Raw genomic sequence first — 72,089 nt, forward strand, 5'->3', positions numbered from 1 at the left:
GGTCAGTGAAATGATTCCCAGTCTCTACTTTCACATGACTTTGCAGCTTTTAGTCCAGCTCAGAGGAGAAGCAGAGGTGCTGAAATACAGAAAAATAGGATATCCTCTGTGTGTCACTTTTCCTACTGGAAAGAGGAAATAAAGGAAATCTTGTAAGAAGTCCCATTCTCATGAGCCTTTCAGCTTCTTTATTCAGACCAAATGATCCTGGCTGGTTCAGATAAGGTTACTTTGGCTATTTACCCATTGTGAAGTAAATTATCAAAAGTCTTCAGGCTTGTCCATCATTAGCAAAGGTTGGAAAATCCACTCTTTCCCATGCCAGGGTTAAGAAAACAATGTTAAAATCTATTTCAGGATCTAAGAGATGCACAGTTCAGCACCACAAGCTTTCTTGTAAAAAGATAATAAGTTCCTCTGCAGCTTTTCTACTTAGCCATGCTTTTGGTGTGGAAGTTGTAGAAGTTCCAAGGAAAATTATTTCAGTCAGATATTCTGAAATGTTTAACAATTGAACATCTTTTTCTGGGGTGATTTTTTTCTCCTTGCTCTATATAAGCTGAACCTGGTGGCTTGCTTAGGGCAGTGCTTTGTCTCGGAGGCACAGATTGTGCTCTTCCTTATGAAGCCATGAATTCCCAGCCTTGCTGGTGAGAAATCCTGGCTCTAAAGAAGGGAATCACTGCTTGAGGGAAGATAATTCCTCTCATATCCTCCCAGACAGCCTGACCTGTCCCTTCAGCTGCACATAACACCAGCTGAGCCCCTACACCAACCCTCTTCCTATGCCTTGTCTTAAGGTGTGTCCAAAGAGGGATCACAGGAGGGAGCTGAGCTCCCCCAGAGGCCCGTGGAAATACCAGCACAAGATTTGTAGCATCACCTGGTGATTTTTCACTGCTCAACCGTACCTCTGCACTCAGGCACTCTTTGTTTATTGTGTGCCCTTCTAATCCTGGCACTGTCAAAGCCCTCCCCATTACCTCTGCCTTATTGGGATTTATGAGCTGTGTGTGGCTAACACAGTGTTATGACAGTTGGGATGAGATTAGGTTGCAGGTCAACCTGCTCCACAGCCTGGAACATTTTCAGGTCTTTTTGGTGCTAAGCATGAGGTTCAGACTAGAGGAAATCCCAGAGGAGAAAGAGAGGGAGGAATGTGGTCCTTCTCCATCCTACACTCATGGCACCTCTGATAAATGGCAGCAGAAACCTCCTTCTTAGAAAGCAGAGGTGGAAAAAGAAAAGGTACTTGATGAAGGTGGAGGCACACTGCTCCTTCTCTCCAAACAAGGAGCTCCCAGACCGAGGGAAAACACCCTCACACTTTCCAGTTCACGCCTAATTTCAGACATAATTTATGAGTTCAAAACACCTTGGTGATCAAAAGTGGGCACTTCTTGCGTGTTTCTCATTTTTTTCCACTTCACTGAAAACAGTTGGGGAGACGTTCAGCCAGACTCTTTTCACACGCCAGAAATCCCAGCTACACGCAGCAGAAATTTCTCTGAATTAGAGCAAGAACCCTCTCTGCTTTGCCAACTCCCGAGCAAATTCTTTTATTTTGCCGAGCAATTATCTCTTTGTTTGTCCAGGGGAATATCTCATAACTCCCTGCTCACGGAAAGGCACTGACCTCTGAACGAACCAAAAATAGCCCAGCAATAATTCCAACAAGCTGCTCAGTATCTGCTTTGAAGGCCCTTCTGGATCCAAGGCATTGCAAGCCATCCCACCGTGACCAAGAGGAGCAGGACAAGGTGTGGAGCATTCCCCAGCAGGAAAATCAAGAGTTTGCTGGGCAGGAGGAAGGAGGGCTGAGGGTGCTCCCCCATCAGTCATCCAGATCTGCTGTCGTTCAGTGCTCACATCCAGTAAATTGCTCCAATCCAGTTGTGGTTGGGAGAAATATGCTCTGGATGATTTGCTGCAGCCTCCTGCCTGTGGACTCTGCTGTGTGGAGCAGGGCCTTAATTGCTTTTTTTTTTCTCTTTCTCTTCTTGCTCAAGTGAATTGATTTAGAAACACGATATTAGTTAATGATAAAATCCTTCTCTAAACCACTGATGGCTACGTGCTGCTTGGCTGGGATAGACAAATAGCCCGTTTAGCCTGGAATCCTTTATGCTTCTGCAAGGCCTCTAATGTGTTCAAATTGTGCAATATAGCACAGAGATAAGTGATTCCATGGCAAAAGCCAATGTGTTAAAGCCTTCCAAAGTGCAGCAGAGTGTGGCAGGCGAGATGATGAAAATGACTGGGTTCTCTTCCAAGCTCTAAAGCTGAATTTCTGCACAACCAGCCCTGGGCATTTGGCCCCAGTCAGTCCCAGTTCCTTCCTCCACTTCTTTCTGTCAGCTCCATGCTCCTGCTCTGCTTCCTGCCACTGAAGAATAACCTACAGCTTTATTCTTAGCCTATATTTTTATTGTCACCCAAATAACACGGCTTTTTTATCCGTAATGATCTCAGATGGTCTTGTAATAATGAATTAAAAATAGCTTGAGTGATATTTTGATTGCCATCCGACCTAAATCCTTTTGCCTAATCTTCCCAATCTACCTGCCTTGGGTATATCCCAAGGCACCGAGTGCCAAAGATTAACCATAAACTGCGTGATATTTTTTTCCACAGATTTAAAAGTGTTTCCCTTAAAGGCAACGCTCTTTTTTTTTTTCTCCCTTTAATGGGTAAGCAGCCTCATTAGTACCAGGTGATTAATTTAAAACACAATTACACAGGGAATTCAGCTAATTGATTGGATAACCCTCGATTCCTTTGTAAAAACACAATCCTCCAACCTGAAGTGCTTGGACTTAGTGGTAGTCATGTACCGAGAAGTTTACTTTGAAAGCAAACGTTTAGGTTAATGGGATCCATATGATATAAATTCCTAATAACTTTTCCATGGGTGGGCTTATCGAAGTGCTTATCATAACACCGGTCGGGCCATTTCAAAGGAGCTTTCTTCTGAAACTTTCTGAAGACTTTTCTTTCACCCCAGATCTGCAGAAAACTCCGCTGACTCTCCATTGAGAAAATATTTGAGCTCCCTCCCAGGCCATATTCAAAGGGATTCTTTTCCAAAGGGGTGTTTATTAACCCTTTGCTGGCAGGACAAAGTGTTTAACAGAGGTGTGTGATTCTGGGAAGGGGAAGAGCTCTGACCAGCAGGGGTTTGTGGTGCTGCTGTTCTGGGGTCCTGGGGCTTGGACTGAACCTGGTTCACTTCTCTGGACACTAAAAGAAGAACTCAACATTAATTCAGGCTCACTCAAACCCAAGGAAGTAAAAGCTGATGTCTGTGGGTTTAATCAAATCCATTTCTAGAGGAATAAATGAGAGGAAACATCCCCTAAAGAGGCTTTGGGATATTTAGAAATCAGAGAACCAGGGCCACCTGCACTGTTGGAAGATAAAATTTTCTATACAGAGCTAAAATCATCTTAGAAGCAAGCAGAGAAGCTGTTGCTATAACTATAGTTTACCAATTTTTTATATTTAAAAAAACAAATCCATTTACATCTGCCAAAAGCATGTTATGGGAACTTAACTCTTCTCTCTTTTTCCTGAATTTTACTAATGTTGATTTTACATTTCCCCCAATATAGCTTCTTTATAGAAAAGCATAAAAATAAGTTAAAATAGCTAAACATGGCAGTAGAATTTTATATAAATACGTGTGTATTGGCAGATAAAGAGATCCAATATCCTGATAATCTCTGGGAAAGAACTGCCAGAATCATGGCAGGTATGAAAATAGCCATGGCCTTCACTGAAGATGGCACAGTAATTCTATCATTAAATACATGCAGTATTTAATTAAAACAAAACCATGATCGCTCAGCAGAGGAGGGGGACAGCATCCTAAAGTGTGATGACAGGGATAAGATTCCTGCTGGGAAAACTGCATGGACTGAAAAAAGAGAAAAGATGAGAACCACTCACTGTGGTCATGTTTGGCATTGACCAATGGGGACGTTAAAATGATCTACAGATATGTGGGAATGGGTGATCAAGAGTGGTTATTTAAAACGACCAAAATAAAGAGGAAGAAAGGGAATTGTAATGGTCCGGTCTGAAGGGAAAAACACAGATCATGTTTCAAGGAGAAATTCAGAGACAGACCCACTTGCTTGCAAGAGTTTCCAGTGGTGCACAGAGCTCAGACCATTCATGATAAATAAATCATTGTAAACAGGAATCCCACTGGAGGTTTTGGCACAATTTAACCCAAAGACCCACGATTCTTTGATGATTAAAAAAAAAAGAAGGAAAAAAGAAATGGAATGATACTTTGAGCCTTGAGTGCAAAATGTGAAATTGAATTTTTAAACATCATTTCATGCTAAAAGGCTCTAGTGTTCACTATTAGCCTAGTCTGCAATGTTTAGTCCTGCCCTCAAAGCTTGCACAGTGGGGTTTTTAAGCCCTTATTCAGTTGCCCCACACAACCAATGCCTAAAATAGTTCAATTTCACTGCTGCAAACGCTCCCCATCCGCAATATTATTGCAAAGAGGTGCATTTGTGAGCACTGCATGCCCTCACAGCAGGAGGGATAATGGTCTGGCACTTCAGGAGCCCTCCAAGGTGATGAGAGAGCAGTGCAGGAGTCCAGCGCGTTGCTGTACGGAGTTTCCAAACATTAATTAATGCCAAAGGGAGGTCAACACTGGAAAATCTTGTTCTAGGCCGTGGTGGGACAGCTGAACCCTTCATAACTCTGTTAATTAATGTGCTACAGACACTGGGCTCCTCAGAGGGGAAGGCCAGCTTGGAGGTGGGCATGTCACAGGAAGAGATTTGGGTCTGTTGGCAGGGAAGTGCCTGTGGGAGATGCCCACAGGGTTCTTGTCAGCACCTAAATTAAATCATGGGATGCAAAGCCACCTGTGGACATACATGGATGGGGAAACAAAATACCAGGGGCTCTACAGCCCTGTCCTTCAGGCCAACACTCTCCAGAAAGAGAGAAGAAACCCTCTGTTCAATGAGAAGAACCCACTGAACCTCACCATCCTGAAGGCTAAAGCCTTTCCCAAAAAAAAAAAAAAAAAAATAGAAATTAAAAATCGGATTGCAAAAGTCTCAGAGACCGAATTATCCTGGAATCTGGCCTCTAGGAGGCCCCAGGAGTAGCCAGATCTGGGTACAAGCTGTGATCTCTCATCGCTGGGCTGTGAGATTATTGTGTCAGAGGCTTAACGGGCCTCGAAAAGCGGGGCTGGAGCGGCCGTGAAAGAGCGAACGGCGTTTATTGAGCAATAAAAAAAAAAACATTACATTTCATGGCTCAGCCAAAGCGCCCTACAGAAGCAAATCCCCTTACAAAAACGGGGTGTAATAAATGCTGAGTCTCTGAAGGGGGCCGTTGGAAGGCAGCAGCAGGGCCTATCAGGGTGTAATCAAGCCCCCCTGTTAAATTAGCATCGCCCTGCTCTCGCTGCTTTATTGTGTGACGGGAGCGAGCCCGGGGGCTCGGGAGGGTTTGGTTCACCTCCTGCACGGCTGCACTCTGCTTACCCTCTCCCAGGGACAGCTCTCCGAGGCCAAGGGTTAGGTTTCCTCCCAAGGATTAAGCGGGAGGCTCATGTCAACAAGGTGGTCGTGGAGATAGAGACAGAGCAGGAAGGACTCGTGAGGCCAGCGGAGAAAGATCCAACAATTTCAAGGCAGCAGATTAATCCTGATAATGCAGAGTTGGGCCATTCCTTTCCCCCTGGTTGGGTCAAGTTCCCTTAGCAACCACAAAGCCTGTCATTAATAAAATTTTAAAAACCCATCATAATTTCCAACCCCTGTGCCCTTTTCCGAGGCGAAAAGACAAATTGGATATAAAATGAAAGCCTCGCTTTTTGGCCTTTTTTAAACCTTTTCTCCCTTTCCCACTTTCCTGCCCACAATTCTGCATTGCTGACCTTGCTCCAGTCGCAGCCGTCTTGGGAGCACACGGAACATATGGACCTGATTGTCCCGTGGAGTGAGGAGGGCACAGGGACACCATTCCCACTGACCTTTCCCTGCCAGGGCTGGGGGACATCGGTGACAGCGTCTGCACAGCCCTACCTGGGCTGGGCTGCAGCAGCTTCTTCTTGAACCTCTTCTTCTTGAACCTCTTCTTCTTAAACCTCTTCTTCTTGAGCCTCTTCTTCTTGAGCCTCTTCTTCTTGAACCTCTTCTTCTTGAGCCTCTTCTTCTTGAGCCTCTTCTTCTTGAACCTCTTCTTCTTGAACCTCTTCTTGAACCTCGAACCTGTCTGATATTCCAATCATTGTCGCCGGCGGAGCTGGCTTCCAAGGTTTCTTTGGAACAAAAAAAAAAAAAAAAAAAAAAAAAAGAGGCCTTTTTATTCCTAACTGAATTTTTTGGCTAAAATTTGTATTTCTGCTAAGATGATTTAGTCGCTGCGTTCTGTGAAAAAGGAGTGGTTGGAAGCCAAAGGGGACAAAAATATGGATATATCTGAAGATGCTTCAACTTTCAGAAACCAGGAGTAGCTGAAGAGGAGTTGTTAAAAGTTGGAAAAGTGCTCAGTTTGGGGAGGTTGTCAGTAAACAAGAACGTTTCTGTGGGAATTCAGGGGTTTTCAGCTGCTTGCAAAAATCACTGGAGAACTCCCACACTCCAACCACCTCTTTTTCATTTTCTTCTGGTCATATAACACCAGGTTTCCATTTGCTGGAAATAAATGAGGAAGCCATGGGGTATCCCTGCTCTTTTTATTCACGCAAATGATGCCATTAAAGTCCACAGGAGTTCTCGTATCCAGTGGGCAGGTGCTGACCCCAATTGTTTTAACAGTTCTTTTTGTTCACACCTCATATTCCAGCTAAAAAGCCTTATGGAGCTTGACAGAAGGCTTAAAATCACGAGCCTGCCCAATGATGGGATGGGTATTATGTGTTTGTGCTGCTTGGTTGACTTAAAAGTGGGGTAAAAAATAGAAGAAAACAAGTGTTATGGGTAAACAAATGGCTGAAGTTTGGTCGGTCAGGTTTATACTGTCTCATACTTCTTTCTGTGAGAAACCATAATCAACCCGTTTTTTTTCTCTCTGTGCCTCAGTTTCCCCACTGAGGGATTTATCAAACTTCACTTTCTCAACACGCAGTCAGTGGTAAACTTCGGGTGATCAAAAGGAGGAGACAGAACTCAATTTTTCTTCAAATAAGTTGAAAGTCAGTACTTTTTTGGTAAAAGGTCTCTTTTTTTATCCTATTACCCAACTGCTGTTCAGATTAACAATGTGATGAATGATGTTGCATCCACAAATGCTGAAAATAAAACAGATGAGTGATGCAAAGTGGGTGAGCTCTGTGTACTCACACAGTCCTATCCACCTCTTCAGAGTGATGCTTAAAACAGAACCATGTTTCTTCTGAAACACTTCTGAAACATTTTAAATTTAGTGAAATTTCTTCAGCACTTCTAAAAATCTTTTCTTCATTATAACATACCCCACTGCCAGGAAATGTTTTGCTCTTCCAGGATGAGCTGAAAAGGAAAACTAGATAAAACCTTTTCCAAAATGCTATTTATTTCCTTCGTAGTATGGTTTGGATTGGAACTTGTGATTTATTTATATTTATATGATATTTATGTGATGCCAGCAGCATATACAGGGCAAGGTAGTACAGTGTGATGATCTTCCTCATGTCTTAAATCTTACAGTAGCCAAGTTAATTGTACTGCAGCTTACAAAGAAACAAAAGTCTCCTCTAAGTTCAGACTAAACATGAGAAATTGTAACCAGAAAGGAAATTTTTATTTTTTTTTAAGTTATGTGGGAAGATATAAACCCAGCAGGCTGGACTGGAGTGACTCTTTGAGCTTGAGTTTATTGTGTTTACAGCATTACTCAAGTTCTGTGAAAACTAATAACCATCACAAATCTCCCCAGTGCCCCATAGCTTAGGGCTTGAGTTTTCTTACATTTTCTGCTGGTTTAAAACCCAACAACAAAGAAGGTTCTTGATAGGACGAGCTCTAAAATTAAAACTACTCTGACATAACGAGATCTACAACCTCACTCTGGGGGAACCAACACTTCCACCAAAACTTTAACAAATTTCTTCCCCTCCCTCCAACCTCTCCTCCATCCCATAATAACCTCTATGTTTCCAAAGCAGAGCTCCACATCTGTGATATATTATGTGCATAATTTGCACTTAATTACCAACCACACTGATGAAACCGTGGCGCGACAATTAAACCTAATTAGGTTTTTTCACAATTCCCTCTTTAACTGGGTGTCTTATCAGCTCTCGTCTTGCTGGAGACGTTGAGCCCCGAGTGCGAGCACCATTTCTTCCCAGTTCCAGGTGAAGGCCAAACTGGGGATTAACAAATGTGTGTCAGCCCGTGACCCAGCGTCAGGCACTTTGCATTCCCAATTGTTTCCATGTGGATGTCAGCAAATGTTCATCCCCCAGCTAAAAATAGATGACCAGGCTGCCCCCTCCATGGAATCAGACAAGCCTTGTGCTGCTTCCCAGGAGTGCTTGTTCGGAGTTTAGTTGTGTAATCCAAAGGGCTCCTTGAGTTTTCAGTGATAATTTCAAGAATTTTTCCTCAAGCACAGAATTGTAGCTGCTGTTAAAAAAAAAAAAAGCTACAATTATACAAATTTTAGCTGATGAAGAAGATGAAGAAGCCTAATGAGATGTACAAATACTGAGAAACTGATAGCTACATTTAAGAAGTTACTATTTCCCCCCAAAATTGGTGTAGTTGAGATATTTCTATATTGATGGATTTGAGGGGATGGATTCTTTTTCTCTAGAGAAAGCAACACCAAAATATTTGATACCTTGAAAGTGTTGTTTCAGTGTCAGACACTGTGGGCAGACCTTCGAGTAAATCTTTGCATGAAATAACAAAATGAAATAATACTTTGTTGTAGTTTTACTGGGGCTGAGTTTGGGGGAAAATTGCAACTGAAAGGAAAAGATAAAATAGATTCTCTAAGTCGCAGTTCACTCTCTGATAAAAGAAAACGAGCTAAAAATTAATGGTCCCTGTTGGATTTCAGTGCTGTTTGTAACTAAAATCTCCTGAATTCACTGATATTTGAATTTTTCCTTGCTCCCCTGAGTACTGGTTTCCTCACAGTTATAGACTTAGTCAATTCTTATCCAAACTATATCTTTACCTAATATTCCCTGTACTTTCCTTATTAGTGACACCTTTTTGTATATTTAATTCACACACTGAAAAAAGTTATCTGTAAGCCTGAATATTGCAATAAAATAAAGATGAAATATGTATGTCATATATAAAAAATAATGTAGGAGTGGCACAGGCTGGACTCTTAATTTTGAATTAAACTTTTCTAACTGTGTCAGGTTGTCCTCTCTTTTTCAGGTGGGAGTATTTAATTCTTTCTCCTATTAAATTTCTTAAGAAACATTTCTATTTTGGGGGGGGGTGGGTGGGGGATTAAGTTAATTCTGCTACAAGTGGGAGGTTTCATATATGCAGATTAAAATTTCTGATTTTTTTTTCAATAGCATTTTACCAATTGTTTAAAAATTCTGCTTCCTTGGCAGAGAAAATCATTGCAGTATTTTGATTATTGTCTGATCCCTCAGTGATTGGAGTCTGTAGAATAAATTCACCGGACAATGCTTTTGGCAGATTTTTACAGTCTTTTCATAAATTATTTGACTCAAATGATATTCATCTTTTTCCCAGCTGATAGTATTGCTTTGGGAATTTGCCCATCCATTCCAGAGGAGAAAAGATTCCTGTGAAATCTTTCAAATAATCATTTCAAGCAAGAAATATTTTCCTTCAATCCGGTGTCTGCGGAATCCGTAAGGAAAGCTCAGCGTTCATACGCAGCACCTCAAATAAATAAAAGCAATTTTCATTTTGCCTTTTTGTTTTTTGCACCAATGATTTCTAAATTCAGTAGGATTTAGCTGCAAACATGCCCTGGTTGCCTGGAAATCCAAATTTTCCCCTTGAACACCCACCCAGAGCATCGCTGAGTGGGGTCTGCATGAGGAGAGTGGCGTGGGGTGGGGGCAAACATTTCTTTTGGGGGAAAACTTTTCTTTTTAGGGTCAAACACTTCTTTTTAAGCAGCAGGAGAGTTCCAGCCCCTGCCATGGGTAACACAGAGCCTCCCTCCAGCATTCCCAGTGATTCCTTCAGCCAGTGTGAAATGCTGGAAGGCGCAGCCCCGTATGAATGGACTGTTTGTCTCCCTCTCTCCTGCCAGCCCATTTTTTTTTAAATTACTTATTTATTTTCCCCTTCCTTTTTCACCCCACACTTGTCCAGTGGCCCAAAGCAGCTCAGCAGATATGGCAGCTCCAGGAATTATGGAAATGTGGATGTGGCTCTGCTGATTTGTACCCAGTGTGCCAAAGTTTTGTCAGGTTGGGGTTTTTTCACGACAAAATTTCTTCTTTTTGAGAAGGTGCAGGACAAGGAACTGCTTTTTTTTTTTTTCTTTAAGATGTGAGTCTGGGCACCTGACATGCTTAAAATAATTGCTCAAATTTAAACACACACTGTGCCTAATATAACCCAGATCTAAAATCTTTCTCCCTCACCAGCAGCTCCAGCACCGCTGTCGAGGTCTGGATCCAGGGATAATTTCTGCAGGTGGAATTCATCTCTGAAATAAATCCATATCTGGGAGACAACCAAGATCAGGCTGTTTGAGTTCCCTCCTTCGTGCCACCTTCCAAAAGGACAAAATCCATCTTTTGTGCACTCTGGGAGAGAGGAGTTTAAAAAATGCTGGAGGTTTGTTTAATTAGGTGGCCTTGCAGTTCATTTGCTGGCAAATCACCCAAACTGCTTCCAGGGCTGATGTTAAAATCTGTTTCCATATTTTCTTGTGGGGGAAGAAAAGAAAAAAGAGGGGGAAAAAAGGTTATCCTTCACCCTTTCCAGCAAGCCAGGAAAGCTTGAAACCTGAAATAGTGGCTTGATGCCCAGACAGAGAGGAACTGAAATAAATACGAGCAAGGTTAAGAATTTTCTTTATTGAGAGCACCTGCTCCAATTTTATATGCAGGGTTGCTAAAAATTCCTTCGTTACAGTGTGGGAGCTCAGTGAAGTTTTTGGTGCTGAGAAACCCAAAGGAGTCCTTTGGATTTCTCCATGGAAAGGCTTTCCCTGCTGCTCTCCGAGGGAATTTTGTGTGTCCAAAGGGAGCTGCAGGGCCAGGTGCAGGTGCTGTAAGTCAGCCTGGCTGTGGGTGAGTGACAGGGCAGGGACAGGAAAAAATGAACTGGCAAATCCTCTCCACTTGGGAATCTTCAAGCAAAAAACGTAAAATTCTGCTGCTTTTCCCAGGGAGCTGCACATCTCCTGGGTGTATCTGTCCCTTGTAGCTGCTCAATCACCTTCTCAAGAAAAACATGCCAGGGGAGCTAATTATGACCTTAATTTGTGACGCACCAAATTTGTGGTTGCTTTGATGGGAGAAAGACAAAAGCAAGAGGGGGATTCAGAAATAGGAATGTGGTCTTATTGAGGAAGTGTTGTAGCTGGAAAAGGCACACACCAGGCTCAGGTATTAAGCAAGAAATTTTAAGCCAATTTCTTGGCAAAACGAATAATTTCAATTTAAACACACTAATATTAAGCCATTAGGCCTGAGACTTTGAGACAGCACCATTCTTTTGGCTTTTGTCTGAGGGTGAAACAATTAGGGACTAATCCTTTAAACTGTTATTATTTTTGGAGTTGAGGTTGATTATTCCCAGACCACTCAAACCTTCTAGCACTGCTGTCAGAGTCGAGCCCTCCAGAGGCCTTTTGCTGCAGTTGTGATGTTCCAAGGACACAAAACCTGTCTAAGAAAAGGAGCAGCCTCTCTCACAAACCCACTTTCAGCTACAATCTCTTTATTTTTACACGGCCTTATGACAAAAGAGGTGGTCTTTGATGTTGGAAGTTTAATCTCAGTGTTGACAATGAGTCTCTCAGTAACCCCGGTTAAATTTTTTGCTTTATTGCACCTTGCTTTCCCCAAACAGATGATGATTCCTCTGTTAATGGTCTGAAAATAATATTCGCAATAAACTTTTCAACCAGATCAAAGCCTTTAGATGACAGAAGTGCTTTAGGAAGTGCTGCTTGAGTTTTAATAAAAATGATTGTAGGTAAGGAAAGAGCAGCGTGCTGGAGATGGCCAACAGATCCAGGGGAACTGCTGTGTGTTGCTCAAAATTCCTCCCCAGCTGCAGCCAGAGTGATTTTGTACCAGACTGGTGCCTCCTGAGGGGGATTTTCACAGTTTGACCCCTCCAGTGATTTGTCACAAGTCCATAATCCTGGCATGGATGGCACGGGATGCTGTGGTCAGGATGGCAACGTTTGTTTGTATGTGCTGAAAAGTGGGAGAGGAATTTGGGAGGTGTAAAGACCTGCTCCTTGGCGTGGGAAATGGTCCCTCAGTGCTGGTTTTGGTTGGTTTTATATATTTTTTTTCCCCAAATCTGAAGCCTAACCTCAAACTGCAGGTGACAGGGATGGTTGGTACCTTAAGGGAGCTGAAAAGAAATATGAGAGTGACAATTTACAATGGTCTGGAGGGACAGGACAAGGCAGAATGGCTTCAAACTGACAAAGGGCAGAGTTAGATGGGATATTAGAAAAAAATCCTTCCCTGTGAGGGTGGTGAGGCCCTGGCAAAGGATGCCCAGAGAAGCTGTGGCTGTTCCATCCCTGGAAGTGCCCAAGGCCGGGTTGGATGGGGTTTGGAGCACCCTGGGCTGGTGGAAGGTGTCCCTGCCCTTGGCAGGGGATGAGATGATCTTTAAGGTCCCTTCCCACCCAAACCATTCCACGATTCCATGATTGTAGTGGCACTAGGGCTTCAGCAATGCCACCACGGTGCAAGGCTGTGGTGAGGCAGAGGGATGTGACCAGCACCAGGAAAAGAGAGATGGAAATGTTCACCAGAGTTTTATCTGATGGATGCTCACTTAACACAAAGGCATGACTTTGGCTAAATGTGGTCTAAACCCAGGAAAAATCCAGCACTGGGAATTGGTCATTACTCTCGTGAATAATGGCATTTTCAGAAAGATTGCCTTGACAATAAACTTTATCTCCCTTTAGTAACCCTGTCCCAGTGTCATTAGATGTCCTTTATTAATTGTCACTTTTTTTTTCAGGCCCTGCAATGACACCCTAGGTTCACCAACCCAGCAAACCACATTTTTCTGTCCTCATTTTTGTGCCAGATCTAAAACCCCACAGTCACACCCCACGAAGCAGAGATCCAGTATAAACTGGGAAATGAGACAGGAATGCTGCAGTGAATCCACAGCTGACCCAGAGCCAGGATCTGTGGTTTGAAGGGATCTGCAGGGTGGAGAGCCACCAGTGAGCTGCCACCCCAGCACACGGGAAATCAGCCCCAAATGGCCAAGCATGGGCACAAACATGGGTGGAAAACAAGAGAATCCTCCTGCATCAGCTGCTGCATTGAGATGTTTCCCAAGGGCTGGCACAGCCTAAGCCTGGGAGCTGCCAGGGATCTTTGCTTCACTGGGAGAGAAGCAACATTCTTGAACTCACAGAAATTACCCCGTTTTACTAGGGGATAAATCTAATCAGATTGTATCCAAATGGACTATCTGTAAATTTTACCCACAGATGTATCTCATTTTCTTAATACCTGAGCTGCTTAGAAGCTTTAGTGTATTTATTTTCCTTTCACCCCTGCACTGGGGAGATACACTGTCCCTATTTTACAGCTGGGGAAGTTACTCACAGGGAGATTTAAGTGCAGGAATTCACGGCAGTCACCGAGTAGAACAGAATTCAGCGTGGCTGCAGAACCCACCTGCCACACTGGGTAAATACTCAGGCAAGGAGCTCTGTGGTGAATGCCAGGAGTACCTGTGCTAATTCATGGTTAATTGCACCCACTGGCACTCCCTGCAGGGTAGAAATGGGTTCAGGGAATCAGGCAGGGGACGCTGGAGCAATCCCAGGAGCTGATCTGTGTCCCCGAGGCTGGTGATGGCTGGAGCCTGCTCCCTGCTCCGTGGGAAGGGCTCACCCACCAAGAACACTTAATTATGCCGTGGGAGCTGGATACTAGGGAACTAAAGGGAAACTAAAATCTCTGCTTTTTTCCATTCTCAACCCTTTCTTTTTCCTGGACCTGTGTAAGAAGCATCCACCAGCCCAGACTAAATTATCAGCGCTCCTGTCCCCTCCTGTCTCCCTATCAGTCACTCCAGCTCAGTCAGCTCAGTGAATTCCCTGCTTTTTTTTTTTTTTTTTTTTTTTCTCAGAGACTTGAACAGAACCTTTGAGAGGAGCAAGGACACAATGATAAATCAGAGCAGCAGCACGTGCACGAGCGTGGCACCGCGGCAAAGATCATTCCTTGAGTCCCAAGTCATAATCAACTCCCTGAAGGACAGAAACCTGACAGGAAATCCAAACTCTCTTTGCAATCCACTAAATATTACAGGAATGAATGGCTGGCACGGGGGAAGGAATGTTGGCTGGAAGTGAAGCCCTTTGGTTTGAGCTTTTCCTGGGCTGTGTTTATTTAGCATACAGCTCGGAGGCACTTGCTGGTTCGTATCTGGGAATGGAAGTTCCATGGTTGAGCTGGGAGATGGAAGGGTGGCAGCTCAATCTGCTGATACCTGGAGTTAATTCTGCACCTGCACAGGGCCTCGGGTGGTGTTTGAAACATTTGAAGGGTTTAACTGTGGGTTTATGTGGAGCAGTTCAAAACGGGGCTGCCCCGTGGGTCTTTGTACTCAGACCGTGACGTCTGAGGTGTGAGTCCTTCTGGCTTTTTCTTTTCCCTGGGTGAAATGGAAGCAAAAACATTAAAAAAAAAAAAAAAAAAAGTCTGAACCCTTCACCTGTCAAACCAAAAAACATTCCACTGCATTTCAGATCCAGTTTCCCTCAAGGATAGGGCGAGAGAAAGAAAAGACATCAGATGTCATGTAACCGCTACCAGATGATGTTCATGAGGGTCACAGTGAGGGTCCCATATGAAATAAATAGAATATAAATTACGAGGCTCAGTGAAATGAGGCTGCTTCACAACAGCTGCTCGTTGGCCCCTTCCTCAAGAGCTCTGGCTTTGCCAAGCTTGGATCTGCAGCCTTGGGGTGACAGTTCCCATCCTCAGATGTGTTGGAGAGCGTCACTCTGGGCCAGCCTCTGCTGCTCCATGGCCAGGCCCCTGTGCTCCTTCCCATCCCAGAGCAGCAGAGCTGAAAGAGCAGAGGGCTGGAATTTTAGGAGGCATTCCCGAGGAGCCCTCGGTGTTGAAACTGCAGGTGATGAGTTTCCAATCAGATAAGGCGATGGTAATTCCAGATGACCCTGCCATCAGCCGCGGGAATCGCCAGGCGGGGAATGTAGGGATTGGGTTTCACTCAGAGCCTGGACACATTTATAATGTTTCACTAAATGAATAGGGAGTACTGTGACCCAGCTGGGAAATTTATGGCCTTGGTTGTGGCTCTGACAGGACTTTGGAGTGAGATATCATGGGCGTCGGGGGTGGAGGCTCATCTCAGCCTGAAATTGGGGTGGGGGTAGGGGTGAGAAGCAGAGATAAAGCAGCTGTTGAAAAGCTTAAGCTCTGTGTCTCTGGCTAAAAGCAGCTTGAGAACACGCTCACCGAGGTGTCAACCCTCTACCAAGTGCCCAGGAGGTGAAAAATGTCCCAAGTGAAGGACAAATCAAGTCCCATGTTGGGGGGTCCAGGAGCTTGGTCATAAAAATGTGCAGATTCATAGGAGGAGGAAGAGGAGGAATAGTTCCATGGGAGGAGAAGAGGTCATTCCTGACAATGTGCAGCTCCACAAAGCTGGAGTTGTGCTACACAGAGACCTTTCACTCCACTGTCTGTGGTCACTCAACTCATTTTCTCTCAGGGTTGGACCGGGGGATTTATGGCACATTTTGGATTTTCAACAGCATCCCTTGCACAGCCTAAACTGAGCTCTTCAAGAACTGGAAGTTAATCTTTGCCAAAGCTACACACAATGATCTGCTGTGACCTTCCTGACTGATGCTTACAAAAGCCTTCCTTAGAAGCTGAGGGTGAAAAGCAGGGTTTAAAGATTTACTGGGACATTTACAAGTGTGATAACATTTTTCAGCCTGTTTGGTTTTATGATAAATCATTTTTTATTGCCCCAGAAAACCTGGAAGATGGTGACCAGAAGTCGAATATTTTTTGGCTTTGTCATTGGAAAATCAGACCCAAAGTGTTTCAGCTATGAATGGAAGGAAATTTAAAGCACAGAACAATCTGAGGTAACCAGGCAAAACACTTGCTCTGGCTGTCCAAAAACAACCAAAAAAAAAAAGCCTAGAAATAAACAAAAGATGTATTTTGTAGGCCACTGAGAAGGTCTTTATTTTTTTTTCCCCTTTAGATATTGAAGGATTTTTTTGAATTTTTTCCAAAGAAAGTAGTGAGGTTGAAAAATTGTGGTGGGGGGTGCATTAAAAATATCAATGTTTGGAGCAAAGCCAAGCGGTCATGATTTGTTTTATTTGAAAAATGTCAACCAGCTGTACCTATGAAACTGGAAACCAGGTAAAAATTGCCCCAATATCAGGGTTTTGTTTTTTTTTTTTTGAAACTGAAAAGTCAACCAAGGTTCATCAGAATGGTTTGTGACCTTCCAACTGAGTGTCCTAGGCTTGCTGGAAACTGGACCTGGCTAACAGAATTGTTGGAAATAATGTGAACTCAGCTGAAGTTTCACTTTCATTTTTGCACACAAACCCAAGTTCTGTGGCGTTTGCACCAAAAGTAAACTGAGATTTGCACAAAATCTTTCCATATTCATTGGTACCAACAAACTGAGCTGCTCAGCAATGAATTTGGGGTTTTGGCATTGGTAATCAGTTTTGGCATTGGCATGATTGGAAATTGGAGCTTATCCTGGATATCCACCAGCAAATCCCTGTGACTCCTGATGTGATATTTGTAAATAAGTAGTGTTTTAAAGCAATTATCTCATTTTTAATTCTTCTAAACCTCACAAATTAGGGAAAATGGATAAATTTATCTCTGTGAACAGTAATTCTTTGTTGAAAGACAGCATGGCTTGAGTTTCTTTCAAGTTCAGATTATGAAGAAAAGGGTTTGTCAACCAGAAAACTCCTCGGGTGTCACCTTCTGCTCCATGTTAACACCATCCCTAGTGGTTAAATCCTGATCCATGAGCAGGGCTCAAAAACCTAAAGCCATAGGAATTAGGGCCACAAAACCAGCTGAATAATAAAATGAAAGCCATTTTCAGTCTCCATTCAGCTGAAGCTGTGTGAAGGTCTTTTTTCAGTGCCCATAATCCCACAATTCTGATTTGGGTAGTGAGCTCCCAAACCTGTTTGGCTTCAGGACCCCCCTTTGGAGAGTTCACCTGCAGCAGGAAAAAGTGGTTGGTGTTCTGGATATGGAGTGAACCAAAATCAAAGGCTCCAGGTCTGTTTTTCCAGGGCAATCTACACCTGTGCAGCAGTTTCCCTGGAATCTGAACCATCTCCTGCAGCACAGGACACTGAACCCCTGCCAGGAATGATAAGCACATCCCATTTTTCTTTCCTTATCTGTTTGCATTTTGTTAATATCTCCCCTCAATCCCTTCCACTCACTTCCAGTGGCTCTTATCAACAGCCAGCAAAGAAATCCTTCCCAGCCAATGTCTGGAGCTGTTGTGTGGGAAATTTTCTCACCCGTGCACATAAGATGTGATTTACACGAGTTGTGATACGGGGATTCATTAGGGAAGTTTAATTAAGATCAATCACACAACAGGTAAAATGTAGGGATGGAGGATGACACAACCTCTCAAGCCTCTGATTACATGAGTCACCAAAATGTACTGCCACAGAAATCATGGAAAACATTCCTTTGACTTGCTGAGAGAAGTTTAACATTGAAAGCCTCATAGCAGTGTTTGTTGGAACACTGGTGTTCATTGCTAAACATTAAAAAAAATAATAGAGAGGGAGAAACTAGCTTGCTACAGGTTAGTAATTTAAAGTTCCAAATCAATTTATTTTGGGGTTTCTTTATTACATTATACATAAAATGCCATAAAAGAAAAAATGAATGTATTCTTTTGTATGTCTAAGCAAATTGGAAAGCTCTTGGGTAATCTATAGAAATAAATTTAAACGAGTAAAGCTTTTTTTACTTAATTATTTATATTTCATATTCTTTGTGGAGGGAGGGAATTTGCCATCAGTACTTCTTTATTCAGTGTTTAATTAACATGATGAATGCTGCACAGTTGGGAGCATGATAGGTTCCCAAGCTCAAGGGAAGCTATGAAGTGGATACCTCACTAACAGTAAAATATATGAATTAATATAGATTTTTAATGCTAGAGATGCCATGGCGTTCAGGTGGGAATTGGAACCTTTTAAAGTAGCACACTCCAGATAGAAACCCAGCTCAATAATGCTTGCTACAAATGTGGGAGTTGCTGAGGGAGAAGCCAATATTGCATTCCTCAGGTCTAGGGCAGAAAAAGTGGAGGAGTTAAGATGAAGTGCAGATTTGCTCCTAATCAAATCCAGAGGACGTGGTGCAAACCTTATTGGGAGAGATCCGCTAAGTCTGCAGCATGAACATGACAGGCAGGCGAAATTGTGGATTTGATCATTTAAAAACCTGTGGATTCCTGGGGTTTTGGCTACGTTAAAGGCTCTGAGAAAAGACACGCTGAAAATTGCTGAGGGGTGTTACCAAAGCCAGTTGCCAAAGGCTTAGTCTGTTCAGTAATCCAGGGAGCAGCTGGTTGAGCTAACTCCCAGTTAATTACCTCTCCATTTCTGCAATCACTCCGTGGTTTGTTTAGGGCAAGGTGGACTGGAGGGTTTGGTGCTCAAATCATTCAATTTATTCGTTTGCTGTAGAAAATAAAAGTTGGGAAATAAAGAGCTCATTATTGTACATATTTTTTCGTTTAATTCGTTATGGGCATGTTACAAACTGGCTTTGTAATTTGGGTAATCACGCACAAATGTCGGGGTTTGCTGCAGCATTTTCAAATCAAATACTTGTTGGGCTGGAGCTGGCAAGCAGTGCTGGGGCAAACCCAGCTCGCTGAGGGTGTAGAGGTGATTGACTAAATGCCCTCATAAATCTTCCAGAGCCTGGTCCTGATGTCTTTTCAGGCTCTTCAACGCCCAGGATATGAAAAGCACTTTTATGGGTGGAGTGTGGTGATTAAAGCTCTACATAAAATCGTTTATCTGAGGAGGAGAATGAAGGAATGGCACATCTTTCTGCCATTTAATGGCATCACTGGAGAACTGTTTCCTACAAAGATGAACCTCAAGTCCTTTGTGCCATCTGCTTTGTTTAAATACTCTGTGGTAGGTCAGGTAAACATCACAGTCAATCCTAACTTCCACTCTGCAATTTAATCCCTGTAGATTATCCTAAATAATTGTGCTTTTCCTTTGTCATTTCTTACACAACTCCAAGTTACAATCTCCTACAATGCCAGCCTTTTTTAAACTCTAGCACATCTAAAATCAGCATTTAAAGAAATGTTTCAGTTGCAAAGTCAAGCTCTGAGAAGATTAAGAAGTACTTGGATCCAGAACACCCAAGCACTGTCCCATTCTATAAAGCCTTCAGACATCTGATTGCTCCAAGTTCATGCCCCTTCCAACTACTGTGAAAAAAGAGGTGAGACCTGCAAAAACGACTCCATTTTGAGGCACAGCCTGGAATCATTCCCACTGTATTTTCCATCCAAGGCTTTGACTGAAGTAGGGAGTTTTTATGGAAAAAACCCCAGTGTGATCAACATTTTCTTGTGTGGAACCACAGCAGCTCCAGCAACCAGGGAAAGCAGATGGCAGAGGGATTTCCCCTCAACTTTGACAACTTATTGTGTGAATTAACTCACCCTTCTCTCAGAAAAGATCTTGGAAGGTTGACAATAATCTATTTTGACTTAGTGATGAGGAGTTGTGATGGAAGACTGCAGGGTCTCTTAAAAATCTGATATTCCACTGAGAATGTTTGCTAGTCTACACTGAGAGTTAGAGACCAAATTTAATATCTGTTCTGAGATTCAAATCCCCTTGTCCAAACCTTCAGATGCTTCTCCAGCTCCCGATTTTGCATCCCTCATTTTAGTTCTGAGTTTAAAACCAATCAGAAAACACACACTACCCCCCCCCCCAAAAAAAAAACCAAAAAAAAAAAACCTCTTTGCTTTTTCATGAGGTTCTAAATGACTTTGTCTTCTCACTGTGGTGGTGGGGAGGTCTTCAGGAGCCTTTCCAGTGCCGGATTTGACATCTGTTTTCTGAGGGACTGGCTGGAGGAGTCTGCCCAAGGTATGATCCAGCTGGCTGAGTATTCCTAGGTGCTGGATCATAATGCAACAGGCAGGAAAGACATACTTGTGGGTATGGCCGAAAATGCCATTTAATGTGAAGTATTCCAATGTCACTTTGTTTAGGAAACCAAGCAGCTTGTAAGTAAGACAACTAATTTATTTTTTTTTTCTGTATCCTCGATAATTCTCCTCCCCAACTCCCCAAAGAGAACAAAAATACGTAAAACACCGTGAGATAATTTTCATGTTGCATCAAGCTATAATCCCTGATAATTCCAGGCTAGTGCTGTGGAAGAAATGACCAAACTCAATTCTCTTTCTGTTGTGAAATTTTTAAAAAGGAGCTTTCCAGCTGACTTTCCTACTGCTGTACTCACTTTGCCTGAAATGGTTTTGGCTTTCACAGCCTGGGTAGGCTCAACATGGCCACGAGGGATTTGGAAGACCTCACAGGGAAGACCTCCTACAATCTGCAGTGGATGCTGTCCCCTCGGTTAGAAAATTTAGCTCCAAGGAGGTATTGCCTCAGCATCCCAGGAGAGGGATCTGCTCTTGGAAGGGTCTTCTTTCCTTGAGCGCTCTCAAGACCTTGACCACCCTTTTGCCAAATGGCCTCATGGCAGAATTCTGTTCACTCCAATATCCTCTCCGCATCTGAGTTTGTTTCCATCCAGAGTAGGGGCAGTTGTTTCCAAAGCTGGAGGTTCCTTGTGGAGAAAGCCCTACTCATTTCTCTTTATTCAGAATCTTTTTAAAAAAAGCAACTGCATAGCTGAAGCCACCTAGAGTTTTAAATGTCAGAACTCCAAGTGGAGCACAGCTCTGGTGTTACTACATTGTTCCAGTGAAAAACCCGACCCATGAAGTGGGTTGATCAGCTTCCAGTTGATTGAAGATGTTCTCCAGAAGAACGGTCTAATTCGGAGTTGACAAAGGCAACTGTGGAAACTATGTCTGCTTCCAATAAAACTCCCTGCCTCCTTGCCAGGCACAGAGGGAAAAACCTGCCTTCAAACTCCTGGCCATGAACTTGCCTCATGTTTTAGCAGTGCCGCTCCTTGGCCCTGCAAAATCGCTAAGAAACGACCAGAATATCCCCTGCATCCAAATCCAGGATGTTCCTTGCTATATTTGCTTGGTTTTACTCCATCCCAGCGGCAGCACACTGGTCTCAGCTGGGCTGCAGGCTGCCTCTCTTCTTCATGCCAGCCCAGCAAGATCCCAAGCACAAACTGGGTAGCAATTTGGCCAGAGGTAAACTCTTCCCTCTGTGGCCATGCCTGATTGCACGAGGTGCTGTCCCAGCTTTGGAGAAATGCTTTGGGTGAAGGTGGCACGCTGGGTGGGTTTTTGCTCCCGCTGGCAGTGCTGAAGGTGCTGATTTTCCTGCAGTGCAGTGCATCATGCTGGATTCATTTCTCGCATGTTCCGTGCCCGTGTCTGGGATTCATTGGCTGCACTGCAGCGTGATTTTTGGAATCCCGCTCCAGCAGTGACTCTCTGACATGCAGTTCAAACCCTCAGCTCGTCCCAGACCATACTTTTATTACAGAGAGGAGATCTGTGTATAGCTTCAGACTGCTGCAAATTTCCAAGGGCCGCGTCCCAACGAGTATCACTTTCCAATTTCATTCCCCTCAAGAAATTCTGTCAACAGCTTCTCCCAATTCCATTAATCTTGTGTTTTACCATCTTAAAGCCTCCCATTCTCTCAACCCCCTTAAAGATGTGACCAGTGTTTCTCCTTGAGTGCTGACAATTACTTTCTCATTCTTGTGTGGAGCTGCTCTCCCTGCTAAGAACCACATGCAGTTTTCAATAATACCTATTCATCAGTAATGTATGGAGTGAGCCAGGTCTGGATTTCCACACTGAGGTACTGATGTGTTTTACATACCTTTCCTTACTCAAAAGGGATTTTCTGTCTCTGAACGCTTAATATGAGAAGCATTTTTCAAATTCTTTGACAGAATGCTTTTAACATATCAGCAGGGTTAATAAATCTTTCCCATTTGTTCTGTTCGCTTTTATTCATAGTGAAGTATTGATCAGGAACAAGCAGGGATTGTGAGGACAGTTCTCAAATCAAAGTGATATATGGTGCTACCAGGACACTGATACAAATGGTTTGGTTTGGAGCTGTGCTCCTTTAGCCCCAGCAGCAAGAAAATCCAGAAAGGGATCATTCAACCACCCCAGACCACCAACCTGTCAGAGCTCTCTGCGTTAAGTTTTCAGATTTGTTTTTCTTCACCCCTTTTTGACTGTGCTGCACTTGAATTACACAAGCATTTTATCTCCCCAAAATGCAAGCAACTGATGGGATCCAAGCGACTGATTGAAATCAGGGATGGGGTGGCATAGACTACAATAATATAGAAATTAATATTTCACCTTCTGACCTTTCCCCAAATCTTGAATATCCAGGGGGATTCCCTTCATTGTTTTGATTTTCGCTGGGGCAACCTCTGTGTGTGTGCATTCTTTAGAGGTACCTTATGCTGTGCAACAAACTAATCAGTTGAAACCAAGGGACAACTGGAAAGGTGAAAGTTAATTTATCCTAATTAGAAACATAGAATCATTAAACTTGGAAAAGGCTTCTAAGATCATTGAGTATTTCAACTTTGATAAAACACAAGGCAATACTATCCAACAAATGTTCATGCAAAAAACCCAGATGTTTCTTATGGAGAATGTCTCAATACCTCAAGTCCTTTTGTGAAGATGGGTGGAAGGATTGGAGACCCATGATGGGAAGGGACAAGATGCTGTTCTGAGAGGAGGAATTCAGTCTTAATGTCAGAAGTTCTCAGAGACATCTTGAGTTGTGGATGATCTTCTTAGATGCTGGTAAGACATCTCTCACTTAGGGCTTTCAAGACAGCCAATGGCATGGGGGATTATCCTGAATTAGCAAACAGATTGCCTGGGTGACCTAATCCATTTTCCATTTTGAGTTTCCATAAGTCTGTAGTTCTGTGAATGTTTTTCTCTATTGGTCTTTGCATGAAAAAACTTCTCAACACATCATTGGCTTTTTTTTTCATTGGGTTTTTTCTTTTATTTTTTTTTCTTTTTTTTCTTTTTTTTTTTTTTTTTCTATTTTTTCTTTTTTTTCTTTTTTTTTTTGGTCTGGTCCTCGGAATTCCTGTTTAAAATTTTGGTGGCACGTTGTGCTTTTTGTCAGCCTTGGCAAGGAGGCAGGAATGGTGCATGTGATCCACTGTGGAGAACAGAATGTCAAAAAAGCAGTGGTGGCATAACAAGGGCTGGCAAGGTTGGGAATTGGGCTTCTATTTTTAGTGGCCAAAGATTGCTCCGAGGTTAAAGGAGCACACAATCCTGGGGGAAGGTGGAGGGAATATTTGCCTTCCCTGGAGGGAATCCAAGAGGATTGCAGAGTAAGAGGTCAGAGGAGCAAGGGGAGGGGAGGGCTATCTGTGACACAGCTGTTTTGGGGGAAAAAAAAAGAGGGAAAAAAATGAGGAGTTGAATGGCAATTCCTGGTGAAGCATTTCTCAGAGTGGTGGAGACAATGAAGCACAGTCATATTTAAGACATCAGACCACCTACATCTTAACAGATCCACAAATCGACGTTAATGATGCCATTTATGTTTCAAAAGAGCTTTAAATTCAGCTGGAAAAATAGAATGGATACTGAAACCTAGCCTTACTTGTTCCAGCCAACTTTCTGAAGCAGCATCTGATAAATTTGCTGGAGAAAAGAGCAGAAAGGACCAAAGCCTTTAGGGAAGAAATACCTCAGGCAGTTCTTCCCTTCAGGAGGCTCTGGCCAACACTGGAAGACCTCAGGTTGCAGCAGTGACAAATTCTTGTGCACAAAAAGGGAAAGATCAGTTTATTTATTATTTTGGCAGAAAAAAATAACATTTGGGTAGTGTAGGACCCTTCTGGAGATGAAAATTGCTAAAGCAGTAAGCTGTACCCACTGTAAATTAGCGATGCCTAAATGGAAAAAAGAGTAGGCTTTTTAAGTCACTTGCAAATTACATAAACCTTGCATGTTTTTTTCTTGTATTTATTTAGTAAATTGAAAGTACAGCAATTTTTTTCTTGTAGAACTATACTGTTGACTCACTTTTTCAAGAGGACAGGGAGCAGCTCAAAATTTGCAGCAGGAAAAGGCACGGGAGCTGCCTAATTTGGCCACGTTTTTCTTTGCCATGAAGAACTGCGAGCTTTCTCCAAGGAAATGTGGAGTGACTCATTAAGCTCCATCTAAAACCAGAGCAGTGTGTGTGTATTCCAGGGTGTGCAGAAGTTAAATTGCCTTTTAGGGAGGTTAAGGACATTAAGGATTATTTCCTTTCACCTGTCAATCCACAGTTACTCACACAAGCTTTGGATGTGCATCCAAGTCTTTCAAAGGTTGTTCTCTGTGTTTGAGGATAGACCAGAAAGCCAATATTGTTATTTTTGGGCTATTTTTGATGTCTGCATACAGACAACCCTCTAGAGTTGCCATAAATATCCTGTTTGCTTTCTTTGTTTCTCTTTCATTTGTCTCCCTTGGTATCAACCAGACTATTCTTCCTAAAATGTTTTACTGTGTCCCTGCTGCTCCCTTTGGAGGAGAAAATCGGGGAAACACATTTGCAGGGGGAAAGGGATATTTATCCAGCAGTGAGCAACTTTTAAAAATAGTTAAATCAATTTAGAGCAAACTTTCAACAGAGAACGCTCACCTTTGGACAGAGATCAAGAATGGAAACTCTCAGACCAGAAGGAATTCGTGCAGGATGTAATGAGGAATCAAAAAATGTGAGTGGGTCTGGAGGGTGCCAGGACCAGAATAAGGCCAGGTCACCCTGGCTGCCAGGCAAAAAGCTGCTTTTTCTCCCTCTCACGCAGCTCACAAATGTCTAACATTTCGCTGAGAGTGTGAAGTGCAAATCCAAGCACCCACAAGGATTAATTTACGTGCCCGAGTGGGGCTCAAAGAGCCCAGCTGAGGCCAGCTCTGTCCCACGTGTGCACAAATCCACAGGCAGCCATTCCAGAGCCTACAGAGCATTTTCTCCCTGCGAAAGGCACGTGTGATGCTGGGCTCATTAGGAGGAGATGTGAAATCGGATCCTCCTTTCTTCCTGCTCGGCTCTGCCTTTCTGCTGAGTGCCACAAAAGCAGTTTGCATTTGTTCACCCTCTGCCCACAGCTCTGGAGCTGAAGTTTATGTCCATCTTTCTTCTGGTTTTTTGCCTTTTCAAATTCTTGGCTCCCTCATTCAGAAGCTGAAAGAGGGAAATTCTCCTAGTGCAGCAAAGCACTTAGGTACTGGAGCAGAGAGCTGTTTTACTTTTTAATAAAGCAGATGTTGCATTTCTGACCTTCTCCTGTGCCCATTCTCCAGGCTGGCATGTGCAGACTCCAGGAGCTCCTGCCTGCTGTCACTCACACCTGGGCTGAGAGCCTGCCCTCACCAGGAGGGCTTTGCCTGAGCCTTCCCAACAAGCTGGGGAGAAATCCTTCCAGCAGCTCCTCTCACCTCGTAAAAGCCTGAGTGCGAATTGCCGGCGCATGTGGGAGACCCTGCAGCTCCTGGGGACACTGAATCTCTTCTGTTCTCCCACCAAAACTGCCCTGTGGGAGACCCTGCAGCTCCTGGGGACACTGAATCTCTTCTGTTCTCCCACCAAAACTGCCCTGGGCCCTCGGCAAATTTTCCATTTTGGCAGCAGCACTGTTACCTCCTCGGGTGCTCCCATCTGTCTCTGGGAATTTGCAGGTGGTGACGTGAGACGGGAGGATCAGTCCCAGTTTCTTGCTCCTATCCATCATTTTTTGGTGGGCATTCAGCCCCCCTGATCAGCCAGCACGTGGATTTTAGGGCCATCCTCAGCACAAGGGGGGTGACACAGGGATCTGCAGGTGGTGGTTACACCAATCCAGCCATTGTAGGTACCCCAGGCAACTGCTGCCAAAAATTGGGCAACTGAAACCTGGAGAGGGACTTTAGACAAGGGCATGTACAGATAAGATTGTTGATATCAGTCTCAAAATGTGAAGAGGGTAGATCTTGATTAGATATCAGGAAGAAATTCTTCCCTGTGAGGCCCTGGCACAGGGTGCCCAGAGCAGCTGTGGCTGCCCCTGGATCCCTGGAATGTCCAAGGCCAGGTTGGACACTGGGGCTTGGAGCACCCTGGGACAGTGGAAGGTGTCCCTGCCCATGGCAGGAACACGGTGATCTTTTTAAGGTGCCTTCCCACCCAAACCATTCCAGGATCCACGACTCTATGATCTCAGGAATTGTCATAGTGCAGGAACACAGAGCAGAGAAAAAAAGGCACGACGGAGTCATGGCCATGTCAGATGTTTGTGCTCCTCAAGGATAGACAGCACCTGCCTCCCTGGAGGAAAATCCAAGGGAATTGTAGATGCCTTTGTAGCCTTGTCTGCCTTATTAGGTTAAAGGACTCCTGGTTTGGCCTTTGCCTGAGGGTATCCAGTTGCCCTTGCCCAGCAGGAGCCGAGGTATGCTGAATTAAGATGATGTATTCCGTGGACAGGTGCAAAACGGAGTCGTTTCTTCAGCCAGGAGAGGAATAAAAAAGGTGGTTAGAGAGTTCATCCTGTGCTACAGAAAACCACAGCACTGTATATCAGGGACTTAACATATCTATTATTATATACATCTTGTAAGTTCAGTGTCAGCTCTTGGCTGGGGGTGGTAGGAGATGCTGGGGCTCCTTGAGGGTGAGGACTTCTGTTCTTTGGAATATTTGGACTTTTCTGAAGAGTCTGAGGCTCTTGGGAAGGACCTTGCTGCTGCAGGGGGGCTCAGATGCCCAAACAGGACCATTTCTGGCAGCTCAATTCACTGGATGGCTTGGTCCTGCTCAGTGAGACGTGTCCCCGTGTCACTGACCCTACAACCCACGTTGCAGCAGAGAAGTTTGCTCACTGCAGTCCCCACAAGGAAGCCTGACAGAAGCTCATTATCATCTCTCCATGGCGTTTATGAGGGAAATCTGCCATCCTGGATATTTTACCCCCACAAGTGCTACCCTCCCTGACAAACCACGGGCATCCACGAGCCAAAAAGCAAAGCTTTTGAGTTGTCAGCATGGCTGTGGTGGCTCACAGGGAAATCTGGGCAGACTGTGGTGTGTTTACACATTGTCCCTGAGTGACAATCCCTCTCTGTGTCCCCCCAAAGCCATTAACGCTCTGAGGAGTCAGCAGATGAACTGGAGTGGTTAAACTCATTAACACCAAGGTTAACTCCCATTGTGAAGCTCCTGGCTCGACATCAGAGGGCAATAAAACACCAAGAGCAACATGATGACTGTTATGATCAGGAAATTTGGGACATGTGTCATTAGAGGGAACAAACAGGGCAGCAGAGGTGTCTGGCAGCAGCGCTGCTGAGCGTTCATTGCCATTCACTCCCCCTCCATGTTCCTCTAATGCCCTTTATCAGCTTCCTCCGCTGTTGGGTGCAAACAAAGTCTGGCCCTTACCTGAGGGTCAGAGAGATGAGAGACAGTGTTAGACAGGATATTCCCAGCATTTTCAATGCTTCCTTTTTGGTGGGTTATGATTGTCTGACTGACACGGCCAAGCGAAAGTGCTGCGGGTTCCCGCGGGACCCGTGTGGCTGTAAAGCTCACAAACATAATAATAACAAAGCCATAAATTCTGACCTGTGGTACAGTCCGAGCCGAATAACAGCTCCCCAGCTGTGGAATATGTGCCCTTGTTGTGTGAAAGTGGCAGACCCGGGGGTAAAGTTCACCTCGTATTTGTCAGGTTGTGTAGAGCCAGGCCCGTTTAATGACCAAAACGCAGCCAAAAGCCCCAGCAGCAGGACAGATGCCCAACTGTGTTTTGAGCCTGTTATGATCTCTACTGAATATTTTGTGAGTAGAGAAAGCTTAAAAAAATACACGATGAGGGACAGATAACAGAGGCAGGGTGAAAAGTGGCAGCGATCCCACTGCAAGGGATGGGTTTATCCCCTACACAACACCCAGGATTTTTGTATCAGCACAGCTTTACCCAGTGCCTCAGTGCCTTCAGGCCATGAGGACTGGATACAGCCCAGGAGCAGGGATGAAATAACCCTCGGCTGTTTCTTCTTTCTGCAGTGATTTCTTCCCAGCCAAAACTCTGCAGCCCCAAACCCCTGAAAGACCTTAGGACGGCTCCAAAGCTTACAGAAAGCTGGGGAAGTGCACTGGGTGAATATTAGGGAAGACTGACAGAGCCATGAGTTAATTCAGATCCTTCCCAACAGAGGAGAAAGAGTTGGACACGTGGAAAACCCCCAGGTACCCCATGCCTGCCTTTGGGAGGTGCTGGGATGGGCTGGCAGCAGGGAGATGCTCATAGGAGGAGTTGGGGACAAAGCTTGGTTGGGTCTGCCTGATGGAGGGGATTTTCCAGGGAAAAGGGACTTGAGAGACGACTTCTTCATCTCCCCCATCACCCCTGCCAGACTGGGATCGTGTCCACCTCAAGGCTTGGTGACAAGCGGGAGCGGGCTGCGCGCCATCCGGAGAAGGAAGGACGAGATGATTTGTTTTTGTGTGTGTTTTTCTTTCCATGTCTGCTCCTTGGAAGGAAACATGTCTGCTTTTAGAGAACAATGCTGCCCAGGGCCGTGGGAGTGAGGGACTGGGCTGTGCGAATCCCAACCCGCAGCCCGTTCCCAGGCCGGCCCTTGGCCGGGCTCAGCCCTGCACCGGCCCCTTCCAGAGGGTTCAATCCTAAATGAGGAGGGCTGGGGGCAGTTGGGAAGTGCAGCCTTTATGGGGATGCAGCACTTGCTGTCCCCGAGCTGTTGGGAGCAGGGATACCTCCCAAATCCCCAACCTGCACCCCATAACCTTCACTGCTACCTTGAATTTTTCCTCTGCTTCTTACCCCAAATTCTTTCTTTGGACTTTTCTTAGAGCTGTCTCTTCAAGGCATCCATTTCCCAATGGATTGGTGAGGACAATAAAATGGGGACAGGACAGCCACCAATCCAGCAGGACAATCCCCCACTTCCATCTCCTTCCTCTGGAGCCAAGAGCAGTTATGTCAGATCTCCTCATCTTGAGACAGCAAAACTCCCTTCAAAGTTGTGAAATTCCTACCACACATTCCACACCTCTATTAATCACCCCAAGTTCTGCTTTTGGAAGCACAGAGGGCTCCATGGGCTGTTGCAGTGGGCTTAAGCTCTACCAGCCTCCAGCCAGGCCATGTTTTGTCCTGATGTTCTCCACACACCAAATTTTGAGGTGGAATTTGGGCTGCAAGCTGCTAACTCCACTTGGAATGGGGTTTTGGGGTATCTCAGGGGTGCAAAGCAGCATTTTAGGGATTCCCAGCCAGTTCTCTTCAGCCTGACTAAAAGCACTTGGCATCAATTAGGGAATGTCCAGAAAGGCTGTAATTTCCATCCGTGCCTGAGCAGCACAGGAGGTGTTACAGAGGAGTCAGATACTGTGGATTTGGAGTTCTTGGGGTGAAAGGGATTGACAAGAGGTGCAAAGATACCTTTGGGAGGGCTTAGAGCTCCCAAATCTCCAGACAAGTACTGAGGTGATAAAATACATTCCAGCAGCAGGGATTAGCCAGGCATTTTCCTCATTTTGCAGCATTTTTTGTCACCTCATAGCTCCTTTGTCACTGCAGCCCTTAGAGCCTGGCTGTGCCCAGGGATTGGGAAGGTTTTGTAGGAAAGTTTTCCTCTCTCCCAGCGAAACAAAACCCTTCTGGGGTCCTTCCTGGTGATCCTTAAGGTCTGCAGATCACCTTTAAGAGAAACCCTTGCCCTGGCACTCGAAGGAACGCTTGAACAAGGCTCCTTAACACAGCCCCGTGCCCTCCCGGCACTTCTCCCGCCCAGTCCCGGCTATCCCGGTGCTGAATGGGACCTTAGTTTTAAGGATAAACACATCCATCACAACGCTGTTTGGCCCACATCCCCTCCATGAAACCCCTTTTGAGGACTCTCTGCCCAGAGCCCGCATCCCTGCTCCACTTTCCACTCCCCAACCTGCTTTTTCCAACGCTCCCCAAGCAAAATCCCGCATTTTCCAGGAGTGGGAAGAGGCGCAGGAAAACAAGGGCCACTTTAACCCCTGTTTTAAAGCTGGAGTTCCCTCCTGGTTTGGTGTATTTAGTTTGGGCACAGTTCTGAAACAAAAGGTACAAAGGAGCCAAGTTGTTGGGGCAGGGGGAGGGAAGAAAGTTGGTTTGATTTTGAGAGCCTTGGAAGATCATTAAAATTTCATAACAGGCAGGAAAAAAAAAAAAAAAAAAAAAAAAAAGGGCTTGTTTGCTTCTAAGGTCTCTGGTGTTTAAAGAGCTCAAGACAAAACTGCCGAGCAGAATATTCCAGTTTATCCAGTGGAATAGGAAGGAATGGCCCCAGACGTAATTACAAGTAAGTAGAGCAGCGAGAGAGGGGAAAAAGCTCAGGAAATCTGATGTCTAAGAAGGTTTTTTTCGCCGGGGTTTAATCAGTTTGCCCAATTGTTTGTTTGTGGTGATTTTTCTGACCTGCCTCAGTGAAGCGTTGGATACTTCGACAGCAAAACGGGCGGGACTGGGGGGATTTTGGTTTCTGGAATTTGGGGGCAGCGGAAAGCGAAGCAGGGAGCAGGGGTGAAATGTGAAGCGTGGTTTGAGAGTTTACAAAGCTGGGTTCAGGGGATGGGGTTTCACCAGTGGTCTCGCTGCTCACTGATTTTGGAGTTTTTATCCGCTGAACAAGCAACAGGAGAGAGATTTTTACAAAAGCAGGGAAATGATATCTCATTAATATTCCTACCTAGCAGGAAAAGAAGGGAATAATAACATTTAGTGGTTCTAAAGCAGCGGGGAGATGATGATGAATGTTAGGCTGTACGTGAAAACTATACAAGGCTGTATAGATTTCAAAAAAAAAAAAATCCGTGCTATTTCTGTTCTTGGGCTTCACTCTTTAAAAATACATTACCACTGAAATGGAGTTTTAGAAGGGAATAACAACACTGGCAAAATATTTCTTTGAAGCGCAGAACTCCTGATCTGAGAAACAAAATGGGTCATAAATCACAGAACGCATTAAGGAGCCCACAAGATATATGGAAATGTAACATTATAAAATATTCTTCTCAGGATGAAATAGCATTTAAAACCAGAATTTTATAGTGATCCAAACACTAGTAAAGGGATTATGCTCCCGTCAAGGTTGTAGATATCAGTTCCATTCTAAAATCGCAGTACGGTACTTCAAGAAATCATTAATAGTGATTAGATATTTGTATATATGACATCAGACTTATTCATGAAAAGGAGAAACTTTTAGCGCTGTATTTATATTTTATTATTAACTTACTTTTAGCTGTCTGCAATTTGTAAAACATTGCGGTGTTTAATGGCATAGTTCTTGCAGTAAAATATATGTATCTTACTTTTTTATTTTGTTTTACCAAAAATAAACTCCATACCCTAGGAAACATAATCTTACTTATAATTTCCTGTCAAATAACCTTCAAGCTGAACACAAAGAAAATATATTTAATTATTTGCTGAAATATATAATATTTTCTGCTTTTTTAATGAATAGAGCTTATTATCCTTCCTCTTTTTATACCTAGTCCATAAGCATTGTGCTCATGAGAGCAGCTTTATAATCAGAGGAGGAGTTTTTAAAGGAATATTGTTAAATTCAAAGTTAAATCTTATTATCTCTTGTGAGATTTGTGCTCCTAAAATCATTGCCTACAGTAAATTGTTCCTCTGATTTGAAATGTTCATCCCACAAGGAGGGTTAATTATTCCATTAGGATACAATTTTCTCCTTATTTTCCCATCTCCAGGGAAAAAAAAAAAATCAGCTTCCCTGCTTTTCAGTTTTTACACAAGTGTACAAATAAAGCACGGAGATAATTTCTGAGGATTGTCCATTTGCAAACTCCCATCATTTTTTAAGGATTTTCCCAGAGAGAAGCCTGATCCAAGCCGTGCTGGAGTTAATGAGTCATTTCTATCTGCTGTAAAGGGATTTGGAGCTGAGCACTGGACTCCTTACAAGCTGGAGGCTGAGCTGTCATAAGAACATGAATTTTATCATCTTGCAAAATCAGGAATCATGGAATAATTTAGCCTGTAGTTGGAGAGTACAGTTTGGTCTGATAATGATATTTTTCTCCATGTACTTTGGATTTACCAGCGGTTTGTGGCTAACACAGCCCGTGTCAGCTGATTTCTCACCCTCATGTTAATAACACTGTGCTTTGGCATTGTGCTTGCGTAGAAAAACAGCAAATTTTGAACCTCTGATTTTGTTATTTTTTTAAAAATAGACAAAGGTATTATTTACAAAAGAGCCCATTCCACAGTTTGATAATTATCAGAATAGCCTGAAATCTCACCAGCTCTATTAGAAAACGGAGAAGTCTGAGGAGTCACAGGAATTCTGGAGTCAGTGAAGGTTCAAATGCTTTTTGCCTCCTTTTCTCTCTTTTATTCCTTGCTTCCCACAAAGCCTCCATTGGGAGCAGGGTCTGGAAAGGGTCAGCTCAGTCTAAGCAGGGTCTGGAAACAAGGCCCATGTTGTCACACCAGGTTTGCTCAACCCTTCCAACCCAACCTGGTCTCCATGTCCTGCCATAATTCAAATGAGGCTGTTCCTGCTGGGAACGTGGCATTCCCGGGAACATTCCCTCCTGGGAGCCAGGGCTGCAAGTCCTCCTGATTTAAGAGCTCTTAGTGATGCTGCTATTCTGACTTTACAGGCATTCACAGCCTCCCTCCTCAGCCTTTCCCTTATTTCTGTGTGGAAAGAAGTGAAGTAGGAAGGCTCCCAGGTAGATGAGTTTGTAGGGATAATTGGAGTGTGGGCTTGTAAAAGGAACCTCCTTCAGGTCACCTTTCAGACAGGAAGCTTTAAAAATGTAACTCTTCTTTAAATGACCCCCACCCCCCAAAAAAAACAAAAAAAAAAAAAAAAAACCCAAAAAACCCCAAAAAACAAACAACCCCCCCCAAAAAAAAAAAAAAAAACACAAAAAAACCTCCACAAAACCAAAAAAAAACCACCAACTACCAAAAACCCAACAACAAACAAACAAACAAACAAAAAAACCCGCAGATTTAGTGGTGCAGTTATTTGCAGATAATGCCATTTAAGAGGCCAGAAATCTTCTGGGATTTTCCAGTCTGGACAGATGGGGGTACACAGGGGTCTCATCCCCTTGGGCCAGGGGAGCTGCCCCTGCAAGACTCCTTTCCCTGATCCATGGCCCAAAACTTTCCAAGTTATATGATCCCCCCCCCCAAAAAAATTTTATGAATCAAGCTTGCTTGGGAGGAGTGAAAAGTTTAATTCTACTTAATTTCTGTTCGTTCTGTGCAGGAGAAACTCACAGAGCCCAGTGCAAGAAGTGCAAAAGAGCCCAGAAGTGCCAGGGGCAAAATGCGATGGATGATTTCCGATGCCACTGACTTCCCAATCTGCTCCCACCCCTGGACAGAAATTTTGGCTGCCCCAGGGATGCAGTTGGCAACCTCTCTGCTCCAACACTTGTAAATAAAGGCCTTTTTATCTCTGGGGTTTCATGTTCAGAAGAAAGTTATCTGTGGCCATAAAAAACACATCTGTCGCTCTGCTGAGGGCAGAGCAGCCAAGGGTTCAGCATGGCATGGAAATGCTTCCAGCAGGCTTGCAGCCACAGCTATGCCCCTTTTCTTCCCTTTTTCCATACACTTGATCCTGACCCAGGCAGTTGCTGCTCTTTCTGGAGGGTGGCAACTCAGAAAATGCCAAATATCTGGTTTTTTTTTTTTTTGGGGGGGGGGGGCTTAAATAAACTGTCCTCACATGAGCAGAAGGATTTTTGTTACAATATCTGCCCAAATCCTTAAACTCTCAGAAACTGCCCTCAGCACCCTCGCTCATTCCCCTGGAGAGGATGAAGCTCCTTATCCTGAGGTCTGCCTCAGCACAGCTCTGTCTGCAGCAGGGGCAGGACAGGCATGGGGACGGGGCAGATAAATGAGCTTGTCATAGTTTGGGGAGCAGCTGCAAAAGCCAGTGTGCCAAATTCAGCAGAGAGGCAGCTGCCCTTCCCTGCTCCCAGTGAAGTCTCTTCCTCCTGACAGTTTGCTGAAAGGATTTCCATTGTGTGGTACTTAGCACATCTGGGAATTTATTGCAAGCTGATGCTTTCTGTTTTCTGTCTCAGCGACACCGACAGAAGATGCGGAAGGACAATCCGTGCCAGATCTCTGCTCCACGCTGCATCCAAATGTGGTAAAACCCTGGAAAGCTCTGACGTAGGAGAGCCCTGCTTGTCCTGGTCTGATCCTGAATGACACTGACACCCACTGACTTCTCCCTGGAACAGATGCTGCTTAGGAAAAATACCAGGATTCGGATAAACTATAGGAAAAAAAAAATGTTTATTTCCAAAACGCAGCATTTAAATACAGGGCACTGGCATGTGTGGTAGGGATGGAGCACAACGGTGACCAAATTCCTCGTGCCCTGACTTTATTACCTTACTGGATGTGGAGAAAGGGAAAGAATAAAGCCTTCCCAGGCAGGAATAAAGCCCAACTCTCTTCTCAGGCTCCATAAAGGAGCAAGGAGGCATGGTGCATGGCAGAGAGAACTTCCCTGGTCATATCCAGATGTCCCTGCCCTTTCCACCCTGCAGTTGCCCAGGAAAATGGCTGATGGCTGGGTTGTGTTATAGCAGAAAATAGGGATTTTCCAGCTGTGCAACAAGCTGTGGCCACAGGGCTCCTGCATCCCAGCGCCTTTCCCTGCCCTTTACCTCAGCTGGCCCTTTGCAATAGGCTGCCGTGAAATCGTGTTCCCAATGGCAGGAACTCAAAATAACTCATGATGTGCCTCAAACTGTGAGCAAAGAGTATCTGATCCTGCCCAAACACGGCCCTGCTCGCTTCAGAGGGGGCAATATTTACACAGTACTCAACATCTAATTCCCTTTTCCAGCCCGAATATTCCCTTGTGTGCTCAGCCACATTTTCTGCTCCTCCAGAAGATCTGCTGGGTGAACATGGGGATGTGAGGAGTGCTCTCAGGGAATGCCTGGATCCCAGGGATCATCCCAAGAGCTGCAAGCCCTCACACCCCCAGAACCAAGGGTTTTCTCCTGGCTCATTTCATTCATAATCACCAAGCTTGGGCAGGGCTACTGAAAATTCAGATCTCTGTGCATTCCACACTTTCTAAATTAAACTTTTCTCCCATGTAAGTGAGCAAAGAAACACCCTTCTTGCCTCAAGGATGAGGAAATAGGAACAAAGAACCAAATTGTAGCCTCAAAGTGCAATTTAGAACTCCCAGGAGACACAAGATCTCCCTCTTGCCAGCCATCCTTTTGCTGTCTTCAACAGCTCAGAATGACCAGCTGGGCAGAATGAAATTCCTTCCATTCTCAGATACTGCGATAAATATTTAATAAATAATCAAATTAAACCCGGATGTTGCTTGCATTTATTTTTTTCCCCCCTTAGGTCAACATCTGTAGCTTCTCGTGCTGTTATTTGTGAAACAGCTTTTATTAACCTATTACGAAAGCAGGCGTTTGTTATGCAGCAAATTGAAGTTTCACAGTCAATGGATGTTTTGTGGCCTGGGAAAAAGTAAACATCAACTGGAAAAATGACTTGTGCCTATTCTTGTTTTTGCCCAATAAGAATTAATATCAGATGTGTAAATGGTGGAATTCCTTGAAGGAAATGCATCTCCTTTGTTAAGGGACTGTTAGCTGGAAGCTCCAGAGCCTCAGATGATGTAATAGCCAGACGTCTGCAGACTTTTAGAACAATTGTCATTTATTTCCAGGAATAAGAGGAAATTTCTTTCTACTTCTCTTCCCACATCACTCATCCTAGCAGGGAAAGATGCTTTCCAAGGCTTTTCAGCAGTCACTAATGGCATAGTTCTGTATGGGTCACTCCACTTGACAGATGGATTAGGGTCCAGTGTCAAACTAAGGAAAAATGGAGAAGAAATCTTCATATGAGGATGGAGACAGACTGATGAGTCCACCCTGCTGATAATGCTAAACTATTCAGGGGCTAGAGATGAAAGGTGACTGTGATGAGATGCCAAAAATCCATCTGGAAGTCCATGGCTGAGTGAGAAAACACCAGGTGAAATTCAGGACAGATAAATGTCAGGTGATGTACACGGGGGAGGAGGGTGCTGGAAATGCTCTAAAGTAACCCTGCTTCTTACACTCTAAACTAACTGTAATCGTTGAGGAGAGATGGAGCTCTGAGCGTGATTATCCTGGGAAATTGCTTGGGCTTGTGGCTCTCAGGGAGCCAAGTGAATGTTAGAGACTATTAAGAAATGAAGAAGATGGATGGATGGATGGATGGATGGATGGATGGATGGATGGATGGATGGATGGATGGATGGATGGATAAAAATATTATAGATAGATAGATAGATAGATAGATAGATAGATAAAAAGATAGATAGATAGATAGATAGATAGATAGATAGATAGATAGATAGACAGAAAAGGTGTTATTTTATAAACTTTGGTGCATCTCCACCTGGAATACCTGAAATCTCCCAGCTCCTAAAGGAACCAGTCAAGCTGGGACACAGAGGATGGTGCCAAGAGTAATCAAAGATTTAGTCCTCAGTGTGAGAACAATTAAATGGATTCTGTTTCTTCAGCCAGAAGAGAGATGAGTGAGAGGATCTGATGGCCTTCTCAGGAATTAGGAATGACAAGGAGAGAACAGCAAGCAGCTGTTTGCTGTTTCTGCCTCTAACACAAAGCTCAGAAGCATAAAATTAAGCTGGTGGCTGGCAGGTCCAACGGAGCAGGAGCAATCCTCCACACCGTGCTTCGTCATCCCGTGGAACTCCTTGCCGCGGGATCCTGGGAGCGTTAAAAGTTTACTGGATGCATTCACGAAAGAAAAACTCATCAGAGGTTTTTAAAATCCATCTGGGTTTTGTATTAAAAAGAAAGGCTCCATGTCTGGGTTCGGAAAGTGCCTGAGCCAGAAACCACTGTAAGCTGGGCAAGTGTTTGGGGGGAAGTATTGCTGTAGGACTGACCTACATTTGTACTCTTTGCTGGGCTCTCACTACTGTTGCAGATAGGAGGTTACTTGGCATGGGCTTCCAGCCTGACCTGCTAAAGCTGTTCATATCTCCTTGCGAGCCCAGACTTCCAAGTGATAAGTAATTCCAGACAAATGCATTCCTTATGTTCTCTCTTAAATGTAATAATAATGTTAACTATTAAGTCAGGTGATGACAAGCCAACACAGAGCGGCCTCAGGTCTTGAGCTTCTCCCTTCCCGGTCCTTATTTCCTTTGCTCTGGGTTGAGGTGACCCAGGGCAGCCCACAGGTGCTGTAGGGGCAGGTCTACATGGGTGGACATCAAGTCCCTCTGCCAGTTTTGACTCCAACAACCTGTGCAGGGCTACCAAGAGACAAATGGAGGCATTTAGTGCACAGCAGGGCGCTGATGGGGTTGATTTGGTGACCAGGCTCACTTTACTTTGCATCTGAAAATCACAGGTCGAGGAGTAGTGCCCAGATTTCCTCTGACTATCAAGCAACTCCAGTGTGCTGGTACAGCTCTTGGAGCTCAGGGCATTTTAAGTGGAGAGGAAAGCTCAGTTAAAAACATTCCTTTTTGGCTCTAAACTAGCAGAGACCTCCATAAGAGATGTTCACAATCTTGCAACCAGCTCCTCCAACTCTAATTGCCTGAGCAGGAAGATTAAAACAGCTACAATGGTTTCTGGGCAAATATCTCTGTGTTTTAGTGAAGCGTTTGATAGTCCCATAAAATCCAAACTGAAAGCTTGACTCAGTCTGGCCTGGATGTGAGTACTTGTCTGTGGTCTCTGCATTGGCTGGAATACCACAACCCAGGATAAAGTTTGATATGTCACATTTGAGGAGATGAAGGAGGTGCTGCTTGGAGAGGAAAGCGCGTTAAGCCTGACTTTATCTAATTTTTTCATGGATACGTTGGAGGGCACAGCAAACAAAGTGTGCTTTGGACTCACAGATGGGGGAAAACACTCGGGAAAAACACGGGAGATGAATTCCTGGCAAAGCTTCAAGAACTCAGGATAAGTCACCTCCAGCAGAAAAAGCCTCCGTGCATAAAGGGGATGTGACCACCACGAAGGAGAGCATTTGGTCTCTGCTGGTTCTAGGACATGGCAGTGGAAAACTTGTCCTTTGTGAGGCTCCAGAAGGAGAGATGGAGCTGAATCAACCACGGAGATAACAGCTTTCCAAACTATCCTCATGGTGATCATCTTAATTCTTGAATGCTGCTCCACTCAGGGAACCACAGCGAGGAATCAACACCCCAGAGAGAATTCTGGGACAAAGAAGGAAAAAAAAAAAAAAAAGTAATAAAAGTAATGAAGAGCCAAAGGGGAACGGCTTATGAGAAAAGATTAAAATACCTAAATATGGCTAAGTTGTCCAAATTACGACTAAGGGAGGATATGATAACTGTCTGCATGTATATGAGGGCTGTAAACCACTAGGAAAGGAAAGGCTTTTTTTTTGATTGGCATAAGAAGAAATTTCAGAGAAATCCCATTAAATTAAACAAAGGAAAACGTTGAATGAATAACGGGAATTGTTCCTAATGGTAAACTTGACCAGAATTTGCAGAATGTTTTATATAAATTGATCTGAAAAAAACATCAAGGAGATGTGAGAAAGCTGCTTGGATCCCAGTTATTAAAGATATTGGCTTCTCATGCTTCCTGCAGCAAAGCAAGGAACAAGAACAATCGAACTCAATGGAAAGGGTTTGGCTCTCTTTGTTTTCTGGTGCAGGAAACCAACGATTTTAGAAAACTCTGCCAACGGTCTCGTTGCTAAAAATGCAGTGAGTGCATCCAGAAAGCTCAGTCACAAAAGAACATGGGTTTCTGAGGGCTTAGGGCTGAGTCTTCTGTCTTTCCAGGTTTTCAAAATATTTCTCAGCTAACCCTGCCAGAACAACCCCCTCGACGTGCTGCAGCCAGGAGAGCACAAGGTGTGATGAACGGGGGAAGGAGCATCATTTACATTCCCAGCACAAACATCAGCCCATGCAGGACAAGCTGGGCCAGGTCCAGCTTTCTTGAAGTGGTTTTTGACCAGAATTCCCAGCGAGGTGCCCAAATGTGGGCGAGAATTCCCGTGTTGTCCTTGTGGGATACCCAAACCACAGGTGGAGTCCGTATGACCTGGGGAATGTCCACACCATCATAAGGCCCAGATCTCCTACTGGGAGATGTTTAGAGCTGGCAGAGGCAGTGAAATATGGAATTCCTCCCTGGCACTGGGATCCACGTTCCTTTCTCAAAACCACTTCCATCAGTGGAGGCTGAGAGCAAGTCCTATGCCCCAGTGTGACATCTAATTGAGGTGTCCCTGGTGGTTTTCCTCCAACAGGAATCACACAGCAGATTGAATCCTAGAATCCTAGAGTCCTACAATTATGGAATAGTTTGATTTGGAAGGGATCTGAAAGATCATCTAGTCCAAACCCAGTGCAATAAGCAGGGACAGAGCATCACAGAATGGTTTGGATTGCAAGGGACCATAAAGATCACTTTGTGCCAACCCCACTGCAGTGGGCAGGGACACCTTCCACGATCCCAGGTTGCTCCAAGCCCCATCCAACCTGGCATCTTCAGCTGGATCCGACCCTGGATGTTCCCATGGGTGGAGTGAGGAGAGGTCTTTGACAAAGCTGTTGTGCCAAAATTTGGGTTTGGCCATGAAAAAGTGAAAGCAGCTTTTAACACTGACACGTTGGATTCAAAGAAAAATAGCAGGTGAGCAGATGAGAGCTCAGATCTCCTGCAGGCACCTGGACATTTTCTTGCTAATCTTGCAAGATGAAGAAACCTTGAGTTTCTCAGACCCATTTTGATTCTGGAATAATTTATTTGGTCTTAGATGAGCTGATTCTGCAAGGAACTTGAAGAGTGAGCACTTCCACCGAAGCTATAGCAGGGAAGGAGGAAGCAATCCTCACCTTTTTGAATCTTTGCACAGTTTGTGTCACTTCATCGCCACCCTACGAAGGCTGTGCTCTTAAATCAGCTCTCTATCAAATCCCTGGATTGCTGCAAGCTAACCAAATCCATGGAGGTGCCTGGCATCAGTTCAATAATATGGATTGTATCAAGACTCAGGATTTTCATATTTCAAAGGCTGTTATGATTTTTAAAATCCCAAACAGGGCCGTATTTATGCACAGCCCCTTGCTGTGTGCTACATTATCCACTTAGACTCACATTACAAAAATAAGCTGTAAACACTTTTGATGAAAGGGTTGGACACTTCGTTTACACCCCGAGAATGGACTTTTGTTTTAATGCCCAATTTCACTTTGGTATTTAACCTTTCCCCTCTGTTTTACATATATTCTGTCATTTTGTTCCAGCTTGCTATTTATTTATCTTTGTGCAGGGAAGAAAAAAAAAAAAAAAAAGGAAATAGTATTTAAAAAAAAAAAAAGGATAAGTAAATACATTTACAAAAAAAGTGTTCACTCAGCTCTTAGCTAAATGTATGCATCAAATCAGAGTCTGTTTACCCTGAAAGTGTTTTGGATGGGGTCTCAGATGACTTCCACTGGCCATGAATGAGCATCAGCTAAAAGCAAAATGAGAAACCTTTTACCTGTCAGGACATTAATTAAAGTTTAATTAGCTCCTGTTTGCACAGTGCTTTGAAGACCTGAAAGCATTTTGGACATCCTGTGTGTGTTAAGGCCTGCACTGGCTACCTCTGGAGCAGCTTTTGGCACTGGAAATACCCAGGATGGAATCGGGGCTCACAGCATTGCCGTGAGGGCTCGCTGGCCACTGCCTGCCTGGGGTTGCCATGGAAATGCAGAAGCAACACATCTTGGCAGCTCCATAAAAGCAGGTTTTTTCATATATTTTTTAAAGGCTGGAACCCACCCTACTTGGCTTGGGCTTCCCCACAAATGAAGCCTTGCCTCAAGGACACGCTGTGCCAGGAGAACTGGGAGCCAGCTCCGTGTGTCTCGTTGAAGGGCCCAAAACATCCCAGCAAGGATGAGGGATTGCAAGGTCCAGTTTCTTGGATACCTTGTGCAGCAGAATTCATCCTAAAAGCACCTAAAATAGGGCAAAAACTAAATTTTGGCATGGTTGGTGCCCTTTGCTCTCTGAGCAGCCACACCGAAGTCAATACAGTTCATAAATATTGGCAAAATTACTTCCTCATGCCAGGAAATGCAAGTTTTTATGGATTTTATTGTTCCTTGTAGGCACTGTGGCAGAAGAAAATGTTAAAGGAGAGCTTTGAAGCAAGGAAATGAGCAATCTGGATGGATCTTTACGGTGGGATCTCCTCCCAGCTCTGTGTGAGGAAGAAAATGTGCAGAGTGGGGGGGTGGATGGTGCTGTTAAGAGGGAGTGGTGGGAGGGCTGGAGAGGGAGAGCTGCATGGACAGGGAGAAGCAGCACCTTGGGGATGAACAGGATACAGGAGAGGAAACCAATAAAATGTGATCTCTAGAGAGATTTCTCATAAATTCCTGATTATCATCTCAAATTTTTCTGAACCACCAAATTCTTCCTCCTTTTTTTTAATTTTTTTTTTTTTTTTTTTTTTTTTTTTTATGTTTAGCCATCAGTAATTGTAAATGAACCCTTTGGCTTCCTTTGCTCCCAGACCTTTAAACTGCCCAGGCACGATTAAACACTAAAAAATGTCACAGAATTCGCAGAGAGGGAGAATAATAGCAAAATCTGTTCCTCATTTTTTTTTATATTTCATATGGGATGCGAACCGTTTACTCCCTAGTAATTGCAGATGTTAGACTGAGACTGTAATAATGTAGCTGGCAATAACTGTTGCTTTACCACAAAAAGCTTCCCAGTAGCATTAAAAAGACAACAGAAACAATAGTTTCAACACATTCATCTGTACCAGGATTCTGGAAGCACTCAAGCTACTGATTTATCATGTAAACTTTTGCTGGTGTACGTAGGAACTCCAAATATTTTCTCATGCTGTTGCTGAAGAGATGACAATCTCACATTGTCTTCCATCGTGCAATCTCTCGAATTTGCAGACAGATTTTGCCTTCCCATGGATTAAAATCTCTTTAATTTCTGTCTAAAAGAGAGCAGAAAACACATGCTTTAATATTTCCTCCTTTTTCCCCTATAATATTTGTGCTTTCTGGTTTGTTTGGCCATGTCAGTCTGGTGTGCTGGGTGGCAGTTTTGAATTAATTCTCTAAAATTTACCACAAAAAAAAAAGCTTTTAGAACCTCCTGGCCTGTGAGTTATCCTGAATAACATGAATATAGGTGATACATAAAGCAAATAACACCCTTAAATCAGCCCTTCCAAGCTGGCTGGGTGCCCTTATCACACATTTTAACCTGCCAGGCAGGACCAGGCACACATCAGGTACCTTCAAAGTGCCACGTTTTTGTCACAGATGCTTTGCATAAATAAATGCTGTCATCCAGGCTGATTAAATCAATACATCTGTATCAACTCACAGTTCCTGGCGGCGTGTTCCAGAGGATGCCTTCTGCTCCCGCTGCAGCCTTTGAAAGCTCAGAGAGAAACAAATAACAACAATAAAACCCCCACTTGTTTTTCCCAGGTTAAACTTTTCATCTTTATCTCAGCATAACAGGGGCTGTGCTGATTGTGCCGGGGGAAAACAACCCACGGGTGGGGTTCCAGCCCAAGGTTATCATCTGGTGGTACTGCAAACCACAGGAGCAGAGCTCAGCTCCAGTGTCATCAGATCCCTGAGCTGGAACGTTCTCCTGCTACAATTTAGGTTTTCCAGCCATTCCTTTCCTAACCCAGCACTCATACAGCGAGGCCTTCTTCTCTTTCCATCCATTGTTGCATATTTGCGTGTTTGGGTTCAGTAGTGTGAGATTAGGAAATTACAGTTTGAAAAAAGGGCCTGGGGCTGTGGTTTCTGGTCGTGTTCACATTGCAAGGAGGTCACTCCTCCATTGATACTTGCTGCAAGTAATGAGAATTGGAGGATGCCAGTAATAATATCACGTTGTGCATCTGCTTGGTGCATCTGGAGATTTTCAGAGCTTCTATCCATCGTGTGAGTGCCTAGTAATAATATTAACAGTGTGACACTGGGACTGGGAACTGGGATTTTTGGGACTTTACAGCTACCAGGGGAATAAAAGTCCCAGAGATATTGTTCACAGTTTTGCATTCAAATTAATAGCAAGTAAACAGATGAGTAACGTATGGCAGGAATGTTCTGCACAGAGAACAGGCTCCCATTAGGATTTAAAAATCACATTCTCCTCTGGCTGCTCGTTTCTGCCTCACTTCCTGGGCTTACATCATTTATGGAGCACTTCCTGAGCTGGTGGCAGTGTGTCACCCTGGGCCTGTGGCATCCTTGGGTGCAGAACAGAAACTGCTCCACCCAAACTCAGCATGAACCGCCAGATGGATGAAATTTGGACCCTGATGCCAATTATGCTGATTAGACTTCTTTTTATATGTGATTGTACCTGGTCTGGTTTTGAGAAAAACCCTACAGTCTGGGACTTCTTCCACAATTATGTTGATGAAGATTAGAGATAAGCATGAATCGATCTAGGATGTACCACGGCAAGGCATAAACACTCCTGGGAAAAAAAAAGAGCAGTATTACATTACCTCTGGCTCTTTGGTGTCAGGAATTGCCAGGGCCCCATTCTACAAAATGGAAAAAAAATCTTGGAATCAGAATAGACAGGATTAAAATACTGATAGGATTTCTTAGCATTATCCTCCCGCAGCTCTTCTTTGGTGGTTTTACAAGGTTGTCATCAGAGACAGCATCTGAGTACCTTTCATATAAAACTAAAAGCAACATAATGTTATAAATGAGCAAAAAAATAGGGAAAGAGTGAGGGAGAAAGTGTGTCTTCTCTCTCTCCAAAGATCTGATGTTTTATGGGTAGCTGGAATATTTCTGCCTTTATTATCTGTGTCTTGACTTGGCTTATACTCAACCCCCAAGTTTTATAGAAATGTATCTCTGTATCACTCTGACCTTCCAAAGACATCAGTCTGGCTAGGAAATCCAGAGAATTTCTGGCACTGGGGGTACTGACTCACTCATTGTTCCTGTTCATTGTCAGTTCAGGAATTTCCTCTGGTTTGGTTGGAAGGAAAAAAAATCCATCCAATGACAGTTGTTGGTATTTTGCTGTTGTTTGCCAGGAGTCTAAACCCCAAAATATTTTCTCTTCTCAACAGCATCGTGACTCTGATTAATCAGAGTCAACTCTTCCTTTTCTCTCCTGACCTCTAGTAGTGACCCCAATGTTCCTTTTAATTTCCTTGATCTATTTGCAACATTCCCAGCCAGGTCTCTGGAGTGCTGAGGATAGAAAGTAATTTCCAAACACCTTCAGCTGTATTCTGGTTCCAGCTAAACTGGTCTGAATCAAGGCTCACTCTGCAGCAATCACTGGGCAAAATGTACGTGGGAGCCAAACCACAGATTACAACATCAGGGATTATGTCTTTCCAAGGGAAAAAGAAAGCTGCCACAAAATCTCTCTAATATTTGCCTCGCCTTCATAATCCAGAACTGGCCTTGTCTTCCTCATCAGCAGAACGCTCTCTGTATGGGGATGTTCTCCCAAATCCCTTGGTCAGAGGTGACAAAAAGAGGAGAATGTCTGTGTTGTGTGGACGGTCAGGGGATTTTGGGTGTTATTCTGCATCTCCGAGTGACTCCATCCAACCTCTTCCCCATCAATCCCAGACTGACAACAGGGGCTATTTTATAGACATGTCCTGGTCCAAGAGATGGACCTGGACTTCTTCTTCTCACCAAAACAGGACAGAAAGGGAAAAGTTGACATCTCTTATTAAAGTATATGCCAGGCTGGGTATCACCTGGTCTCCAGTTAACCACGTGTCCTCCCAGGGATCCCTTCTGAGGGACGTCTGCTGTCCAAGACTTGCTTTTGGGAGGTGTCAGCTCTGTCAGAGAGGAGCTCAAGTGGGGAAGTTTGAAGAGCTTGGCTGTGTCTGAGCCTTGGGGCTATGCTCAGGACCTCAGGAATCAGGTTCTGCTCAGGAGTAGGCTTTGACACAGAGGGTTCTGCTCAGGGAAGCCTCGATGATGGATTTGGGCTTGGAAAAGGAACCATAATATATTTACACCATAACGTACAGAGTGGGGTGTGTTTGTGAGGGAATGCTGGCTGGGGGTACATGCATTAAGGCATGATTTATGTTGGCTCCACAGAGGACTTGTCCTCCTTTTATCCCATCTGAAGAGAAGTCTGGGAATTTCATCACAGCAGGAAAACAGCGAGGTGGAAAGCCATCCTCTCTTTAGGTGATCTAAGCCTGGTCCAGCTCAGCAGCATCTGGGAGCAGGTTACCACAAGCACAGTCCTGGTGCCAGGACTTAAACAGTTTCCATCTCCCCATAAAGGCCAGTTCACATTATCCAGCAGAGATGAACAGAATTTCCATTTGCCATGGTGGGCTCATTAGTTCCAGGTAAAATTTGTTCTCCTCACTGGCTAAATCCCTTAAGGGTACTTTGGGCCCATTCCTAGACTCATTAAAGCCAATGGCAGCAAGGTTGAGTATTATTCTGGTAAAACCTTCTGGTATTATTCTTAATTTAAACATTAATAGTTTAACTCTCTGTTGTTAATAATAATAACCCCTTGGAAAATTCAGCCCGAAATCTGCTTCCTTGCGGAATTTCTCCTCTCCCATCAGGCATCCAGGCTGGTTTGTTATTGTTGGGTTGCTCCAGAGTGCTTTGGGTTGCACACACTGGTTTGTTATTGTTGGGTTGTCCTTCGGCGCTGGGCTGTGCACACTAACTAATTTGTTTTTGGAGTGTTGCTCTGAGCTCCACACTCCACTTTATTACTGATGGGCTGCTCGCTGCCTCTTGGGCTGCTGTCCTTGTTTTATGATTATTATTGCTGAGCCCTTTTGTGAAGCTCCTACCCACACAAATAGAAGGGCAGGAACTGTGGTGAATTTAATGCAATGTTTGGGGATTAATCTATTTTGCTTCACTTTTAAAAAGGGGCTAATTAAGGCTTTCAGGATTAGGAAACCAGCTTCTTACTTTAATATGGTTTAAAACGCCATTTCCTTCCCTACTTTCCTTTCTTCCCACATCCTTCTTTTGAAACATAACTTTTTATAGGTATCCTATCTTCCATCTTAATGCTCCTGTTAGCTTCCCACTGGCCTTTCAGGAAAAACTTCTTTATGGAAGATTTCCTTTCAGGTTCAGTGCAAGAGCAAATACTCATGACCCTTGATCTTACTACTTACTTTCTTCTTAATGTCTCCATTTCATCTTGCTGCATATGTTCATAATCATCAGGAAAATGGAAACAAAAACTATTGGAAAATATTATTTGGACAAGAATCTGGCATATTTATATGATATAAACCAGAATTCTTCATTACCATCATTACTGAGCAACGTAATATTGAATAAAATTTTTATTTCCCCTGTTCCATGAGCAGTGCCTCTGGTGATCTGGTAATGCTAATTTGGGGAAACTGAGGCCAGAAGTAGCTGTAAAAGCACATTATGATATAAAGCAGCCAAGACCGCTGAAATTACCACTGTTTACTTCTTATTTGCCTTTGCCAAACATCATTCTTAAAATTTAAAAATTAGTTTGAGTGGAGTAGGTGTATAATTCTTCAGCAAAGGTGAAATGAAAGAGCTACAGAGTGAATAGGACAGTTGTCCACAGCAGTAATGATTTCACTCTTATATTAATGTATTTAAAAGAGGAAGGAGAGGAATTCTGGAGTAATTATTGAAATATTCCTTGCATGACCCATCACAAAATCTCTCTCCCATGTGCATCTCTGGGTTTGTGCTTGTGTCTGTTTTCAATTCAATTAAATGACTGTAAAACCCCAAATGTGAGCAGAAGACTCAAGGCTGAAGGAATCTCATTGCTAAATCCAACCTCCTGCTCCCAAAGCTTCCCACAGCAGTCTTGGAGCTCCATCCTGAACTCAGTTTGGGTTTGATTCCACATTCCCAGCTCCTCTGGGCAGCAGCCATGGACAGGACGATGACCACAGGCATGAACATGGAAATGCCCTTGCATTTCTTTTCTGTGTTGTCCACCAAACCCCAGAGAATGGCAGTTGGCAGTTTTGAAAGGGAAGTGATTATTGGTTTGTTTTAAGAGAAGCCAGGGAAGGCCGAGCAGTTCAGCCCTCAAAGGCACGGGCAGTTTGGGAGAAGAGTGACCCGGAACAAGAGGTGCCTCTCTGGCTCAAAGCAGCTTTTCTGCTCCCACCAAAAACCACCCAGAGCCTGAAGAAGCACCTTCACAACCCTGTCAAAGAAAGGTTGTGCTTCTGCTGTGAAAGCACTCACTGCTCAGAACAGTTGCATCACATCCCAGCGTCGTTCTGGGAAGAGAAATGCATTTTCAACAGAAATTTCCAAACAGCACCATCCCATCTCTGTGGACTGCTCCTCAGAATAAAGATAGCAGTATCTTTTGATTTGCCTAACTCAAACCCATCTTGCTTGAGGTCTTTATTTTTCCTTTTGAAGGAATTCATTGTCTGAGGGAGGTTCAGGCCTGGCTGGGGACGGTTTCCTTCAGCAGAGTGTCCCAGGGACAAACAGATTGAGGAGGCTTTGGGTCAAACCCTGCCCTCAGCTGAACCCTCCTCATCCTCATTACTTCCCAAGCTGCCCCTGCATATCTGAGGGCAGAGCTTGGCCTACAGATGTGTTGTTTTGGTTATTTTGCCATTCCAGCACAGAAATGGATTTTTTTCCCCTCTGAAGGAAAGGAGTTCAGTTTACCAACAATGACTTTAAACTACTGGGCTGATTGGGATTCTCATGTTTTACAGCCAGGGCAAAGGATCTCTGATATGAGCACCCCAGGATTTATTGGTCCCACAAGGACTCGGGGCTTTGCTGGCAGCACAGTTCAGAGAGTCAGGAGAAGTCAAAGGTTATCTTTTGTAGGGTAGTATGGGATTTACCAGCTGACCCTCCCCCCCGTCCTCTGGTTCATCTGCTAAAATCATTAATGAGTTTTCCTTTACCCTCCAGAACTGTTAGTGTCTTTTTAGCAGCCAGATCGAGTTACTGACCTCGGCAGTGCCAACGTACCTTGAGGATTTCGAGAGCCTGGGGGTATTTTCAGTGCTAAAAGGAGCAGCAGGAAGAAAGATGAATAGGTGGGTGCTCTGCCCAAAATGAATCTTAATGTTTTTCTTGCTTGTTAAAAGGAGGCCTCTCTTGTTTATACATCACTTTCTCAAGAGGGTTTTTTGTTGTTGTTGTTGGAGAAAAGGTTTCACTCTTGCAATGCAATGGGAAAATAATGGGGGTGAAAGTGGGATGTAAAAATGAATGAATGGTACTGCAAATGCTGAGCTGGGCTGGTGCTCCTCTCACCAGGGAAATGGGAAGATGCTGTTATTCCTACTGAGGAATGATGGGAAAATCATTTTGGCATTCTACCACACTGCTGGAGGACCCTTCATGTCTTTCCTGAGCTTTCTGGGAATCATCCCCTGGGTCTGTCAGAGTCTTTTCCTCACCCTGCCATGCCTGGTGGTGAACTGCACGATTTTGGGGAAAATCAGCAGATGAGAGTTGCTGCTCCACCCTCCTGATGGGCTCCTCACCCCTCCAGCTCCTCCACAGGTCCCCTTGCACAGGCTGCAGCAAATTTGTTTCCAGTTAAACTCATCTTGGAACGAGGCCACCCCAAAATGAACAATGAAATAATGACAACCCTGCACCATGGGCTTTTCTCCTGCATCCAAGAGCAGCGAGCAGAGGTCATTTAAGGTCTCCCAGTGGTGTCCCTTCCTCCTTTCTGCCGTCCCCTGCCCCATATATCAGTGATCTAATCACTTGTGAAACCCAAGGCAGGGGGCTCTGAAGTTCTCCCATTACAAAATCAAGATTTATCGGAACATGAGAAGCCTGGCAGGGTTTTATGATATGCACGGCGCCATTCCTTGCCCTAAACCTATTTGTTACATTTATACTCCGGGACTTTTTATCATTCCTGACACCCCTCCATCTGTTCCTCACCATGCAGTAGCTGGGGGTCTTGTTTCATGGGACAGCAAGGATGAAATCACTTCATCTCAATAATGGGTTACAGTAATTAACTTGCTGTTTGAACACTTGGATTTTGATCTGCTTTTGGGATAAAGTCCCCGGGCTTCTTTTTCTTCATAGAATTTCACACCCATATAGCTGCTACTCCACCAAGTATTGACTTTAAAATTTTATATATTTTCCTTCTAACAGGAACAATCTGAATATCACACTTCCTTCTTGTAAATGTAAGGCAGGGAACAAATGTTCTCAGGCATTAATTACACCCAGATTATCTGATATCAGGATCCAGAAAGCAGATTTTTTAATATGTAGTGTAAAGTGCGAAAAGGAGACGAAGAAGGGAGAAAAAAAAAGTCTCTTTGTTTTCACTTGAGTGTGAAGCCATTTGGAACCTGTTAGCTGAGCACAACAGCTCCAAGACGCTCTTGATTAACAGCAATTACAGCGATGCAGCAACTACCCCAGCGACATGATCCACACGGCCTTGCCAGCACTTTTAATGATCCCCTTAAAAAGTTAAACTCTGCTGGCGCTCCGTGGAATCCGTCAGGAAATTGGAAAATGTCGGGGCTGCTTTGAGCCCTGCCGATGGCAGAGCCAGATCCTGCGCGCACGCTGTGTCACTGCTGGCAAAGCCAGCCAGGAAGAGGTTCCTTCGTGTCATTCCTGACATGACAATATCCAGATACGTGGAGGGAGGCTTGCGGATTGAGTTCTGGACATGACACGTCTGCTTTATTGAATCTGGGTTGTTGTGCTCAGCTCCAGCCCGTTGGACCCTAAATTTTCTGTGGATGCGTCACAGAGCACGTCTGTGCACAGCAATTGTCCTGCAAACATCTCCCACCACTTGTCTGCATCTGTCTGAACACTTGGATTTTGATCTGCTTTTGGGATAAGTTCCCTGGGCTTCTTTTTCTTACCGTCCTTCATAGAATGTCACATCCACATAGCTGCTACTCCACCAAGTATTGACTTTAAAATTTTATATATTTTTTTTTCTAAAGGAAGACTTTATATCTTTTCTTTCTAAATAAAAATTGTATGTATTTTCTTTCTGCAGCTGCTGCTCTTTGCAGACCAAGTTTGCTTCTCACTGAAGCTCTCAGAGGAGTGGCAGAGCCTGGGAGTCTTCCCAAGCTCCACCCAGAGAGGTTGGAGCAGCTCTTTGACCAGCAGAAGTGGTTTTATTAATTAGAGTTGGGTATGTGAATGACAGAAATAAGGATTATAAACGATGCCTGTGTGAAATGTGAGTGTAAATACAGCAAGGTACCTGCCAGGTCCTCAGCTGAGTGGCCTTTGCTCATGATGAGTATCAGCTCCCAAAAAATCTTCTCCTGCCTTCAGAGGGAATATTTGTAACACAAAGGCTGGCTCCACCTGCCCGTGGGTACAAATGTGCTGCAAACACCCATGCTGAGAGAAAACATGAGAAGTTAATAAAAGAAAGTTATATCTTATTACTATGGAATTGAAAATTTTAACTCCTTTCTCAGTTTTAATAACACGGCTCTGCGCTGCCTTTAAAGTTGGGTTTAAAAATGACCATTTTCTGCCTTATTTAGACTCGGTGCCCCAGCAAGAGAGCTGGGAGGCACAACCATTTAGAGAAGTTCAAATAACTCAACTGGCCGTGACCTGAACTAAAACTAATAGTTTGTGTTTGTGATGGCTACGAGAGCGGCATCTGGCTTACATTTAAATAGAAGGCTATTCAATAAAGCCTCTGCTCTCCAAACTGCACAGAAGCAAAGATTAATTATTGCAGCTAATGACATTTCGGCCATTCATGCACCCAAGGGAGAAAGGCAACCCGTGCCCCAAGAACCAATAACAACAAAAATCTTGCAGAAAGCCCCACAAGGGAGAAACCCCCAGAATATATTGTTGTTCCTGATGTTCTGCCCAGGCAGCCTAACCATGGAATTAAATATAATTTTTACCAGCAAATTCTTTTTTTTTTTTTTTTTTTCCTTGTTATCCTCCCAGAGGAGAACCCAGAGTTTCAAATGGGCTTTTAATAGCAACGCTCTGAGAATCCAGCCTCTGTGTCTTGCAGCGTCTTAGGGAGATCATGTTTCACATTTCACTCATTCCTCAGTGTGTTGGCACAGCCTAACACTGGCTTCAGACATTTGGTATTTGAAACAGAAAATCTTGGTGTTTCATTCCTTGCCTCACTTCTCCCCGTGTTTCTCCAGCATCATATAATATTGACAGCCCCTGCCTGGAAAGAAAGGCCAGGTTCTCTCGTTTATTCAGCTGCAGGCTTTAAAAATGGAGAATGGAGGTTTTGTTCAGAGGAAAGAGCAACTGCCAGTGAACTTTTTCCTTCTTTACATAGAAGTGGGATAGCACAATAAACAATGGTAAGAGAAGTGGGACCCGAGGTATGGATACATACATGTAATATTTTTTAGCTGACTGGTTTTTCAGTGCCCAAGCTTCAGGGTACAAATCTGCTCTCGTTTGTGCGAGTGATTTATGTCCTCCAATAATCTCAAAAGTTGGGCAGTGAGAGCTCTGGCCATAGGTATGGCTCATGTCGTGGTGAGTCACATTCTGTGAACCACACTGGTGTCTCCAGGGCTTTCAGGAGCAAGAACATGCCCAGATTTGGGGGGAAAAAAAAAAGGATATGAGAAAGAGAAGATACAGAAACCAGTCATCTTAATCACGAGTGGAAAAAATTCAGTGATAATGCCTTTCTGGAAATTTTGTCCATGACTATTTGTGGGCATTATTCCTAGAATCAGGAACCACTGAGATTTTCTGGCTGTTCCCCCATGTGGATCAATTTTGTACGTAAGGAGAGTAGGTGTAGGTTTGTCTCCTCTTCCACTCCAGCCACTTTCCTGTGGCAACCGCAGTGGACTTCTATGATTGGGAGTATTTTCAGGTAAATGTCTGCATGGTTTTACTCTTTAATACATCATTTCTTGAAGCAGTGCTTTGGCATCCAGAGATGACTCCTGCACCAGCACCCTTCATGTCTTTCCTGAGCTTTCTGAGGATCATCCCCAGGGTCTGTCAGAGTCTTTTCCTCACCCCGACATGATGGGCAAGAAATGGAATCACACTGTTTCCTTGTGGGTGTGAAACTGAAAGAATTTCTTTCCTTTGCACAGGGGCCAGTCCCATCTTCTCCAAGTCGTCTGTTTAACCTCCCCATCCATCCCAGCTGTTCCCCTCACCTCCAAACCCTCGAGGAGCCAGAATTGGATGGGCAGTCACCCACAGAGGCCACCTGTTGGGGACAGACCTTGGTAACCCCTGCTGTCCCACAGTCACAGCTTTGATGGGGGTATGAGTGTGTGGGCATTCCTGTCCCTGTGTGACATCCCCCAGGCAAAGGAGGGTCCAGAGGAGGGAGAAAAGGTCCAAGTGGAGGAAAGGAATGATGGTGGAGCACTGAAACAGCGAGAAGAGGAATTAAATTGCTCTGTCATGAGCAGCACCAGAGAGCTGGATTTGTATCCCTGCTGACATCATCTCCCAGGCGTCCTCACACAGGATTAATGCTGTTTCCCTCTGCTCCTGCTCTTCCTTTGGGGAGTTTTCCTCCTCCTTTCGGCCATGAGCACAGAAGGGGTGTGAAAGGGAAAGGAGAGCAGCTTTTGGATGCTTGCTGCGCCTGTTGTGAGGAGCGGAGAGCGAAGCCGAGCTCCAATGGGAGCTGTTTGCTCGTCGGGGTGTGACAGCCCTGGAGCTGTCATCGGGTGTGGGATTGTGTAGATGTATATCCAGGCACTTCTTTTGGAAGTGGATCTGTGACCCACCAGGCTGGATTCAGCTCCTTCTGGCCACGGTGGGAATGCATCATCTTCGGCAGAGCCAAAAGGAGCCCGAGTCAGCCCTGTAGGAGTAAGGACCTGCCAGGGATGGAGAGGGAAGAAATCCCTCAGCCAGAGGTTGGAGCTGCACCCAAGATGGGGGAAATTCCTGAACTACAGAAATTAGGGGCTCGCTTTCTTCAAAGTGGGTCAAATTTTCCCTTCAAGGCTCAAAGTACCGACGTGAGGGGATGGTGCATCCTTCAAAGCTCTCTCTCCACTGTGGGTTATTATTGGGAGCCCTGAATTTGCTTTACATGGAGGCTTCAAAAAGGGAAATATCCTGGGGAGGTCCAAAATGCTCCTTTGGGAGCACAGCAGGGTCCAGATGAGACCCTGAGATGTTCCTCTGGGTGCCCAAAGGCATCCAGGAGGGACCCAGCTGATCCACGGTGCCTGTGGGGAGGAATGGTTTGGAAACCATTTGGAAACCACACCTCAGTCCGCAGGTGAATAATTGCATTTTCAAATGCCCAACTGAGCATCTAATTGATAACATATTATGGGAAGATGGTGGAATTTTTTTTGAGGTTTCTTCTAATTAAAAAAATGCCTTTTAACCAGAAATTTCCAATGATCACTTTCCACTGCACTTGTGGGCGTGATTCTTTTTTCATGAAGTCTTATACCCAAAATATATCACTTTGGGGCTGCAAAAAAAAAAAAAAAAAAAAAAAAAAAAAAAAAAAAAAAAAAAAAAAAAAAAAAAATCCAGGTTTAAAAATTTAGGTTAAAACTGAATTCCTAAAAATCAGAATGTTTAAAAAAACATACTTATTTTCAATGAACTAGATTACTTTGGGCAGCGTCCTTCAGAAAGACAGATGAAAGAATAATTTGATATTAGAATGCCACAAAAAAATATATTGATTTTATGTGTTTGTATTTAAATTTTGTGTTTGTATTTATTCAAAGCCTGTTTAATACTATTTAAAAATCACATCACAATACGATTTAAATATCAGATTTTTTTTTTCCCTTCGTTAACTGAAAATATGAGTTAACTGATAATATTCCTATTCTAAAGTCAAAAAAAATAGAGTATTTAAGAGGTCCAAAATAATTAACTAGAGAAAAAAAAATTAAGATCCAAAGGCTCTCATTGAGCTTTGTCCAAAAATCTGACTCTGGTGCACTTCCTTTCTTCGATCTGATAGTTGGGAGCTGGAATGAAATGGAAGCTGTGATAAGCACATCCAAAGGCAGGACAAGCACTCGGGTTCCAGGGTCTGCTTTCTGGAGGTCTCTGTCTCAGATATGGATCACATTTCCTCCTGTTTACATGTAAGAAGGTTGTGAAGATCTGCAATTTCGAGATACATCTGGTTCCCGCATCAAATTAAACAGCAACCCAAGCCCGAGCGCCGGGGCAGATTTTAAAATGTAGGAATGAATGTGTGTTTATACAGTATTTGCATTAATGCTTCCTAGGGTTTATTTTGAAAGTGAAGAAAGAACATTGCATGGTAGGCAACTTAACCCAAACAATATCGGTTTAAAGTTAGGGCCATGCTCCTTGGAATATTTTCCTAGTGTTTTGAAGTGTCCACTTGAAGAGGGAGCAGGGAGGAGGTGGGGAGGGGGGGAAGAAAAGGATTGTTCTGTCTTCTGCTCTGTGTTTGGCCTGGCTCAGTAGGGCTATTGCTGTTGCTCATCTGGTATGGATTAGTCCTTCTCTCTCACACTCTGTCAACTTGGGTGTTCTGCACGCAGGCTGTTCCTGCAGGGGGCTTGGGTTTGCTTTTTTTAACGGCAGGAAGTGCCCCGCTCAGACCACATGTGAAATTGTGTGGGAACAGTGGGGGGGATGAAAGAGCCCCATCAAACATACCAAAAGTGTGGGTGGAGAGACAGGCAGCGCAAGGGGAGAGATACCAGCTGAGTAATTTCACCTCCTGGGCTGCCCAGGCTGGGGACATGGTGGAAGTTTGCTGCCTTAAGAGTGGCTGACTGCTCGTGGCATCGATTTCTAATATTTTATCATCTCGGGGCTGTTGGGAGTGTGAGGGATTACAGCTGCTGCTTAATTTGTTCTAAATTTCCTGCGAGCCTCACCAGACATGTACAGGAAATAGGCAGTAAATGTTTAATAGGTAATACCTGACTGGACAATTAACAGGTGCTGTCACACTGAAAATCCAAGCCTGGCTCTGTGGGTGCACCTTGGGGACGTGGACATCCTCCACCAGCACTGTGGTACCCAGCCTGAAGCCCCTGACATCCCAAAATTCATCCGTGTTCCCACAGCCAGCCACGGACTCGAGAAGATTTTTTTTTTTTCTTTTTAAAGCACTCACCGATGATTTTGCTGTCTCCATGAATAAATGTCACCACAGAAACTGGTCCAGGCTGCAGCTCTTGTATTTATTTCACACACAAATCCCACCCTTGTTTTTCACAGTCTGGAAGAGGCAAATTCAATGCTTATCAAGAGATAGAAAATTATAACCTGGTTTTCCATGTCAGAATAAATTCCTGTCTGTGCTGTCACCTCAGCTGTACCAGGGACCAGCAGATATCATCCCAAAAAATTGCAATGGGCAGGATATATTTTCCCTTTCCCTTCTGGACTTTCTCAACCCCTGGCAATCAGCAGGTATGAGGTTTCCTGCTCTGGAGTCTGTATCTGGACTTTAATAGTCATTGATGGATGTTGTTTCTTCATTTTCAATTAATTTTTACTTCTGGTCTCCATAAAATCCCGTGGCAATGAGTTCTACAAGTTAATAGTGTGTTCCGTGAAAAGTACTCAGACTTGGTTTAAATCTCAATATTAAATGTGACTTTAATTCTATGCTGTCTTTTTTTCCTCCTCAGTAGAAGGTTATTTTAAAATAAATTTTCCATGGGATTGCCAACAGCATGGAAATCAGGTAGTGTCAATCAGACACAGTTCCTGGGATTGGCTTCTCTGCCTTAACGTGCCAATTAAAATTTAAAAATATCTTTATTATCATACAATTTCTATTTTTACATTATTATTTCTATGAAAATCTGTTACATTTTAACTTCTATTGCACTTCAATTATTTTGCTGCAATTGCAGCAATCTTTTGCAATTTTTCATTTATCAGCAGATAGAATATTAGGGAATAACCCCTTTTCAACCTTCAGCCTTCCTTAGTAGTTATAAGCCTGCAATTTAGCTCTGATTGTTCAGAATAATTGTATTTCCAATTAAGGCAGAATTAGGCTAATTGAAACGCTATTATTACCTACAGAGCAATATTGGTTTAATATGTTTGGCCAACACAAAGCAAACCTCTCCTCTGGAATTTGATTCATTAAGTTCAAGTCCAATCGAGTTCAAAAGCTCCTCCTGCAAAGCCTCGCTGTCCCCTAATAGTGCATGACTAATGTCTTACACTTGGCTTTCCTATAAATTGCTCTCTTTACTGAGCAATTTCGGTGTCAATACTCAGACATCCTTATCAGCACTTGATGTTCATGTAAACCAACTCTGGTTAATGACTACAAGGATGGGGAAGGGGGGGGGAAAAAGTAACATTGCCCAGACCCCAAGGCTCCTGCTCCATCTGAACTTTGAAGTCCAGCTGTTAATAGCAGCGTTGACTACTTACATAAAAATGTGCAGTAAACTGCGCTGACATTGTCTGATTTCCAGGGACTGCTTTAAGCCATCACCGAGGGCTGGAGCTCCCACCCTTTTCTCATCTCTGTCACTCAGGGTGATTAACGCTGCTCGGATACCCAGGCCATTGTCCCAGCCTGAAAAAAAGTAAACATTTTTACAGTTGGGAGCAAGAAAAATTTCAAACAAGTTCCCTTTTGCCTGAAAAAGGGATCCCCAGCTGCTGTTTATTATCTCTCTGTTTACATCACACATGTGCATGTGGAGGACAAAGTAGTTCAATAAATTACTCCTCGACCATCGGCTTGGCCAGTCCAGGCTGCCAGGAACAAAAGCATTTAATGGTTTGTTGAATGTCTCTGAATGCTCCTACGGTCATTTTTAACTCTCACCAAGTAGCTGATCTGATTTCATCTGCTTTAAACTCTGTTTAGGGCTCAGAATGTATTTTCTTATTGCGTGCAGAAAAATAAATTATAGCCGTGCTCTGCTGTTGGAGTAGTTAATAGGGGTGGATATCACACTGGGCTATCTGACATGGGGATGGGGATTCTCACCCTGGAATTCCCTACAGCTTCCATGAGATTTGGTAAAGTCCCTAACTGTTCACTTTTACACTCAGCAGTTCGCCCAATCTCCCCATTTTATTGGAGAATACCTTTTTTCCAAAGGAAGAAATATTTTAAAAATTAACCATAATAACAAGAAGCAGCGCTGTCTGAGTGGTTGTGCACGCACACTCACATCCTTGGCCACCTCACCAGCTTTGAAAATGGAAATTCCTCACATTTTTTGATGCTTTAAGTCCCTGTTCAGACGTGATCTTGGCTGTTCTTCTGCACACAACCTGCAGTTGGGCACTGGGGTTTCTCCAGTGGCCAGAGGAGTGTGGCTGCCCCTCCCAAGCCCTTTCTGCACCATCCCTGCTGGCCCTGCTCCCCTTTCAACACTGAACATCCATTTCTAGCACAAATGTATACAGCAGTGATCCCTGTAAAGAAATAAAACCTCGACAGCTGTGATCCTCGACATCTCTCTTCCCAGTTCTTGGACTTTCCAGTGGAGTTGTTCCCAAATAAATCCTGTATCTGCCTACAGGTGGGACACCACACACATTTTCCTCAGTGGTAACCCTTGCACAGAAACATCAGTGAGAAGATCTGGGTTTAACAGAGACACTTCTGAGCTTTTTTTTTTTTTTTTTTTGCCTGGATGATTCCAGAATTCCCTTTGCAGCAGAGCCCTCTTAGAGCTGTGTAAATAAAGATTTGTACTGGAACTTCCCAAGTCAAATCCACTTCACCACCACAGGCAGGAGCTGCTCCACAGCCTGGGCTGTGCAAAGCCAAGGTGCTCTGGGAGCAGTTACCATAAATCCACATCCAAGCCCTGCATCTTATCATGCACCAAAATCCATCCAGAGAGTTCATCTGGTATTAACATCAACAATCCACTTCCCTTCCACTTGCTGTCATCCCAGTCAAAAGCTGGGAAGTTCTCTTGATGGTCTCTCAGAAACAGAGACTGCCAAGTCTGAGATGTATTTGTAAATACACTTCAAAACACCACCAGAAAATTCCCTTTAGGAACTTAAAACTTGAAATATCATTGCAGAAAGCGACCCAGATGAGCTTAAACCTGTGTTATTTGCAAGCACTCTGGTTTACTGCTGCTGGGAGTGTTTTGGGAACACAGCATCTCTAGAAGACTTTGTGAACAAAGATGAAAAAGCCACAATTTGGAGCCTGCTGCCTCAACAGCATCATCTCAGTGCAATGCTGACACAAAAAGCTGCCCAGCCTGTCTTGTTGTGACACAGGCAGAGAATGAACAGTCAGAGGGCAGAAAACCCCAACAAGCTGTGTATTTATTTAGATTTTCAAAAGAGAGCAGCAGTTCATCTTTGTGCCACTCTGAAATCCCCGGTTACCTTTCTTTGGATGTGTAAATGTCACACCATTGTCACCAAATGTCACAGCACAAGGAAGCACCAGCCATGGAAGCAATAAGGAGCAGGAATTTCCCACAGACACTTTGTTTTGGTGCAATTTTCCAGCCCAGGTTTCTTACCTTAAGAAATGTGGGTTTTTATAAGCCTCAGGAATCAGATGAACCCTGGGAGGATCCTCTGACTGAAACCCAAGATTTTTTAGGCTCTCCAGTGACCACGTTACACTGAAGTTGCACCAAGCCTGAAGTTACACAGTAGTTGTAGTCACTCAAATAAAGACACTGACTTGCTTGATTCATTTTTGGCTAAGAGCAATCCCTTGTACATTCCTACCTTTCACCCCTTCCTCATTAAGTGGAAAATCCAAAGTTTCCTTTAATCAGGTTTGAGCTTGGGCTGATGTGATGTTTACTGACTGAGACAGTGGTTTTCAAAGACGTCGGGAACATCTGGCCTCGTGGCTTGGCAGGGAGCCCAGCAAATTGCCAATCCCAAGGCCCAAGTTCACAGGCAGCTTTGGGGCTTTCATCCCACAACAAGCAAGCCCTGAGGGCAGGGGTGGTGCTGCTGCTCCTCCCTGCTCCATCCTTCTGCTTTGCTACCTGTGCTCTCCACAGCTCCGTGCTCTCCCGGAGGAGAGGAGGATCCTCATGGGATCCTCATGCTGTCCATCGCAGCTCGGCCACACTGACCCTGCCCCTCTCACGTTCCTGCTGTGTCCCACCAGATTCTGCCACTCCCAGCGAGCAGCTGGGACAAAGGAGGGCAGGGACAAGAGCCAGCACGTCCCTGTGTCCTGCCCAGCAGGTCCCACCCTGTCCCCACAGACCGCCGTTCCCTGAGGCCCCGGGGAGGCTGTGCCTTGCACAGGGTTGAACCCAGGTCTCCAAACTCCCAGCAGAGCAGGAGCCCAAGCTGACATTTTGTCAGCAAGGCCCGCCTGGAAAGCACAGCTGCTGCAGATGTTCTGCAGACGGAAAACATTTGCATCCAGTGCCGTTAATGCGTGGTTTGAAAGCTGAGTCTGGGATGCTTTACTGGTGTGAATCACTTCTGCTCCAACAAGTAGATCCATCCACTCCAGAAAAAGGGGAAATAAGACTTCAGATGTAAACTAAGGTTGGATCTCACTGTGAGGAACCCTGAGTATCATGACCTGGGTCCTTCTGGTTCAGATTGCATCCTCTTTACTGGGTTGTTGGCTGAAGCACAACATTTTAACCAGTCCAAAAATGAGCAGATCTCTTTATTCTCTATATATGTCACTACAACAAACCTTGCTTAGGGAGAAAACCAGTGCCTGTCTGCACACAAGTGAAAACCTCTGAAGGTAGAGGTTTGTGTGGCTTTCACTGCATGGAAAATGGATGTGGAGAGGGCCATGGTCAAATGAAATGTTTGTTTGTTAGAAAACAAAACATCGCACGGCCCTTTAGGGATTAGCACCAGCTTTCTTGAAATGGTTTGTGAGGTGAGGGAGACAAGCAGCCAAGGGGAAAAAAATGTTTCCAAAAAGCAGTGACCAATCACCAAGAGAACAGCGCCTCTCTGTCCTGACCTCCCGTGAGCTCTGAACTCTGCTGGCACTGTCCAGCCCCATTCCCTGAGAAACACGGGGCTGAGGGAGAAAGTCATCTTTGTTTCATGAAATATTTACATTGGAGAAGGGAAAGTCTTTTGTATATTGTCACTGACCTTTGGAGGGAGGGGGGCGGTCGTAATCAGGTTTCAGGATCACAATTTTCACAGCTGCACATAATAATTTGATTCAGGTATTTGATTCACGCGCTGAGGCTGAAAACTCCTCTAGAACCAACAACTGCTCTGCTTTCCCACAGGCTCTGCACAGAGATACCCCCAACATGGGCACGGGCCATGCGTGGAAACATTTTGTGCTAAATGCTGGAAGAAAAGGAAAAGGAATAAAGAAGTTCCATAAAAATGCCTGGTCCTGGTGAACTTTTGTGTCTGATGATTTTTTTTTTTTCCTTCCAAACAGTCACAAATGAAAAGGAAGAGCTAATAGGAGTTTGGCTCCATCTCCTCTTCCTGAGACAGAGTGGGGTCTACAGAATTTCCTGCTCCTGGGCAGCTATCTTAGAAAGGCTTAAAAACACAGCCGGGTCCAAGAAAAATCAAAGGGCCATCACTGAAAAGGGATACAGAATTTCCAGATCCTAGGGTGGGAGCTGCATTGATGTGGCAAAAGCCGTGGCGGTGGAAAAAGGAAGCAGGTTCAGTGTAAGATTTCACGTGGATGGCCTTTGGTGCCTCAGCAGCGTAACTGGGGTGGGGGGTGGAGAGGGGGCCTGCATGGGGGACAGGAAGGATTCAGACTCCTCATTTCCTCTGTAGCAAAACATGGGCACTTACTGCTTCTAACAGTGCCCTACGTGGTGAAAAATGCGTAATTGCAAAAAAATTCAAGCTTAAAACATTTGTCCCTCCAGTGTTGAAGCTTCAGAGTTATTAATATGCAGCCTGCTCTGGCTGTAGGATCTCCCACAAAAGCCACTCTGTCCTAGTTCAAAGGGTCAAAATAAGGCAAGAGGGTTCAGAGGAAATTTTTTATTCCCCAAAAGATTACAGCTGCCTGTCCTAGCTGGAAAACTCTTTATTCACCTTTTATGTGTTTGTATATTTACCTATTTTCACACACGCAGTAGGTGTCTTCAGCTGTGTGGCTGCGACTGCTCAGGATGGATTTTTAAAAACAAAACCTCAAAATAGAAATTCACCCTTTTCTGCAAGTGAATCTCATGCCCCACTAACACTGTGTTAGGGGTCTGATTCACATCAGTCAGAAAAAGGAGAGAAGTGAATGAAGCAGACACAAGGTCTGCAGTCACAGAAACCTCTCAAGGATTTGGATGTAAATTGTCACAACAGGGCTGCAAACCCCAGGAACTCTGAATCCTCCCACATCACCCACCTCAAACCCTTCTCCTATCACATAAAAATGCAGGGTTTTTTTTCATTAAATGTGTGTCTGAAGTAGCATGCCTTCATTTTGAAAGCAATCCTATGGAAATGCTCCAAACCTGGGAGTCAGTGGGAGGCAGAGAGGTCTGGTGGTCAGCAGAGATGTGCAGCAAAGCCCGTGACCTCTGAGCACCTCGTTTGCCATTTATATCATTGCCTTCCCACGTTTTAAGCATCAGGGATAATCTGGAATGTGCTCCTCCTGTCCTCAGAGACAGATGGCAGCGAGCAAAGCAGGTTGGAAGAAAGGAATAATAAATATCCCAAGGTGAGTAAATGTCTTGGCTTTAGGCAGCTGCGCCTGTGGTTTTTCTCAGGGTGCACAAATGTCCCTGGGCTTGTTCCTAGACCCACTAAACTTTTTTATGACGTGTTTCCTGCACTGTCTGGCCAAGGGTCAGGGATGTTAAGTCCTGGGGGAAATCTGGAGTTGAGAGCACTGCGTGATCGGGGGGTGATAAGGCAGATTGGTGGGCTGGGTTGGGGCTGGGAAGGCAGAGCTCAGTTTGTAGGGCAGAAAGTTCTTTTGTTAGCAACAAGGGGTATTTATCCTGATTTTTGGGTGACTCAGAAGACATTTTAACTCCACTGCCACGTTGTACCTCTGCGGATGAGCTGCAGCTGGATATAAACCACAACCAGTTCGAGGTGTGCTCTTGCTCCCTTTCTGCCAGGAGCTCTGTGAGCACCACAAACTGGGACTCACCACTGGGGAGGGGACAGTTTTTACCCCATGTGAGGTGTCTGGGGGCTGGCTGCCCCCTGGTTTGGGGGCAGCTCTGTGCTGTGACACACCCTGAATGATGGCTTTTGCCAAGGGCGCTGCAGAGCCATCCATCAGCTGGAAATAGATGGAACAGGGCAGGCAGCTTCCTGCTCCCATCCATCCCCTGTCAGGAGGCACAGACCTCGTGCAGAATTCATGTTTCCACCGTCCAAAGAGCATTATTTGCAGGGAGAATTTTGGGAAACTTTTCCGCCCCTCATTTCTTTCTGGGGCAAAGTTTGCATCTCAAAGTTCTCATCCCAAAGTTCGCATCCCAAACAACCGCCACAAGTGGAAGAGGGGTAATTCAGCACAAACAGCACAAAGCAGTGCTATGCAAGAGTTGAGGAAAAATGGAGAAGAAATCATCAGAGCCAAAGAACACTCCATGGAGCTGACACAGGAGGCTGGAATAAGATAGGAAGTTTGTAATTACTTACTTTGGGATGTGGCCAGGACATGGAGGTTAACATCACAGCTTCACAAGGACTGCAGAAGCAGCTGAGGATCTCTCCAAGCTCAGGAGACACACAGGGAACTTCCCTGAAACCTCCTGGCTTGGGCCATCACAGCCAAATCCTGCAAGCCAAGGATGGGAGGAGCACAATGGGTAGGAGCAGGGTCTGATCCGTGTTCAGTGACCTGCCAGAACCAAACAAACAAACTGAGGGGCTCTTGCTGCTCAGCCCAGGGCTCCTGGGCTCCTGCCACGGAGTTGTCACTCTTCCTGACAGCGAGCATCTGCCTGGGACAGTTCACCTTCAGAAAGGAGAGCATGGGAGGGACTCAGAGTGAAAAGGCAAAAGCAGCTGCACCCCATGAGCATCCCACAGCACAGCAAAGGGAAGGCAGAGCTTTAAAAACTCCACCCAGCCAGGAGATAATCAAGATTTTATGCTTTTTCTTTTTTTTTTTAATAAATTCATTTCAAATTTTATTTTATTTATTTTAAACTTTTTCAAATAAATTTATTTATAAGAAGCATCTCTGAGCTCATCCCACCTGCGAGACAGACTGGAAGCACAAGGCACTGGGTATCTCCCTGCCAACACTGTGTTTTATGACAGCTCTTAATTTGACCCTAACCAGACTCAGAGGCAATAATTCTGGAATGTTTCCCTCCAGAAAGACTGTACCTCAGGTTTTTCTTGGAACTCGGTTCCATTAAGAGCAACCCTGTTCTTTAGAGGTGAAACCTGGATTTTTATTTCCTGCTGAGAGCTCAGGTGTTTGAGCCATGGCGTAAGATGCCAGTGGTTCACCTTCTTGCTTTGATTTAAGTGGCTGCAGCCTCACAGAAGGAGCACACAAAATGCTGCAAAAAATAAGGCAAAGGTGGCAAATGGACCAAGGATATTCCTTCTGTCCCTTAAAGCCCGTGAAGGGAGAGGGAGAGAAAAGGAGGCTTTGGCAAAAGACCTTTTGCACATGTTCAGAGATGCACAGATGAGCTCTCGACCAGTCAAAATAGGAAATACCACCCTTTAAAGCTGGATCTTGGAAGGTCTGAGGAGCTTTGTGAAACTGTGCCACTGAGTGCTGAGCAGAATGGAAAAATCATTCCTAAAGCAAATCTCTGGAGATTTCTGGGAAAATTGGCTCACCCACTGATTTTTGCTCGATTCTTGAGGTGACTGGTCTTAACCCTGGCGAAGACTTCAATCTGCTCACTTAATCTGGCTGCAGAAAGGGCTGAGATGCTGTTTAGGTCATTTAGCTTCACTTTTTCTCCCCCCTGTTGCAAGCTGAGCCAGCCCTTTTTGCTCACTTGAAAAGCTTCCTCTTCAAAAGGCCCCGTGGAAAAGTCTTATTTCTTCCCCCCAAGTGACGGATTTTGAAGCAATCTCAAAGATATCTTGTCCAACACAATTACCCTCCACAAATCTGACCCTGACAGAGCTGAGGCAAAGTGTGATTTTTAACCTCAAGCACTAAAACATGTCAGGAGAGTTGTACTTGTGGAAAGGAAAAACCTTGAGGTGGCTAAAATTTATGGGGAAGGGACGTTAAAAGTTTTAAATTCCAGATGTGTGAAGCTCCAGCCATTTGGTGATCGATCTTGGAATTTTGGGCTGTTTTTCAGGCAGGGATTTCAGCCTCAGAAATCTGTTCAGAATGTGACCCAACTATTTAATTGTTTGCAATTTATGCAAATAGTTTATTCTCATCCTAATATATGGGACATTTGCTGCTCTTTAAAATCATGGAAGGAGGAAAATCAAAGAGCATCCATGTGTTTCTACCAAAGAATCCCCTATAAAATATCACTCAGCTTTTTAATTTATTGAGGAAACATGGAGATGATGTGTTGCAGAAAAAACTTTTTACATTTGAGTCTCTTTAACCTCTGGGATTGTTTTAGGCTAAGTATGAGGGATAAGGAATTCACTGGGACAATATTGATTTCTGCCTCAATTTCTGCTTCAAATATTTAGCTTGGTTCCAGTTCCCATGAATCTTTGTAGGATGAGAGTCTGTAACAGCAGAAATATGTGTTGTAAAGTAAAATTGTCCCATAAGGTGGGGAAAGAAAATCAGGGAATCTAATAAGACAGGAGTGGTTTGTATCTAGGTGGGGTATATTAATAAACTAAAAAGAGTAAAGGAGATTTAGGTAGACAAAAGAAAAAAATAATTTAAGGAATCTTTTTTTTTTTTTTTTCCCCTTTAATCTTGGGAGCAGAAACATCTTTCTGCTGGAACTTGGGCCATTTTCCAGACCAGTCATGGGTGTAATTTTGGGACAGCAAAGGCAGCCAGACTTTGTCTTCTTGCCTGTCTCTGGCTGTGTCTGTTGCAGAAAATATTTTGCTTTAAGGTGATGCTTTTCCACAGCTGGTTGATCAGAGCAGCCTGAGCTAGCACAGCCAGATCCAGCTTCGTTTGCCACCTGGAAATGAGGGACTTTTCAGAGGAAGCAGGGATGGCAGAAATGCTTTGGGGTGAAAACACGTGGGCCAAACCAAAAACTGAGTCTCTGCTCTGTGCCATTCTCAGCCTGGAAATGACAAATTAGAGGCATGAAAAGAAGTGGGAATGTGACAGCAAGGGAGGGGAGCGGGGTGCAATGGATGGCTTAATAACAGCTTGTACTGATGGACAAATTGCACCTCTGGACTGTTTGGCTCCTTGTGTCGGCAGAAGGATGCTTGGATCCTTGTCAAGGAAAACTGAAGGATGGCTCCCAGTTGGACCATGCAAATAATCAGCTGGCCCCAGGCTCCAGCACTGGGCCATGGGCCTGGCAGAGCCCTAAAACCCCCAGCTCTCTGGGGCCCCATCAGTGGGAAACCAAAAGGATGGGAGGGAAAGGGTCAGGCAACTTCAAAGGAGACGTGGACTTGGTTTGAAATTTAACCCCTTTGGAGTTTAAATTTCTTCCAGGTCTCCACATGGCCAAGTGGCCCTGTTTGCTTCCAAGCAGCCCGTGGGACTGTCCAGCAGGAGCTGCAAACACCCCAATAGCAAATATGGGAGCTCCTGGTTTTCTCTCCTGGTAGTCCTCGATGAGATATTCCAAAATTTGCTTCCATGACCCAAAAGCTGCTCCCAAGGAATTTTGCTCTGGGGCTGTAGGAATTTGAGCATCACACTGAGGGGTTTCTGTGCAGTCAGTTCTTACTCCAGCAGCTCATTTATTTCCAACATTAGATAAGCTGTCATTATTAAACATCCCATGGCTTTAATAAATAAGGTTTCCTAAAGGAACCTGTGATATTTCAGCAACAAAAGCTGTCTTTCCTCGGGGTTGGACATGAAATACAGCATTGACCATGACCTTTTGTAATTCCTCCTCGTGGCTTTTGCTGGATCTTCTGTGGTCCTCATCCTTTAGTGCAACAGTTGAAGCTGCTCTGCCTCCACTTTCTCCTTCTCCAGCGTGTCCCAGGATATTTTGTCCCCTTTGCCTTCCCAGCCTCCTCAGAAAAAAAAGTCACAGCCTTCCCACCAGGGCTGGGGAGAAACAAATTTGTGGGGGAAACGGAAATGCTGAAGGCAGCTGGGTGCTCCTGGGGCCGCTGGTGTTCCCTTCCTTGGGAGGCGTTCCCACCACGGGCCCTCGTGCAACCCAAATACCAAAAACTTAGAGAATGGGCTTGTGCAATGACCCCAAATGACTTTTGGCGTGGAGAGAAAACATGCCTTGTAAACTGAGGGGGAATGAGAGCATGTCCTCCCCACCAAGGCCTTCAGCTGGATTCTTTAGCCTTCAGCAACTGGGGCTGGCACAGATGCCATCTTCCAGGGCAGTGCTTTCCACTGGAGATGCAGACCACAGAAAAAAGAGGGAAAAAAAAGTTGTTCTTGACCTTTCTCCCAAAGAGCAGTTTCCTCCAGAACCAGCTCTTGTTAAAAAACTTATTGTCCAAAATGAGATTATTCAGAAATATATTTTCCATTCTTTTTTATCTTAGGCATCTTTTTGTGTATTCCCTGCATTTTGTAGGTGACTGTGCTGCACCAAGAACAGTAAAACCTCATGCCCTAAATCAGTTTTTGTTATGCAGCTACTCCTCTTGGTCAATTCTAATTCTATTTCCTAAGGTTTCTAGTGAACATCTAAAATAGTCATTGTCTTAGGTATTTTAGTTAAACGAGTCAATTGTATTCTATTATGCCAAAAATAAAATCAGTCTCATTATCCTTCCTGCCTATGCTATTAATGCATCAATTTTTTATTATTATTATTGTTGTTGTTGTTGTTATTACTATTTATTATTATTATTATCATAATTTTAATGATTTGGGTTGGAATGGCTCATGTAGTTCAAACTCCCTGCCATGGGCAGGGATAATATTTCACCACTAACTATATTTGTAATTAGGGAGTCCTAATTATGAATACCAGAACCTACAATGTATTTGTAATCAGGGATTTCTAATGATGAATGCAGTGACCTGCAATCCTTATTGCAAATCTGAGCAATTCCCAAACAACAGAAATTTGAAAGCCACCACAAAGAACTGGAGAATTGGGATTTAGGGATGTAACCAATGCCACCAAGACAAACAAACCAGGGACTGGAAGGGGCACGGTTTAAAAAAAACAGGTTTATCTTTCATAAGGTGAATTCCATGTAAAAAGCTGTAATCCTTCAATTAAGAAAAAACAAAGTGCATTAGGTGCAATATATGTCAGGAGGCTGAAAAGGGAAGAATTTGAAAATCATGAAGTAGGAAAAATTGTGGTTGCCCACCCCATTACTGTGGTTTTAATTAAGTTCCTTGGGCTGGGTGCCTTGGAGACACATGGAAGGGAGTTCTCCCAGTCTGGGATGAACAAACTCTGCATCTATGGAGATTTGGGAGTGGGAAGCCAAAATTTTAATTGCTGATTAAAAAGGAAAATAAAAACAAAGAAGGAAAATCTGTGGGTTTTCTTAAATGTGTTTACGCACACACACGCATGCAATTGCTTCTATTTAAGTGCTAATGAAAATAGGATCCACAGGCAGAGCTGGGCCTTTTAGCCATAAATCCATGTACAGTAGCCCTGTAATCCACGATTTTACGCTCAGGGTAAAGGTGGACCAGCAGCACCATGAGTCACACACAGTTTAAAATCCTGGGAGAGGCGGCATGAGTGGCAAGCGGCAAACCGAAAATTACATTTAATTCTGATTTTGTTCTTGTGCCTCAAGCCGTCAGATTTCTCACACTTTGTAAGTCAGGCACATAATTTTGTGGCAGTAGAGCACACGGTCACCCTGACACTGACTGAACTATTCAGACAGGATTTTTCCCTTTTCCTCATCCTTGTAAATGTGATACCAAGCTGGTTTGGTTCACAGGTGGAAGGAGATTGTCTTTAAAAAATGGCATTTTGGCAAAGCTACTCTTGAGGCTGTCATCCGATCTGAAGCCTCGGAAAATTAAAACTTTTGACCCTCTTTCAGTGGAGAACCTCAACTGTAAAGATCAGAAGTTCAACGCGAGGCTCCATTTTTGAACATTTGCCCAATGCTCAGCGCAGTGAAACACCCAACGCCTTCCGCTGAGCTCCGCCTGAACTGTCAGAGCCATCCAGGGCTGAAATCCCTTCCAGCCTCACCCACTGGGGACGAGTTTCCTTTGATCACCAGGGGTAAATAATCCCGGTGTGTCGGTGCTACAATTAACCCACTGTGTCCAATTCCCAGATGACACAAATCTCTCCCGGCGCTGCTTCAGCAACTTCACCTCCAGCTCTTTTCAACTGTCGACTTAAAGCCTTGGTGCAATCGTGCAGCCAAGGGAAAAACACTGAGAAGTGAAGTTATTCCCTCCCAAAGCTTTTGCTGTCTTTTATACTTCCCAAATAAGTGAATGGACCCATATTTTTATTGACCACTACTTTATCTCTGAGGAGCATTGGCCAAAAGCAGCCCAGGACCCAGCAGGATTTATTTGATGTCCAGCAGATGATGGATATTTCCTCCCAGGGTGGGTTATTTATTTGTCTGGGGCTGTTGGCACGCATGAGTTTCTGACTCTTGCAGGTAATTTTGAAAAATGTGGCTTGCAAGAATATGAAAGAAAGGAACACAACAGGACTTGGTGAACACACACAGCCCAGAGCAAAAGGGGCACCTCCAGCTTTTAAAATGCTCGTTGTGTCTTTGGTGGAGGAGCTTGAATGAAATCATTTATATGAACTGCAATATCTGGCTGACTCCACTGATCTCGATAATCAAACGCAAGAGATTTGGAGGGGAGAAGGGAAGGGGGGGTGGGGGAAAGTGTGTATAATTAAAACCTTGTTCTAATCCTGCTTTGATGCTTTTGCCAGGACAGGTTGGAATAGTCAAAAGCCCCAAACATTTTAGATAGATTTTTGGGTTGTGTTTTGATTTTTTTTTTTTTTAATTCTGTCAGTGGCTGCAAAGCAGCAAAGTGGTTATTACCCTTATAAGGTATCAAGGTAAATATTTCGGATCCCCTGTGACTTTCAGTCTCTCCCGACTCAGTTTATTTGTTCTTGTCAGTGGACAGTGAAGTTTTGTTTGTGGAAACCAGTTGGGGCAAAGAGTGACAGCGCCGAGGCGCTGTGATTTATTTTCTGCCAGCCACCACTTCCCCTGAGCTTCTTCCCCAGCTGGCCCCCGGTCTGGGATGGGGACAGTGCCAGCACCTCGGGGACACAGCTGTGGGGTGACCCCGCACAAACCCCGGTGGCACCAGGGCTTTTCCTTCTCTCTTTTTGTCTCAGGACCCTGCTGCTGGCCAGCACAAAGGAGTGACACTGCCTCCCATGGTCCTTGTGATGCCAGGTTTGTCTGCAGGCGTTGTCCCTTGTGCTGGTGGCCCCTGGGACAAGTGGCACGTCCAGCTGGGGAAGCCGTGGCCACCACAGGCACCGGGGCTGATGCAAACTCGGAGTGCGAACGCCACTCCAGTGGGTTCCCATCTCACAAACGTGGCAACAAGGGTGTGTAAAACTGTACATTTAGGTTGGAAAAGACCAAAAGACATCAAGTCCAAGCACTCCCCCAGCACTGCCAAGCCCACCACTAGCCCATGTCCCCAAGTGCCACATCCTCAGGGCTTTTTAGCCCCTCCAGGGATGGAGACTTCACCTCGTCCCTGGGCAGCCTGTTCCAATGCTTGATAACCCTTTCCATAAAGAATTTTTTCCTAATATTCAATCTAAACCTCCTCTGGCATCTCATCCTATCAAAAGTGACATCCTCTTGTCCTTGAAAGCATGATTTCATTATCCAAACCTCCGTTGCCAGCTGGAATCTCTTCATCTTGAAGGAACTGAGAGCAGTTGAGGCAGTGAAGGCTCAAAATGGCTCTTTGGGGTATTATTTTGGAGAGGATGTACTGAAAGTCTGGAATGGGTGTTGAAAGTGGTGCAAAAATCAGCTTTCCTTTGCAAAAGCCTTTGTTTAAAATATAGGAGGTGTCTGATGGAACAGACTTAAGGAAATTGGTCTGTTTAGCTTATTAAAAAGATCAAACAGCGTTTTGATTACAACACATTAAGTATTTTCACCGAGGAGAAAATAACATCTATTAAAGGTCTCTTTAATCTAGCCAAGAGAGGACAGCTGAGCTGCAATGGCTGGGAGAAAAAGCCAAATAAATTGAAGTTGGAAATGAAGCATTTCATGCAATTCTGTTCCCTTTGTGGGGAAGAACAAGGTTGGATAACAGTGACAACAAACAACAGCCACGGCCAAGGGTGTGTGATGGAAGTGATCTCAGGCAGAGCCTTTCTGGGTGATGTGGTTTTTCAGGGCCAGGGAGTGTGGGGAAAATCACGTCTTGGCCCTTCTTTCTTCATAAATTCCTTCTCCTTCTTGCATATTTTCTGATTTCCAGGAAATGTGCTGGTCACTCCATGTCCTCTTGTTTCCCTGTTCTTCCTTCATTTATTTATTTACGGTGCTTCCTTGGCATAAACAACAAAACCCACACCAGGAATACAGGAAGAAGCTTAAGGTTCAAAATTTTTCTGTTGAAAAACACAAATGAATTATACTTAGCAGCACATTCTGAAGGCTGAAATCCATAATTTAGCCTGACATTTTAAATGTACATCACTTGAATTGCTGCCAGCTTTCTAGAATGATTAGGTGACTTGAAAGAGGCAAATATTTTTTCATATGATTCCACTGAATTGGAGACACTGCTGCTGAAAAGGCTTCAATAATCCTGGCTGTATTTATTTCCTAAAGCCTCACTCATCATTGTCAAAATGTTATCAGTATCCCCAGCTTTCCCTCCAGCCCAGAATCTAATTCCAATTATTTTAAAAAATAAAAAAAAAAAATCCCTTTCTGGAAATGAATCTTCGGCAGAACTCTCTGTTTTTCATGTAAGACTTAATCAATGACTCAATGGAATGTATTTATTAAATGGAATGTGTTTGCCAAGTAGCTGTTGCACTTCAGTAAAAAACTCCTCCTGTGTGTTGGAGGAAGCTGTGGCTTGGGAATTCAGGATGCTTTCTGGGAAGCTGGAAGCACGTGGGAATCTGCAGGAACACTGGGATTTGGGGGCACAGGGTGCAAATTCACCAGTGAGGAAGTGGTGAAATTCCACCTCACCAGTGGCAAATTCACCTCCATCAGGAGGAGTATCAGAGGGGGAGCAGCCCTCTCCTGATTTCTTCTCCAAATTGCAACTAGAAACGAAGAATTTGGTTGCAAAAACATCACCTCCACCTGAATAATCTCCAGGAAGATGGATCCATCTCACCTGGCCCCACAGCAGCAGGGGACCTTGGTGCCTTCAGTAGGTTTGTGCTCTGCTGTACCCTTCCAGGACCTTGGCCTCTGTGGAACCAGGGAACCAGCCTGTGTTGCCTTGGGAAAAACACCCAGAAAAAGCATTTTGTGCCCTGGGAGAAGGCAGTGGGAGAGGAAAAGCAAAGGAATCTCATCTTCCAGGCTGACACTTCAGGGAAGTGCTTTAGGCAGAGCCCAAACTCTCTTATTCTGGAAATAGTGTTTATTCAGTGATTTATACAGGATAACTGTAGGGACATTAACCCACACCTTTCCATG

General features: G+C 44.3%; 1 long non-coding RNA gene across 1 annotated transcript; it reads left to right on the forward strand.

The window, feature by feature from the left end:
- The first annotated feature begins 26,704 nt into the window (after window positions 1-26,704).
- Window positions 26,705-33,874, forward strand: LOC128793694 (uncharacterized). The gene is made up of 3 exons (XR_008432863.1): window positions 26,705-26,839; window positions 28,456-28,638; window positions 33,705-33,874. It is a non-coding gene; the product is annotated as an uncharacterized LOC128793694 (long non-coding RNA).
- Window positions 33,875-72,089: the final 38,215 nt, after the last annotated feature.

Source organism: Vidua chalybeata, chromosome 11 (assembly GCF_026979565.1).
Source record: "Vidua chalybeata isolate OUT-0048 chromosome 11, bVidCha1 merged haplotype, whole genome shotgun sequence".
Classification (NCBI taxonomy): Eukaryota; Metazoa; Chordata; class Aves; order Passeriformes; family Viduidae; genus Vidua; species Vidua chalybeata.